Genomic DNA, 70657 nt, shown 5'->3' with positions numbered 1-70657 from the left:
CTCCTATGTATTTCTTGTGCATGGCGGTGATCAACTCTGCATCTGTGCCAGGGTATTTATGGGCTATGGTGTGGAGGGTTCTTCTTGTGGCCGTTTTGGTTTTTGAGGTGTCTATCATGCTTCTTAATAATGACCATGCTTTAGCCGTGCTTAGGGTACCTTTCAGTGAATTGCAGAAATCTGCCCAGTTTTGCTTGGCGAGCTTTATAGCATACTCTTGTGCTTCAGCCGTAACCTGTGCTATCTTCATTTTAAGTTTTCTATTTAATTTTTGCATTTTCCACCGTTTTAATAGACTTTTTCGGGCTTCCCATAAATGTAGGAGATGTCTGTCTACTTCTGGGGTTTTTGTCGTTGTGTTGATGGTCTTGGTCGCTTTTGCATGAGCATCCTTCAGGCTTTGAACCCAATCTTCAATTGTTGTGATGCCGTCGTGTGGCGGTCTAATTTGTTTGAACTTATCCCAGTCTGTTATTTTAGTAGAGCCAATGTTCCTTTGAAAGACAGGAGGCGAGGCGTCGGATGCTGCTGCTCAGGCCGAAGCCACTGCTGCACGGCAGAATGAAAACAAGAGGAGGCGACGGGCCGAGTAAGTGAAGAATAGCGTGCCGAGCGGTTTGAAAAGAGACGTATGAGCGACGCAGCAAGACGGGCGCGTTTTACTGCTGAGGAGAACACTGGATGTGACGATGAGATTAACCGTTTGCGAAAAGTGGACCTTGACATTTGGGGGATTGAGCTTGGCTATGCTACTCGGGAGTTTCAGCTTCGCTTCCCAGACAATCTACTTGAAAGTGTGTGTAGTGGTCCAACTACGCCAAGGAACCACGAGCTAAGCCATGGCATCACCGAACCTTTTCGCTTGCTATATTCAGGCTTAACCAAGCTAAGCCACAACCAATTTTTTTCGTCTCAATTCTTGTTAAGGAGTTTCCGACTGCTAGTTTTCTAAAACACGGGAGGAAAAATCAAAGTCAGCAGCATTACTCAAAAGATGGAGGAAAAAGAAAAACCCTGCCCCGACAACACGAGCAATGTTACTTTGTGATTGGATGCTGGAAAATAAATATTTCCCAAATTCATACTTTAGAAGCGGCGCCACCTCGTATCTCTGTGGGCTGTGTTACGTAAGGTGCCATAAAGCATACCGGCAGAACTTTAAAAATTATTCTACCCCAAGAATTATTCTACCCTTTCAAAAACCATGTGTAAGCCTGGCCACAGCTACGCTCTCTCTCTCTCTCTCCTCTCACTTTCTTTAGTTGCCTTTCTTTCTTTCTATTCCACACCACACCCACAATTTGTGTTCCTGGTTGATTCGCACTTATGACCTTTTATGATACACGTGCGAGTATCATAAAAGATCCTAAAGATCATGACAGCACGTGCACTCATCGTCCTCGCGCGACTTCTTATCTGTGCTTTCTTTGTGCATGGAGTTTCTGTATTTATTCGCCTCGCCGCGTGTATAACATGGCAATACGTTTGCGCGGCAATGATTCAACGTCATTATGTCTTGCATAAGCAAGAACGGCCTCACATGTATCAAGGGACACCACCGGATAGTAAAAGAATGCACATAAAACGCTGGAACCGAGACACAGCAAACCGGCGAGTATTATTCGCAGTAGACTCAAAATCACTGATGCTTCCAAGCGCCTGCTTTCAACAAGAAAAATCTAGAGACAGCGCAATGATTTCTTTATCCACCGTATTATTTGCGCTGTCATTTGCGTATGCATGAGGTCACAGCTTTGAACACGCATGCGTCCCTGTAGAGGGTTAATCTATGTATGTAGCAGTTTTTGTACCGGAATGTTATGAATAACGAAGTGCTGAATAAAGGAATTTATCCCGCAATAAAGTTCAGCTGCAGCCTACAACTCGTACAGCTTTTCTACGCGCAGGGACCACCACATAACCATAACTCGCGCTTCCGTTCTGCTGGGCATTCCTTTGTTATCGGGTGAAATGCGCGATAGAGAGGACATTGCCAAATGCTTTGAAACCATTTTCTAGGAGTCTTATTTATATATACCGTGTCCGGGTCTGCGCATTCGTAAGGCTTAAAATTTTTCTTCTCGCACGATCCCTTTTAATTAACGCGATAGCGCATGGCCCCATTACTCTGAAATTGCGGCGTATGTGTCGTCGCTATTGTGAGTGAAAAATCATGGACATGGCTATGGCAGGTTGTAGTTACACAGGTTACATGGCCGAGCGCCGATTCGCCAATGGGCTGTAGCACGAAACGATGTCACATGCTACCACAAAGTCAGGAGAGGCTGGCAACTGAAGTTGCTCATTTAAGGTGTGGGGGTGCGTCGAAATCACCCTTCCAGAGCTCTTGGATACCAAGTAAAGAACGCAACCTTAAAGTCGAGCAGGCTAGTTTTTAAAGCTGAAATTTGTATATTTGTATAAAATTTGTGTAAAATGGCCGAGGGGGGAGGGGGCGCTCGCGTGAGAGGAGACGATTACGCGGTATTTTATGGTGGGTACCTTGACGGTGGTTTAACAATAAAATATATCTTGTCTAGTTTCTCGTCGAGTGTTTCTGTCGTCTTCTTTCATGGTTATCTCTAATAAACAGTGGGCATACTCTGTTTTTCGGTTGACATTTTGATTTTCGACATTCAGTTTTATGGTTTTTTGTCGTTCACATGTGTGGTTTTTGCTTCGTTTTCCTGCGTAGTAGCAGCAGGCCGATTTAAGCCGCCAAGGAAAAAGCAGGGGAAGTTGTGTCGCTGATACCATAGTATTTAATGTGCTATGTCCGAAAACAGACAATGTTGGAGCTTCGCCTTCGCACACCGTCTCTTGGCGGTTTCTAGATTTCGCCTCAAGTTTGAAGATGTCGGGTCGGTGGTGGATGTGAGAATTGTAGGGACAAAACACACAACCCAACAACCTGACCAGAGATACACTCGAAGGAGCATTTGAAAGCTATATCCCCTTGTGAAACCAATCCGTGTTGGGCTGATGTTTGCTGTACACTTACCGACCGTGAGCAGGGCTCTTAGAAGGAGCGAATTTCGGCCTTTTGAGGGGGAAGATATGTCAAACCTCAAGCGCTCCTGAATAAACTAAGCGTGTTTGATTCTGCCTGTCCAAGCAGCAGCGGGTCACAGTGGACAATGGGCACCTTGACGTTTTGGCATTCATTGACGAGGCGACTTATTACATTGACGGTCAATTGAACAAAAAATACACGCATTTTTGGTGAAGAACAGCCCTCACTTTATTTACACAATAGCTGAGAGCTCCCCACCGACCTTTTTATGGTGGGGAATTCGGCGTGAGGCAGCAATCGCTCCGTTTTGTTTTGTCTACGCCTTCTGAGAGACAAATTAGAACCGTAACTGATGAAAGACATATGCAACAAAATATATACACATTTCAACACGATGATGCCCTTGTTCACTACGCCTCCAACGAGCGCAGGTGGCTGGATAAAGGCTTTCCCTGTCGGTGGATAAGGCCCCCTAGAATGCCGCTGCCAAACGCTCGCCATGCGGGCTTGCCTCCTAGCGAATTCCTCGTGTGGGTTTGCGTAAACCAGTGGCCTCCCGTGCTCTAAGCCTTAACAGTAGTCAAGAACTCAAAGATACCATCAAAACAGAGTTCGTCCACAATCGGTAATGAAACGCGGGCATTTGGAGGACTGGCTGCTTTCTAGCACAAAGTGCTACCTTTTAGTGGTTCCATAAAACACTGCATTATTCTCCCCTGACAGATCGGTATACAATCGGTGACTTATTAGTGAGTCTGTATTTAACCGCTGATATACTCTCCTTATGACGACGGAACTTTTATACAGAGAAAAGGCCTCGTAACTGCTCCTTTGCTCAAAAATCCTCCAAATTACTTTTATTGCGTAAATGAACGCACATAATAGGGAACACGGTCTACTGTTTACATTGTTGATATTGGAGGACGCTTGAGACGAAATGACCGGAACGAATAGCCATTGCTATGATTGACTTGGCGGTTTTCTGTAGTGCCTCTTTTCTCCTGCGTGCCGCATCTCCGGAAACGTTGGCCGAGCCACGTGGTCTTACGGTCTCGCGTATCTTGATGGCCAATCAGTGTCTGGTCATGTCAACTAAATCGATTGCGCTCAGTCCTGCGCAAAAAATGTAGGATGAGAAAGTCAACACCAGGAGGCGCATTCGGGTCACTTGATAAGCAGCTGAGTGGCCAGCAATGCTCGGCCCTCAGCTCTGACCTACCTGCTCTGCCCTGCCCCGCCGAGGTGGTGCAGTGGTAAGACGCCCGACTACTGTGCCGGAGTTCCCGGGATCGAATCCCGGCCTCGGCGGCTGCGTTTCGATGGAGGCGAAACGAAGTGGCGTCCGTGTGCTGTGCGATGTCAGCGCACGTTAAAGATCCCCAGGTGGCCGAAATTACTCCATAGCCCTCCACTACGGCTCCCCTTTCTCTCTATCCACTTTCACTCCCACCTTCATCCCTTCCCTTACGGCGCGGTTCAGGTGTCCACAGAGCAAGTGTGACAGATACTGCGCCTTTCCCTTCCTATGAACCAACCAACCAACCTGCTCTGCCCATTTATGGTACTGAACTCCGAGTTGTGTGATCCATTAGAGATGCGCCGTCCTAAGAAATATCTATTGTAATATATAATAACAGTTTTGGTTATTACCCGCTTTCGATTTCACTTTTTCTGTTACTTTCCTATTTTTAAGAGATTCAGATTGAAAAGTAGGACATGAATGCTTTAACTAGTCTCGATGACGCCACACATTCATTATCGGCACAGCTTCATTCAGTTTAAACCACAGAACCTTTAATAAAACCGACTTATTAGAACGAGACTGTCACTGCATCTTAACGACATGCTTAGCCTTGCCAGCGGTTTAGCAGCTGTTGCAGTTAAGTATGCGGCATTGGTATGATTTCAATACCAGATGCCTTGTACAGAACCTATGTATTTAAAACATCGTTATATTCGGTTAAATATAATGTAGAAAAACATAACCTTGCCATATGGCGGAGGGTAAGCCTCTCAAACCGGCGGTCATGGTGAGTATTCTCTTCACCTAAATTGTTTGAATTTTATTTAAATATTCTCACTCAGAAATGCCTCGAGAATTAAGTCACTTTTCATCTGCTACTGAAGGTTATTGTTCTTTTGATATTTTTCGCTCACGGCCAGCGAGGACGACTACGCCGGATTTCCAGCGACACGGAACCCTTAGCGCTGTCACGCAAAAGTCGCATCTCAATCCGGTAATATAAGTTAAAGTAAACGTTCATATTGTTATCGAGGTCAGCAAAAATAGGTTCTCCTTTTATTAGTGACTAGACCTTTCTCCAGTTGCACATGACACGTATAGAAGCAAGCAAATTACTTTTAAAAAGATCTCCAGCAGTCGATTTAAACTGCTGATGTCTTTACTGAAAATGAAAAGTTGTAGTAATTGAAAGGTTAATGATGGTATACTGCAGCCCTTAGAAAAAAGGCCGAAAGTCGATATCGACGTTTGGGTTGCAAAGTCGACGGTTCACTCCGGCCCATCAGTATCGTGTTTCGTTCTTTAATGGCCTGTAGAAGTTGCCTTTCCTTGGAGCTGGTCTCTCAATTAGTTGAACGCAATAGGCCAACACATTGTTCTCATCACTGTGCTTTCATAATGCATTTATTGGTATAAACTAATGAATAAAATACACAGGTGTAGGTGGGCGCTTCATGCCGCAGCCAGCCTTGTTTGGGAGAATGCTTTTCCCACAGCTGATGGATATTTTGACATAATAAATGCAAATTCTGAGAAACAGCATGCAGGATTAGATATTGCGAAATCCGCATGGTGAAACGAAGTGCCGTTTGCACTCAAGTATATCTTGTGCTTTCGGCAGCGTCTACAGTTCCGCACATGCGATGCAAATCAAGTAAATCGAATTTGCATTCCTTGTACCTTTTCGTTTCAATTATATATTAATTGCAGCATCCCCGAGGCTTTTAGTTGACAGTAAATCCAAAGAGGAATGCGTCCATGTCTTATACATAGTGATTTTGATGCTTTCATGCATTTCGAAGTCGGAAACGGGAGCTCAAATAAATGACGACATGAGCAAGCACACATGATGTAGAATATTGCTCAGTATGTCTGTATTCATTTATTTATTGACGAAAATAAAGCTATCTTCAGACAAAAACACATTCGATAACACTCCACTGTAGTGATCCGCAACGCACAGTAAACTTGAGCAAACTAGCCGTCCGTGATTTTAGAAGCCTTGATTATGAAAGTTTTGTAAGACGACTGGTCCGCGTTCAGGGCATGAACTCTTTCTGCCAGCTGTGTGACGTCAGCCACGAGCTGGGGCTTTTCTTCTTCGGTCACAAAGTTGATGATGGGCACCACCGCTACATGCATTGCTGGGAGGAAGAAAGCGAAAAGAAATGCTCGTGTTAGCAGCACTGGCAAGTTATTCGCATGTAAAGCGAATTGGAATAACATAATAATGCAAACGATGACAACATTGAAAAACAAAAGTAACGTCATTGCCAGAGCGGAAAATACAAAATAACAAAAATCAGCCTCACCGTGAAAATTAAGATGCTCACCAGATGCTGAAAAAAAACTTTCTTTTGTAACCAAGAAAGAAGGCACAGAGGCAAGAGCTCAAGGTTTTTTTTTAGTTGGGAACAAACATCACAAGGATCAATACTCAGCAAACTTTAAGCACGGCGTCCATTAGTTGGTCACAGGCCAAGAAATAATAGACATTGATATGTGAGCAGGGCTATCTCACCTATGAACGCTGATGTATTTTTGCCGTGTCGTTTCGGAATTCAGCAAATTCAAACTTTCCGCGCTGTACGTTGTGCGGCGCTTTAGATCTGCGTATGATAATCTACCGATCATCTGAAATATACTAAATCACCCTTTGGTTTATTAGCATGTTTTTTCATCATCATCATCATCGTCATAATCATAATCATCAGCCTGACTACACCCACTGCAGGCGAAGGCCTCTCCCATGTTTCTCCAATTAACCCGGTTCTGTGCGAGCTGCATCCACTTGACCCCTGTGAATTCTTAACCTCATCCGCACACACACATTTCTGCCGCCCCCAGCTACGCTTTCCTTCCCTTGGAATCCAATTTGTTACCCTAAGCGACCATCGGTTGTCCTCTCTTCGCACTACATGTCCTGCCCATGCCCGTTTCTTCTTCTTAATTTCTACTAGAATGTGGGTAACCTGAGTTATTTCTCTGACCCACTCTGCACGTTTCCTATTTCTTAACGTTATCCCTACCATTTTCCTTTCCATAACCATCGGCTGCGAGAGATGGTTGGTTTGATATGAGACCGACGTTACTTGATATGAGACCAAACCACAGTTCACGTCCACTTCGTACTCGAGTCACTGGTCACGAGCTCCACAATTGTGACGGGAGGAAGCAAGTTACCGTTTGAAATCTAAATCTTTGTCACATCATAACGCCGAAAATGCATGTTTCTAACAGGCAGGCGCCTACAATACGGCTAAGACCGAAATCAAGAAACTTTACAAATAAAGAAATTTCATTGGAAGCACTTAGACCTATCTTAAGTGGGGTAACGCGAAAGCCTTTCCTGCGACTGTTTGCACTCTTTTACTGTCATTCACTCATTTTTTTTTATTTTCCTGTTTTTACTTTGTCTCTTTTGGTTTTTCTCTTTTTTGCTGTGTTCACTCTTTTTCCTCGTTTACTAGTTTTTACTATTTTGGCTGACGGTTTTCAATGCGTTAACGCAATGACGAGGCCTGACATTAAAGCTTTGCAACGTTTGTTTTCACGTTTTTTGCAGTTTTGACGTATTTGCACTATTTTAAGGTATCTGGCTAAATCAACGTTCATGGCTATTTCAACGTTTAATGACCTTTTCGGCTATAATTACTAATTACTCTGCAGTAATGAAATGTCGCATGTTGAGACATTGTTTCACCCTCTACGGAATACAGGTACTATTTTACTAATAATCGCTTCATTATTCGGCAGAAACGGTGCGGTACCCTGTGTGGATGGACACTTTCTGCGCACATCCATTAGCCTTAAAGGCTTTCGCCTTAAAGATATTCAAGTAGTCTGCACGAACTGTCTTACCTGGTGATAAAAAAATGATTAATTGCCACAAACGCATAGTAGGAGAAAAAGCGGTTTGTACCAGTTCCCCCAAAATAAAACTGAGCACACGAACGAACGGTGTGGGTCACCCGGATGTTCAGCTTCACACTTAGTATTCGCCTCATCGGCAGCCCGGATAAAGGAGACCGCTTTTTCCCCAAACCCGTGCTCCGCTTTATTTTATGGGCACTAGTACATGGAATACGATATTTTCATGCAAGGCATATCCTTCAGTTTAGGTTCAACTAAGACTTCAAAATGACAAAAAGGGTTCCCATAGCGATAGTAGTAATAAAATTGTTTGTTATAATGAGCAGGCGGCTGTATTCACCCAATTAGTTGGCGTCTTTGTCAAGCCCCAGCCTGGAGGATCAGCGTAGTCTGGCCAACCGGACTCGGGAGATGGCTGGGTTCCATGGCTTCCTGGACTGAGGAGGCTGCCCAACTAGGGCTGAATATTTCACACTTGCTCATAGTAAATGTTTCTCTCTCTCTTCCTCTCTCCCTCGTGCTGATTTTCGTGCAACAACGCCTATACTGGCTTTCTTGCTACAAGAACCCTTTCGGTATCACGTAAAATCCTCTGTTCTAAACGAAATCCGTGGAAATCCGATTATTTTTTGTATACGCAGTCGGAACTGAACTCAAGAGACGCGTAAGAAGCTCGGTGCAGCCGTGACATCCGTTGATGACGTCTCGCATCGACTGCGTCTCCAAATTTGATCTGTTTGCTCTACTTTGACGCACCATCCACTTTATTTCGGTTCGTCGCACTCAACAATGATGATCAAGATGGCACCGATACCCTTGAACCGAGTTGCGAAGCAAACAAAAGTTATGGGAAAATACTTAAGCTAAAGCGGCAACCACCAGACATATAAAGCCGGCCCGCTTTGACTAAGATGTATGGACGCGCATGCGTCGCCTTGGAGTGCCTGACCAACGGCCCCTAGACTAAGAGAATGCCTGTGCAGGTCCCCCTCTCCACAGTCCTACGTAACGACAGTGAGATCTGGAGATAGATTGGCGGCACCGAGCGCAAGCGTACGCAAGCAAGGCGAACTGGAACTACTCGACCTGAGTGTGCGTGATTTCAGCCTGTGTTCGCCGTGTACCTAATCCGTGTTGCATAGGCGCTTGCGAGCAAGGTATCTACAATGTTTGGGGTTATTGTGCGCCAAACTGTCGCCCTAACTACGCCAATGGATCTGAAGCGAAAGTAACTGTCTCTATAACTACGCCAATGAATCCAAAGCGCAAGTCAAGTAGTTTCCGTCGGACTCGGCTCAAAATGCAGTGTTAACAAAGGCTGTGCCGTTTTAAGGCTTCATACTGATCAAGTGCACTGTGGTAAGAAAGCGTTCTTGTTTGCTTCCTAATACTCGTGCTGCTATTCACCACTATTTGATTTAGCACTGTGTATTAAAGCGTAGGCGTGCTCATATAAAGTACACAATTAGGACAGCACAGCTAATAATAATCGAGTAGCATTCGCCCTGTTTTGAGTGCAGGACAAAATTGTTTTGCAACCTAGATTATTTTATAAAGAAAACATTTTACTTCGCTAGTGGCCACGTGATCGTAGTTGCCGTAGTAAATGACTGGTTTAAAGCCGAGTTAGCTGTTCCCTGCGGTAATATATTGACGGCAAGCACTGCTCCCAGCTTAAGCAGCTTTTTTTTATATACTTACGTTACAGCTTTGTGTCCAGCACTTGCGTGAAAGCGACCTCGTATTCACGACGAGCTACACCAAGTCTCATCAAGGTCATGATATCATTTTTAGCGGCTTGCCAGAACACTGTTGCATTAGAGGAAATAACCAGGCAGACGAGTACGAGACTGCCCGTTCTGCACACAACGACGGACTTGAAGTATCCCTGTATCGACAGTTGACGCAGCGTGTGGTCACCGCTCTTTGGCACAGGAGCTGACATTCAGCGAGGAAGAATAATTCTCGGTATTAGACTCTGGACTGCTTTTTCGCCTTCCACATAACATAGCGCGTCGCGAAGGAACACTATTGTGCCCTCTATGGCTCTATGGGGATCGCCGACAGCACTGCTGGTGAAAGGTGTGGCTGCGAAGAGACGATCCATCATCTCTTCTGCTAGTGCCCTGTTTTTTCGAGCTAATGACAAACGCTGTGATGTGCCCTGAACAGCCTCGATCATCGCCTTGTAACAGCTAGAGGATAAGACCCTAGGTGAGACTTCCCTCAAGACAAGGCACTGTTTTGTTACTTCGATTGGCTTGAGTGACAAATTGTTACTGTGTTGCTAGCCTCTCTTCCCCTTTTTAATCTCCTCATTCATCTTCCTCATTGTAGGGTAGACAATCTGGACGCCGTTCTCAGTAATATATCTGCCTACCATTTTCATCTTCATCTATCCATCTGTCAATAAATGTACTCTGAGAATAATTTTGTGCGTGTCTTATAGTTTATCCAAGTACCTCTGAATGAAGGTGAAAATTTCCTCGCAACTTCATTTCAGCAATTGAAACAAATTCCAGGTGGATTGGGCCAACCTCTTCATATACTCCAAAAGACTGGCAATATTAGATAACGCAGGTACCACAAGTATAACTCTCTGCATCGCTAGAACTAAATATTTCAAGATGTAGCGCCAAGTGCTGCGCTGAATAAAAACAAACAAACAAAAACACGACCGCGTTGGATGAAGCCGACTTTCAGGATGATTTCACTACGATGACGTCACATAACCTTGCACAGTGCTTGCAGTAGTCTAGGTGGTGTCGATTCTTATTCCACTGTCCCACCTCAAATGAACAACCCGATTTGACAGCTCCTCCCAAGTCTCTAATATCATGTGGCCTCGTTAGGTCGCAAACACAATCATAGAATCAATGCTCGGCCATGTCACCTGCCAGTTACCACCTGCCGGTGCAATGTCCGTGATTTTTCCCACACAACGCCAACGCCGAATTTTCTGCCTAAGTGCTGAATTCCAACGATACCTACTGTGCGTCGGTGCTGTATAGGTGCCCTTCCCTGGTGGGCACCAAAAGCAGAGCTCATCGCCATGCAGCGATGACGCTCCATCGCGGTGCATGAACTCATACGCGGGAGAAGTAAAGAATGCAGAAACATTTTATATTGTCATTGACCCGCGATAGCTTCTCTTATTGTCAATGTAGATACAAGTGATCTCTTTTTCGACCTGTAATTTGGCATGGAAAATGTATTTTGGCTTCTTTTCACAGTACAGCCGTCCGGCAAAGCTTTTAAACTGTTGAATGCAAGCTGCCATTCATGTATACGGGAATTTCAATCAGCCTGTGTATCTCAGCACACCGTATTATGCCAATGCGGCAAAACCTGTTTTTGCATCACTGTCAAAAGAGCTGATAACGATTTGAGGACTAATCATACGCGAGGGCGCCTTTCTATTTTCCACCTGTTCGTCTGGAATGAGTACATTTTTTTTTATATTTAGAGAGGCACATTCTTTGTCACTCAAACATTCCGCTCCATACAGGAAATGTTCCGCTAGAGATACAGCAGTTCACCTGTTCAGGGAATGATACCTAAACGACATTGATTGGTCTATAGCGGATAACGTCCAAACGTTACTCAAGGTATGAGAGACGCTGTTTAGGGGGTGTTTACGTGACGTCACAGTTGACGTCAGTATGCAGCGGACGCCATCTTTGGGTCCTGTTCTGACTAGTACTAGTACGGGGCGGCGGTTAGCTTAGCTGTTCGTGCGCGTCCGTTTGCTCTGTCACTCTGCCTCATGCCAGCACCGTTGTTATGAAAACTCAATCGGTATCATGAGTGACAGTTCGATTTATCGGCAAAGTGTGCGCGATGCGGACAGAGATTTGTACGAAACAAAACTTTGGCACCGACCCGCGTGCAGTCGATATGCGCAACTGCACGGTAAGCGTCGGCCTGTGCCCAAGCATAAATATGTGCGACACTCATGAATCCCTTGTCCTACGGATGAGCTTCGTCACAAGAAACCAATCGCAAGCGTACTGACAACTCGAATAACGCAACTACGTTACGAGCGGCTGGGTTAAGAGCCGCGGTTGAAGCAGACGAACTCGCTGCCGTCCAACGTTTATACCAAATAAGCCGCTGAGTTTTTGTAGCTGATAGTCTGCATAGAAATGGCGTTTTTTATCAGTATCTTTTACACAAAACTTGTTTGGTGTACTTGCCTCAATCGATCAGAAGTCGGATGTTTACCTCGTCTTTGGCGCTAAGGAAGCAAAAGAAACCGCTGCCACAGGCCACAGCGATTACACCGGTGGCGCCACCTCGTTGCCTTGCGGGCTCGAAATAACCTTTTGCAACAAAACTCTTGAAATACAGCGCAGTTTAGGCCAAGCTAAACTTGGTTTGTTATAAGAGATAAATACGTTTATAAAGTTCTTCAAACCTTCTGCAAAACAACTCTGTCCGCCTACGTTCCTTCGCCGAATCTGCATGCGGTCTGCTTTGATTAGCAGCCGACACAGACGATGTGAACATCCGACTTCTGATCGAATGAGGCAAGTACGGGAAACACAAAATTTAGCCAGCTCTCTTTGAAAGATTTTATTGCAGCAAAACACGACGAGGAGGTGTTGGCGGCACGCTGCATGCATGCGCATGACTGAAAGCGATACATTGCCGCGCTGCTCTTTTACCGGGAATGTGTCTTCCGAGTGCGTAAAGAACAGTCGTGCACGGATAGTGACAAGAGCTGGCTGTTAGGGCGCATCCGGAAGATTCCAGTCCAGCCCGTTTTCACATACATTTCTCATATTCCATTCTTCCACCTTTCCGAAAATCAAGGCGCCCGTCCGCTGTTAATAAACACCTGGGTGTCGAAATTTCCGGAATCCTCCACTACGGCGTGTCTCATGTCCTCAATTGCTATGGGACGTTAAACCCCACAAACTAAATAAAACCCTCCGTCTTTCTTTCTCTGATCATTTTGCCTAAACGCTGTCTGCATATACCATCTGCATGTGCATATACCATCTGCGTGTATCAAAATAAAAATCATTAATAATTACTGTTCAGACCTTGGACGCTGCATGCACCATTGTGAGCACTCTCAAGCATGTATGTTCTCGTCGCAGTTTCTCAAAACGTGATCTTGAACGAGTTTTCTACCAAATTAATGGGTGCATCTTATAGACCTTTGCGACTTATATGTTTGGCTGCTTTTTGTTGCAAATTGTCGTTTAGAGAAGGGTGCACCGACTTACACAGAGGTGCGACTTACACACCGGAAAAAACGGTACGCTTCAGGGACCTGGACGTCAACCTTTTCGAACCCATCGATTGCTCCACTAAAATTTTCAGCTGAGTGAAGTTTGCTCTTTAGATAGCGCATGTAAAAAGTTCTGTTCCTTGAGGTCCATAAACGCATAGATAGGAAAACGTATGACTGCTCGCTAACTTTTTAGATCTGCTGAAATTTTTGCCGCATATTGTAGCAGTCAGCATGAAGATGAATGTTTGCATTCTAATGCGAAAATAACGAGGACATCGATAAAAAGTTTGACCGATTTTGCTGATTGCACGTCCGGCTACGCGACATTTCTCATTGCTCAGATATATCGTATATAGTTTAACCTTATTACATAGTTTATGGCTTTCGTTTGCTGTGTTCATTCCCTTTCGACTACCTGCTATTGCTTCTATTTTGAACTTTCGAAATATCCTTATTTGATTTTGGGGCAGAATAATTGTTTTCGCGGTTCAGGCAGTTAAACAACATATTTTCTTTTTGATTATCGCATTATTCCACCGTTATTCTTCACAAATGGTGCTGTCGCAACCTCATCATAATGTTCTTGCTTGAATCGTCTGCTGCTGATGCTTAAGATGTAGTACCTGAGATTTCGCAAAATCTTTATTTCCCTTTGTGTCCATGGATTATATATGGTGAACTTTATATATACGGTGAACCGGCATGGGAACTATGGAAGCCATGGGAACGGGGCTCGATGGTGGGCTGTACGACGACATAGTGGTCGAGCTCACCGAAGATGCCGGTGTAACCGAACGGCGCGGGCTTATCACCTTGTACGTCTCCTGCTTAAAGCTCTCCTTCTTGCATGTCTCGAGCCACCTCGTTCTCAGCACTCATTAGTCGGCAGAGCTCGTCCTTGGTCTGGGCCAGCGTGGCGAGGAAGGCGGGGTCTCGAACACGTCCCGAGTTGCGGTAGTTCGCGATTTCGTTGGCCAGCTGGTTTTCTGGCGTCACGAAGTTGTACAGCTTACTCTCGGCTGAGTAGACCCGGTTGAGCGGTGCGGGCCGCTGACGCCGAAGCTGGTCCCGGGCTCGGCACACGCGCCGTGATTCGCGCATCACCTGGTCGGTGAGATCGCGTATGCGGCACGTGATGTTGATAGTTGCCAGCGGCTGCGCCCCAGAAGATGTCTGCTGCACGTGCGATATGGTCTGCGGCTGCACCATGGTCACCTGCGGCGGATATACCTGGATCTGGCCAGAGGCTGGCACTGTGATCTGCTGTGTCGTCGTCCGTTGACCGGTAGGAGGCAGCGTCACGGCGGCCATGGGCGCTGCCGCCGCTGTGACGACATTCGAGGGGCTGCTGCCTCGCCGGACGACGACGTTCCCTGGGAAGGCCGCCGTCGCCCCCATGGGGATGACCAGGTTCGACGCGCTGCTACCGCGGCGCACAACGATGTTTCCTAGGATGCCTGGTGTCCCTTCGTTGAGGATGATAGTGGTCTGCGCGACCATCTGCGCGTTCCCGAAGGCGTCATCGTCCGCCATAGAGCCGCAACCGATGGCCCTCATGGAAGGCTCCCTCCGTGGAGGCGCCGGAAATTTTATGTCGTACTGGTTCTCGGGTGTAACGACCGCGCGCTGTGCCTCTCCAATGGTGGACGTCTCGATCACTGGCGAGAGCGGATCTTGAAGTTGTGCGCAGGCACCACCTTCGACTCGTGGACCACCGTGTTCGGCTGCGCGGGATAATCCTTCTGCTTCTGCATCGAAACGGGCAGGTATATCGGCGTGAAAGGAATGCCGGTAATGTTGTTGGCCGGCTCTGTGGACTCTGTTTCCAGCGAGGCTTTGAAATGGAGCGGGCACTGAGTTTGGACGCTGCGACTGAACCTGTCCGGAGCAGCGTTGGACCGGCGGCGCGGTCAACGTCACTGGCGGAGGTATGGGTCTGACGAAAGGTATAAGCGCATACGGCGGGAGGGGCCGCGCTCGGAGGCAGTGCTGATGGAAAGGTGTGAGCACGGGCGCGGCGGCAGCGGCCTGCGGCACTGGTGACGGCGGCGTCGGGTGTCGCGCATCAGCAACGACGGACACTTCCGGGACATCGGGCTTGATGGTGTACTTCTCCTTCTTACGAGTAATGACGATGCCGTCCGGCGTCACTTGCCTTGTCCTGGTCGTCTCGGGTTTTCCAACATTGACGAAGGTCAGACCTGGCTTCACTTCAACGGTCGGCGAAAGGGTGACGGGCTCCGGCGCTGGCTTGTCCTTCTCTCCTGGTGGGAAGTACTCCGCGGTGACCCTTGCTGTCCTCTCTGACATTGGCGCCTACATCGTGAAACTTTTTCGGCCCGACCCGCGCTCGCCGCCGCGATCGAAGCCATCGCGAGCGGCTCTCGAACACATATATAATTCTCCTTTTTCCAGCTTTTGCGCACACATTCAGTGAACTTCGTTTCCAGTGACACTTTTCGCCCTCTATTGAGCTGATGTTTCGCATTTCTAAAGTATATTTTGCAGACTTCCTGCTTTTACTATGTCCTCCCTGTCATGACTAGAATTTCGGGGACATTACAATGCACGACCTGTGAGAGCCGCTCCTGCGCAATGCTTTTTCCCTGGCCATCGCATATTTACAAAATGGTAAGCAATGTTCTTGAATGACAAAAATTCATTTAAATATTTTACCTTATATATTATTTCACGGCCTGTACGTTTTTTATATCAGCAGTGTGAGCTACTTTGCCGCTTTCGTACTAATCTATTTCTGAAGTTCGCGTTATATATTTTTTATTTATTAAACAAATAAAAACACGGAAGACCTGATAGTTGGGATATCTGCGGCAATGTTTTTAGTCGTAGAAATATTGTTACTTAGCTGTATTCGCTGTTCGTGATGAGGATGAAGAAGTGCAACAGACTCCGAGAAGACGACGACGCTGAGTGTTGTGAAATCGGTGCCCTCATCAACGTTAGTTGTGCGGACAGCTTTGGGACTGTAAATCTTCCACGTAACATCTCTTCGTGGAGGTGAATCTATTCGATCCCCTGTCACAAGCTGGATCTCCGCAGCGGCCGCCACATCGGAACCACCACGATGACTACCGACGCCTCTACCTCTACAGCCGCCGCCCCTGCTGTTGTAATGGCCCACCCCCGTGACCCCGGAACCTTCTGCGGGACCGACGACGTCGACGTGGACGACTGGCTAGCCCTATACGAGCGCGTGAGCAAGCACAACAGGTGGGATGCCACACTCATGCTCGCGAATGTAATATTTTACTTGGCTGGGACCGCGCGGGTGTGGTTTGAAACCCACGAAGACGAGCTAACATCTTGGGATATTTGCAAACAGAAGCTGCACGACCTATTCGGAAAGCCTATTGGCCGCCACATTGCCGCCAAAAAAGCGCTCGCCTCTCGGGCCCAAACGTCTACGGAGTCATATCTCACTTACATCCAAGACGTCCTGTCTCTATGCCGCAAAGTCGACCAAGGCATGCCTGAGGAAGATAAAGTCGGCCATATAGTAAAAGGCATTGCCGACGATGCCTTCAACCTCCTGTTGTGCAGGGATTGCTCCACCGTGGACTCTGTGCTGCAGGTGTGCCGACGTTTCGAGCAGGCGAAACAGAGGCGCATACATCACCGTTTCGACCGGCTGCCGAACACGGCTGCTAGCTCCTCCTGTATCGATATCCCGACTCCTCGACCGCCTGCGAACGACAGCACTTTGACACGCATTGTCCGCCAAGAGCTTGAGGCAATGACTCCCGCGGCCTCGCTGTCGCATACACCCGACAACACCCTGGCTACCATATCACTTATTAAGGCTGTTGTTCGCCAAGAGGTTGCGAATATGGGCCTCCCTTCTGCCAGCACCACCGACACCACGGATTCAGGACCTGCCCCTCCAGTAATTGCTGCCGCCTCAACCAACGCCGGTTTCTCGCCCCGATATCGTTACCGCAACCCAAATGAATGGCGTACCCACGACAATCGCCCCATCTGTTTTACTTGTTCTCGGGTTGGCCACATTTCCCGCCACTGCCGTAGTCGCTGGTACACGCCATCTCGTCAGTTCACCTACGTTGACCGCCGCGGAGACTATGCCCCTCGCTATTCCCCACCTCGCCCCGACCAGACCCTTGCTGACCCCGGTTCCACTGTCCGGGCTGCCAACCGTTCACCATCCCCGCAAGCACGACGTTCGCGTTCTCCTCTTCCTCGCCGCAATTCGCCACCGTCATATTCTGGCCACGTACCGGAAAACTAGCCAATGCAGCTCCCGGAGGTGACGCTGCATTTATGACCCGGACTGAAAAACATCTGTTGACCCCTGCCCTACAAAATAACCGTATCGACGTCCTTGTGGATGGAGTTCCCGTTTCTGCTCTAATTGATACAGGCGCCCAACTGTCCGTTCTCAGCTCCTCATTTCGCCGTCGCCTCAAGAAAGTCCTTACGCCAGCCGTCTCGTCCACAGTTCGCGTCGCCAATGGCAGCCCTGCTGCCGTGGTCGGCATGTGTACGGCGCGAGTTACAATTGCTGACCGTCATGCCCCAGTGTTGTTCACCGTCCTACATGAATGCCCCCACGACGTTATCCTTGGCATTGATTTCTTAACAGCCCACTCTGCCCTTATTGACTGCTCTAGCGGCCTACTTCGCTTGGACCTTCCGCTCTGCTTTGAAGACCCCTCCTGCTCACCCCGACTTCAATCAGCACAGTTTAGCCGTCTTCCTCCTGAAACTGCCGTTTACATCCCTATGTCGCCATTTCCACCCGTCCCAGATGGCGACTATCTCGCTTGTCCGATTACTGATGTCATGCTGCAGCGGCACGTCACCCTTCCTCATCTAATTGTGCACATATCCCAGAACCGCACCACTCTCCCAGTCCTTAACTTCAGCTTTTCAACTCAAGTTCTGCCCGAGGGAATTTCATTAGCTTCGCTGTCACCGATGGCCGATTGTGCCATTTCAGCTCTGTCTACAGATCATACAACTGCCGTCCCTGCCAACACCCCCTCGTCGTCCACATCGCGCCCTGATCCGCTTAACAGCATGATATCAGCTGATCTGCAACCTGAATTCGCCGCTGATTTACACAAGCTTTTGTTTACCTACAGTGACCTTTTTGACTTCGGCACCCGCCCATTGGGTCAAACGACAGTTGTAACCCACCGCATTGACACCGGGGACGCCAGTCCTATCCACAGGCGGCCCTATCGTGTTTCACTTGCCGAGCGACGCGTCATTCAAACGGAGGTCGAAAAGATGTTAACGAACGACATAATCGAGCCTTCCAGTAGCCCCTGGGCATCCCCTGTCGTGCTGGTCAAGAAGAAGGATAACAGTTGGAGATTCTGCGTTGACTACCGTCATTTGAATAAGATAACCAAAAAAGATGTATATCCCCTTCCGCGCATCGACGACGCGCTTGATAGTTTGCACGGAGCCAGCTACTTTTCATCCATCGACCTTCGTTCCGGCTACTGGCAGATTTCTGTCGACGAGAGAGACCGTGAAAAGACAGCGTTCATCACCCCTGACGGCCTCTATCAATTTAAAGTCATGCCTTTTGGCCTATGTAACGCCCCTGCAACTTTCGAACGGATGATGGACTCATTGCTGCGCGGCTTCAAGTGGACGACTTGTCTTTGTTACTTAGACGACGTCATTGTTTTCTCGTCCACTTTTGACAGCCACCTCTCTCGCCTTTCTACCATTTTCGAGCTATTCCGCCGCGCCGGCCTTCAACTCAACTCAAAGAAATGCAGTTTCGGCCATCGGGAAATCAAAGTGCTTGGTCACTTGGTTAATGCTTCCGGTGTTCAGCCTGACCCTGACAAGATACGTGCCGTCAGAGATTTTCCCACCCCGCGTTCATCCAGCGATGTCCGAAGCTTTATTGGCCTATGTTCCTATTTCCGACGATTCTTCCCGAACTTCGCAGTCCTTGCTCGTCCGCTCACCCAACTCCTCAAGAAAGACGTTTCATTCTATTGGGGGCCTGAACAAGTTGCAGCTTTCTCAAAGCTTATTGCTGCTCTTACTACTCCACCAGTCTTGGCCCACTTCAACCCTTCCGCCAATACTGAACTCCGTACCGACGCAAGTGGCCATGGAATAGGAGCTATTCTCGCTCAGCAACAACACGGCCGTACAAGGGTGATTGCGTATGCCAGCCGCCTCCTCTCAACACCCGATCAATATTATTCTATTACCGAGCGAGAGTGCCTGGCGCTTGTCTGGGCTATTACGAAATTCCGCCCTTATTTGTTTGGCCGCCATTTTACTGTGATAACAGACCATCATGCCTTGTGCTGGCTTTCCTCTCTCAAAGATCCTACTGGCCGTTTGGGGCGCTGGGCGCTACGATTACAAGAATACACCTTTTCCGTCGTCTACAAGTCCGGCCGGCTTCACCAAGATGCCGACTGTTTGTCACGTCATCCCGTCGACTCCCCTAGTCCTACAGACTCTGACGATGATGCATATGTCTTATCTGTCTCCGCCTTTGCCAACATTGCCAAGGAACAGCACCTAGATCCTTCTCTGCATTCCATTATCCTCCGTCTTACCTCCGACCGCCCTGACCCATCTCTCGCCTTATTTGTGCTCCACGAGAACACCCTATACCGACGTAATATGGGACCAGATGGCACAGACCTTTTGCTCGTCGTTCCACAACACCTGCGTTCCACCCTTCTTGAACAGTTCCATGATGCTCCCACGGCTGGTCACTTGGGTGTCTCTTGCACATACGACAGCCTGCACCGACGTTTCTACTGGCCGGGGCTCTACCGCTCTGTCCAGCAGTACATTTCCGCGTGTGAACTGTGTCAGCGTCGGAAGAAGCCCACAATTTTGCCTTCAGGTCATATGCAGCCAATACCCATACCAACTGACCCATTTTCCCGTATAGGCGTTGACCTCCTTGGCCCCTTTCCAGTTTCCACCTCGGGGAACAAATGGATCGCCGTCGCCACCGATTACGCTACTCGGTACGCTATTACCCGAGCCATCCCGACCAGCTGCGCCACAGACGTCGCTGACTTCCTTCTAGAAAACGTAATTCTTCATCACGGTGCTCCTCGCGAACTACTAACTGACCGTGGCCGCTGTTTCCTGTCGCGAGTGGTTGACGAAATTCTCCGTTCGTGCTCCGTCCGCCACAAATTCACCACCGCATATCACCCCCAGACCAACGGCCTCACGGAACGTCTAAACCGTACCCTCACAGACATGCTGGCCATGTATGTGTCTGACGACCATCGAGATTGGGACGTTCATCTCCCCTTTGTCACATTCGCCTACAATTCATCTGTCCATTCTACCGCTGGATACTCCCCATTTTATTTATTATTTGGCCGACACCCGTTACTACCCTTCGACACTTCTCTACCCGCGGCAGACGCCACCAGTACTTACACCAGTGATGCCGTCACCCGTGCTCATGATGCCCGCCGGATAGCTCATGCCAGGCTCTCTGCATCCCAAGACTCTCAAAAGATCCGGTACGACAGCCGCCACCGTGATGTCCACTACACTCCTGGATCTCTCGTTTTGCTGTGGCTCCCGTGCCGTCGAGTGGGCTTGTGTGAAAAACTTTTGCCCCGTTACACTGGCCCTTACCGTGTTTTGCGTCCCGTGACCGACGCCACCTACGAAGTTGAATCTGTGGTTCCGAAGTCCACGTCCACAGCTCCAACCTCCGAAATAGTGCATGTGTCCCGTCTGAAGCCCTATCATCAACGTTCTATTTCGCTAACATAGACCGCACCGGGACTGTGCTTTTCCCGCGGGGGGTAGTGTTACTTAGCTGTATTCGCTGTTCGTGATGAGGATGAAGAAGTGCAACAGACTCTGAGAAGACGACGACGCTGAGTGTTGTGAAATCGGTGCCCTCATCAACGTTAGTTGTGCGGACAGCTTTGGGACTGTAAATCTTCCACGTAACAATATATTCTTTAATGAGACATCCACATTTCACTTGTCTTCACAATGCGTAGCGTGTCTAATTCACAATGACAGTGGCAATTCAATGCAGTTATCGTTCATATATCTGATCCCTCGGCAAATTCTATAGAGAGGAGGTTGCGTTGCAACGCGAGTATCCCTTCAAAACAAAATGTCTCGCTCTGCCACTGGCACCACTGTTCGCAAAGACAGGACAATGTATAGAAAACAAAAACATTATTTATTTTTCAACAAATACTTGAAGCACACCCTCAAGTGCATAGCATACAGTGCCCCTCCGGCGTCGACTATAAATCCCGACATGCTCCACATCATATGATCTCATTTAGAGCATTTACGTGAAGTCGACTCAATTGCATTGACGACCTTCTTTGAGGCAGATATTGCCCTCGGCGCTTCCAAACTGTGCTTGCAAGCTCCCCGTCCTACAGTGTTGCCGGGACATTGTCCCACTCATTCACTTGTATGCTTTAAGAAACGTGGCGGCAATGTACTGCACTGAAATCTCAATCAGACAGCAGGAATAGTATAATTTCTTTAAGTGCTGAAGAAAAAGAAAATGCGGAAATTTGATGACATGTACAGTTTGATTCTTTGATGACATGTACAGTTTGATTCATGACAACCCACTTACTAGTCATTACAGTACATCTTTTTTCATTGCCAGACATAGAGTACATCTTTTTCCATTGCCAGACTCATGGTAGGCAAAATACATAACATCAAACAAACACACACACACACAAATGCACAAACAAACAAACAAACAAACAAACAAACAAACCATCTCGGGTGGTCTCAATTTCAGTGGATGCGTTCTTGAATATTCACAACTAAAGTCATTGAAGCTCTAGATTGTTACCGAAATATGCACGCCTTCCGTGACCAGTTCGCTCGTCAGACCATAAAATAACCACTTTACTTAAACACCACACCACGCTTTAACAACGAGAAAATGTCAACAGTAATTACATGTGCTTAGAAACGTTTTCAGAACACGGAACTCACAAAAAGTCCGAATTCTCTAACAATCTAGACATGCAATAGTGAGAAACTGCAATCTGCCCTCTGCAATTCCTTCGGCAAACTGGGCAATAAATCTTAGCTTCCTGCCTTAGTTCGTTAAAAATTACGAGGGACTTTAGCGACTAAAGTAATGAAAGGCGAGCCTGAGTGCCACATTCTGCTACGCAACTGCACTAATTAGTATTTAATTAATAATTATAATATTTAAGTAACCGTTAGTTAATAAAATATTTAGTCATTAAGCAGGTAAGTAATTAACCAATTCTTAATGAGTAATATTCAAGAAAACTTTGCGCAGAATGCGGCAGGACACAAAGAGAGAAACACGCGCATACACACATGCGCTGAATGCGACAGGACACAGAGGGAGAAACACGCACCCACACACAAGCGTGTGTATGTGTGTGTGTGCGTTTCTCCCTTTGTGTCCTGCCTTATTCTGCGCAAAATTTTCTTGAATATGTCGATTCATCAACTGGCCCAACAATCTGCACCACTACTTAATTAGTAAATACTGGCTGACTTAATTAGTCATCAGATAGTGGTATATAATTAGTCATAAATTAGTCATTTTTCATTGATTGACATATGGCCATATAAGGCATGCATTCGCGCATACTGTAGTGGTGCTCTGTGATTGGTCCAGTCTTCTGTGACGTCATCCTGCCTCGGCCAATCAGAGCCGCCGCCAAAGCGGGACACGTTTTATCCACGACAACATGAGCCATTAAAGGCTTTCGCCTTAAAACAGCAAACTCTGGTTTCGCAGGGAGTCCGTGATCTGAAAACGACTGTAAACACAACAAAACAACGCGAAAAAAAATGGGCAGGTTTAACTCATTTAAACCTAGTCCTCAAAAGCGTAGAGCTTTGCTGGATGATCGGATGCTGCCTTACGAAACCTCTGATGGGCTGACAAAACTCGGTTCGGTGCGCGCCTCGTTCACGGCGCCACTGGGGCAAACCACCGGCGAAGAAAGTGTTATGAAACCCTCTCGTCATCACGTGGTATTATAGCGACTGAGCGGCCGGCGAACGCGATGCGAACCACCTTCATACCCTCTCCTATAATCACGCGGCGTCACATCGGCGGAGCCCGGCGAGTGTGATCAGCTGCGCTTCTCCGTAGCGATTCGTATGCTATGACGTCACAGTCACACCGGGGCTCCAACAGCTCAAGATCAAACACTCGCTTTCGCCCTAATAACCGAGGCCAGTAGGCTTAGAAAAAGGAACGGACGTCTTTCACTTGTATTAACTTCCATGGAGGTGGGCCTCATTTTTTCAGGAACGCTGGCGATAGCAAAGGTTCATTGAATCCTTGGACGAGATGGATCATCGGTTCGTGGAGGATAACAGTGGCATCGTAACCGAGGATAAAGTCCAGGTGCATGAAGGTCTCCTGAGGCACCTGGTAGTCGAACACGATTGTGTCACCAATCCGAGTTCTTAGGCTCTGCACGTCTTGGGGGTCGGCAAAGCGATCAGACGCTCCGGTGAAAAGAGCGATAGGTGCAAATATATTCTCCAGCGGGTACTCGTACGGTTCCGGCTGCATGAAATGGAGAACGTACAATGTTAGTATACTATTCTGTATGCCCTTGAAGAATCATCATCATCATCATCAGCCTGATTATACCCACTGCAGGGCGAAGGCCTCTCCCATATTTCTCCAATTAACCCGGTTCTGTGCTAGCTGCATCCACTTGACCCCTGCGAATTTCTTAACCTCAACCACCCACCTAACTTTCTGCCGCCCCCTGCTACGCTTTCCTTCTCTTGGAATCCAGTTTGTTACCCTCAGCGACCATCGGTTATCCTCTCTTCGCACTACATGTCCTGCCCATGTCCATTTCTTCTTCTTAATTTCCACTAGAATGTCGTTAACTTGAGTTATTTCTCTGACCCACTCTGCACGCTTTCTATCTCTTAATGTTACCCCTACTATTTTTCGTTCCATAGCCCTTGAAGAATAGTCCACCTTATATAAGCCTTACGCATGCAAAGGCGTAAGATATCCAGGAAAACTTCGAAATGAAGAAATATTAGTTATGGCCACGGAATCAATCCCAGTGAAACCGCTTGGAATTTAAGTTATACAATAAAAACTGCAAGGTATTCGGCCTGATATTTTAGGTATGTACAATTTGGGCGATTCCATTAAAGAAATTGGAATATAGTTTAGTTTCGTGCCGTAGAGGAACCATCCAGAAAGAAAAGTCAAACGAGAACACTTATGACGCGAGATCAAATCCCCGTGTATCGCTGTGCGGTCGCTATCTCATAAATTATGAGAGCGTCAGGCGTTTTAATGCTAAACCACTGCAAGTGTGCGAGATTCCGCCAAGGAGACCGTTGCGGGCTAATACCGACCTTCGAAGGGCGAACTTTCACTGCGAATTTATCGCGAAGTGCGGTGCGATGCCGCGACACCTTTGCACGATCCTCTAAGCCCCGAATACCTCAGGTACGCGCCGCTATTGAGTGAAGCGAAATGTGTAGCCGTTACTGGCTCTCATCGCTACTCGTTACGCGGTTACTTGCGCTGGATACCTGGCTGGAAAGAAACGGCTAGAGAATTCTACAGAATGGCAAAGGAAGTGACAAAAAACTAAACAAGAGTTGACAAAAAGCTGCAGGCTGTGGAATTGTTCCTTGTATGCTTGAGTAGCCGACCAGCTAGTGCACTGTTTCACTGATCACTACTTTCTTGGCCTTTAATAGTCACAACAGTTCGTTTGTTTTTTCATCGAAAGCTTTCCTTCCCTTCAGATATCATGTAAATACAACTATAGATCTGGTTTGGGTCTTAACGTTTGTTTATTGAAGGTCCCCAGAAAGGGGTCACCAAGAAGGGTAAACAACGCCATAACACTAATAGTTATTGAACCACCTATCATTCTCCCGCAAAAATTTTCGATCTAGCTTCTGCAAGACCAGAGATATCGGCGATTAAAAATGACCCTTCCAGTTTTCCCCCTCAACTCGTACGCCGAAGGGAGCCATAAAAAAACAAAGAATACAAGCAAGTTCAAAGCTCCGTCCAGACATTCGTCACTTCGACGAACTTCCCGTTGCCGCGCGCTCGCTCGCTGGCGTACTCGCGCCAACCCGTCCTCGCTCGCACACGCCTGAGGAGTTCGCCAGTTCGCGCAGCGACGGTTAGTGTAACCGCGAACCCTTGGTTATCCTATGTTACACGGCGGACCAAACCATGGTTGCACCACTAACCGCGGTTACCGCAAACAGAGCTTGACGACCTCGGTTTGCGTCGTTAACCGAGGTTATGACGGCGTCTGTTGACGGAAGCTACTCGTCGGCGCCCGAGTGCGCGAAACGTACGAGCGGGTCTGCTTCACAAAGTTATTCATTTGCCCACTGTATCACGTTTAAAGATCGATGTATAGATTATGGTGCCGCCCGACGTCTTCGATTACGGCCGACAGCGCAGCGACTGCGTACTGAAGCCTTGTCGTGCCTACAGTATCGTTTGAACGGCTTTGTTGCTGAGCAGAACGCCAAAAAATACGCGGCCTTAGCTATGAAAGTACACGAGTTTGCAACGCTTGCAGCACGGGATGCCGCGAGCAGGTACGTTACACAATTACCGCGGGGGTGGAACGTGCGAGCGCGGCGAACGCCGGCGCCGTGCGTGACCGTCCCTAGTCGTCGCTAGGCCTATTGTTTCGCTTCGAAGCCGCGGCGGTCGACGCTTTGGAACATGATCAACGCTGTCGTAAATCGTCTACTTATGAAACTGCCTTATAGTGATTCCTATCCTGCCATAGTAAAATAAATATAGGATTAACTCTGCCGACGCATTTATCGCAGAGCTAGTACGAGCAGATCGGATCAGCCGAAATGCACCAGCGGCAGCTGGCTTGAGCAGAAACTAGCTTGTATTACGGCTATCGCTCTTACCAGCAATTTGCTGCTGGTCAGCGATCCTCACGAGGGCTTCATACTTGATATTCGGCTCAGTATTCCAGACGCCAACAAATTTTAGCACGCTTTATTTCGGACATCGGTGCTAACGATCCGCCGTGTCGTTCGCGAACGGTATGCGGGAGGAGGGGCAACAGCGGCGATGTTTACGGTGGTCAAGGAGGTGCTGCCATCGTGCGGTGCTTGACCGTACTGTTGACGCCTCGTCGGACGACACTCCGATACTCCTGAAACCACGTTATATAAATAAAATATTTGTAAATGCAGCTTCGTTCTGCCGATCCCTGCGTCGCTTCGGTTATTGCACTTAATGGGCAATGGCCACCTAACCGATAAGGGCGGCGAGCTGTAACAGCCCGCACAGAGTTCGAGCAGCGCACGAGCAGACGACTTTCGCAGCTACCGGAAGTGTGTTCGTGACGTCATGGTTGCAGTGACCGCAGCGAATGGCAGCTTCTAGCAAGCCTTGCCAGTCAACCGACCCGTGACGTCACGGGATTAGGAAATAGTTCCATGCGACACCGCCAAGCAACATTTCCTCTGCCCACGAATTTCAAAAAACGCTGTTTTTAAAAATTAATAATAAATCGCTGGCTTTGTTCCAAGAAGTTATACTTTGCGTTAATGCTCAAAAGGATGTGTTCTACACACTGAACACGTTTATCAGTGGTTTCTTGGGGGCCGTTTCCGTGGACCTTTAACTACCGCGGTAGCATTTCGAGACGAAACCTTGCTACTGCTAATGGTAACATAGATCAGAAACGCATATTTACTCGCGCTATGTGGAATTCCGTAAATGCTTCCGTATCGCAATCAACGTGAGAAGAGTGACTCTAAAATTTCGATGTGTTATTTGGATCACACCGAGCGTGACTCTGCATCACTGCTGGAAGGAAATCTTGAATTTATTTCATTTTAAAAGCTGCAACGCTGCTCTTAGCATCGGCAGCTTTTTCAAACTAAGCCTACGGAGATGCTAATTCATGTGCTAGCTTCAGTCCCAGATTTTACTATAGCTTTATCAAGAACGTGACCATTGATTATAAAATGCTTCTTCTGGCAATAGTTTCAAAACATGCTGGCAACAAAGCGAAGACAGCTGGCGGCGGCAGCAGCCATTATAAAGGGCGGGACCACGAGACCAACGTCTGCGCGCTGATTGGCTTACGGCTTCTGGACGCAGGCAAGCATGTTGATGAAAAGTGAAAATATCTGGCCAGCCTGGATAGGGAGCGAACGGCCGTTTTCGCGCCATGCATGCGGCGGAAAGGTCCCCAAGCGATGTTCTACGGTTTTTCGCAGCTTTTTCGCAGCTTTTTCGCTCTTTGGAGGGTGACCTTTAAGTGAGATCTTTGCTTCCCTGTGAATCTTGGCCAGAAATAACAGCATTTGTTTAACGAAAGGCCTGGTATTGTTATTTGCTATGTAACGCACCAGAACCTGTAAACTTCAAAAAAAAAAAATTTGGAGGACGCTTAAGCTTCGCCTTTAAGAATGGAACGCGATAGCGTTATCGCACCCCTTTCGCACCGTCTACTCATTTGCTTGTAGCGCTTTTGAGTGAAACAAAGACGTATTTCACATGATACAGCACTCCTTGTCCAAAGCATAACTGTTTGGTAATTACTGGTTCTGAAACGGGATTCTGGGACGTAGAAGCGCTGCCAGCCACCTTGCCGCAACGCGCGGGCCTCAAGTTGCAGTCGTAGTTCGTCGGCAACATCGTTGCCGATCCGAGCCGGCGCGATGAAGATCTCGGAGGCCATGCCCTGTCTATCTTATTCCGTGCGCCACACGCCTAATGGCGCTACGTGCACGCCAAGCGAAGAGGAAGTACAGCGGAAAAGTAATTTGCCACTCGCTTAACTGCGTCTTCTGTAATTATGTAATTTACATGCTCATAATTATTATTATACGCCACAATACACTTCTCAAAGGGACATTTCCGAGACAACACCGCAATCAATAGACGCGCCTTTGTCAATTTCAAACCATCTAGCTGGCGTGGCGAAGTGGTTAGCGTGCTCGTCTCGCAGCCCGGAAGCCCGCGTTCGATTCCTCAGGTCGGCCATTTTTCCTACTGGTTTTTATTAATGCTTCTGGGATTTTTCGCTCACGGCCAACGCCTGACGACGCGGGAAGGCGGCCGCCAACGACGACACCGACTTTTCTGCGACACGGGGCCCTTAACGCTACCGCGTTAATTGACGATGTGCACCAGTAAAGAAGTTAGAGTCGAACTAGACACACATGACACGGAAGCATGGTAAGTGAGACATGCTAGGGACAAAGTGAAAGTGGCTTACACAAATATATAGGTAACTGTACATTAACGACATAGGCGTTAGTTCAACCGAAAAAAATACAGGTTATATGCGCCGGTATAACCATCCGTGCGTTTACAGAGTTTTTGACACGGATGCCGGAGGCATCGAAGCATCGCTGTTGACGTCACAGTTGTTATTGTGGAGACGGCGCGTATCTGATTATTTTCAACCGGTTGACGGAAAAGTACTGGAATAAAGTTTTCTCGTCTATCCTTAAATGCGTCTTTTGTTGACACCAGTCATCGAGATTCTCAGGAATGTTTTTACAAAAATGTAGATACTGATGGAAACGTCTTCATTGTTTGTCTGATAACGCGATTCGTGGTGAACGTGCTCCAACTAGGCAGCCACAATGTGCGCTGACTGTATCGTTCACGCAGCAGCTGTCCCGAATATATAACAAGCTGCGGAAAAGAGGTTTTAAAAGTACACTTTACATAGTAATGTATAAAAACACCATAGCTATCAGTGTATTTGCAGATGTTTCTTCGGCACGCTGGTAGAACTTGCTACTTATTTTCGAAAACGTACAACTTGTTTTTTTTTTTACACCAGCTTTAATTACACAAGAGCGAGGCAAGAGTTCAGAAGGAAGGGTTTGCTAATCATCTCAAGATTATGCAATTTTATTGATATTATTATGAAGGCATCATAAAGTGTTCTACAGGTGTCGCACTATTGTTTTCAGAGATGCGCCAAGTTGGTTTGGTATGACAGTCTCGATTAACGGTTTTAAAACAATACCAACACAGAAACAGTTTTTTCTACACATCCGGAAGCTCCGACGATTTCTTTCAATAAGTTGGTAAAATTTTTCAATATTCTAGTTTACCTCGCAATTGTTTTTAAAACAAGCCTACTGTATTTTTAACGCAGTTTACACCAAATTTTGATAAGCACTAGTAGCTTTGACCACTCTCATCATAAAATGGCTTTACAAGATCTCACATTTGTCTCACATTTTAAAAATGGTACTCGGAAAGCTGGACTTGATTGATAAAACAAAAATCTCAAATATATTTGCGTTAAAAAGTATTGTCGAGCCTGGTCCAATATAGAACTCCGTATTTTTCCAGATAATACCGGACAATAATGCCTGTTTGGGGTTGAGAGTAGGCCGAAATAAATAAATTAATAAATTACAATTAATATTTATTTATTTTTATTGTATGCAACTGGGCGCACCTTACTGCATCCAAGAATTCGTTAACGCAAGCCTAACAAAGTAGTTACTACCTCCATATCTGCAAACGACGACCGCTTACTGAGCCTGAAATTTCACAGGCTAATTTTCATCTTCCTTTATCGCTCTTACCTGACCATACCGTATCAAGTTTTCCTCCAAGCCATAGTTGAACGTGATAAAATTTTCCGCCCTGTACATCTGCAAAAGAAAGGAAAGTAACATCTTAGTTACATAAACCTACGCACTGCAATTAAATCATATTAGTTTTCCCTGTCCCGCATAGTGGAATTTATAGTGCATGAGATGTTGTGGGCCTCCTCCAACATCCAAGATATGTGCCTAATATTGAAGTGTGAGTATCAACATTTCATGTCATGAAAGCTTATGACTGATGGCGGAATAATATTATTCATTGCAAACTTAGAATAAAGATACAGCGATAGCAGCTCCAAACAAATATAGCTGCTTAAAGCCGAATGAGTTGCCATGGCGACTGTTCAAAAATAAGTCCACCACCATGTCACCTTGCCTACGACCTACCATAATACGACAGCAAGGATTCTCTCCTGAAATCTCGCTATACTGCTGTGCGCTCAAAGTTCTAGATCGCGTATATCCAAGCACTCTGTTATGATCGCTTTCCTTGCTGCATTGGTCTCAAACCTGGACATTTGAGTGGTAGCGAGTTTCGCAAAAGATTACGATCACCTTTATAGTTATCAGCAATTTACGGTGTGTATGTAAGAATACAGCCGTTAGCATGTGGACATTGTTCCGAGTTTTTTTTTATTTTTGTTCATATTTCTAGAGCCCAGTTCTTATGCCGTGGTCCAGCCTGTCACCGTTGGTGCCGTTTCCAGTGTAACCGAGCAAACGATAGCCACAAGCTAGCCACGACAGAGCTAAGAACCAAAGTTTTTGAAAGAAAGAAGAAAGGACACGAGCTCCGAGTCGCTCGCTTCAAGGCTCTTCTTTCTCATCTTTTCTTGTGATATATCCTCTTTGGCTCTTATAAAGAGTGCTTTGTAACTACATATAGATTCATGCAAGCATGCCCAGTTTATGCGCGCGAACGAAAAGTGCTAGCTGTTTCCTGTGCTGTGTCCTGTGTCGGAGGAACTGCTGCTGGGCGCTTGGCAGGACAAGGGGAATCATCTCCAGGCAGCGCCGGCTCTTTGCCGTTTTTGTGCGCAACCGGACTTGACTCGCGCTTGTAAAGCAAGTTGCCGTGCCTGTATACATTTTCATATGCCTTTTCCCACATCGTCACCCATCATGATCTTTCTTCTCCCCTCTCTCTTCCCCAGTGGAGAATAGCAAACCAGATTGTAATCATACCGGCCAACCACTCTCTGTCGTTCTTTTAAGTAAACGCATCCATCTATCTTTTGAATTATTTGTCTCAACATATCGCAAAAACGCGCAATGTAGCTGGGCTCGAACTCCTTATTATGTAGTATTCTAATCGCTCTTGGCGTTTTTACACGTGTAAGAAATCGCAAGAAAAAAAAAAACAAGATGGTTTAATCTAATTCTCTACATTCCAAGCAAACTGTAACTTTTTAATTGTCGTTTCGTAAGTGGAAATGTACCTGAGTGTAATGGATGATGTTCCGAATTGATGTTCCCTCCGGCTGGTGAGCGAGGTACACAGGTATCCGGGTCTAGGAAAGAAATGTATAGTTCATTTTCAATTCCCAGTGTTCGCGGTGATTACCGTTTCCTTGTGGCCGCCCAGAACACGGCTCTGAAGGACAAGTCCTTCGAACAGGACTGGGGAGCAACATCGGTTTGTGCAAGACATTGTTACGGCGCGAGAAACTGGGCGAATCGGAGCGGTGCACCTTGCCTCCGTCCAGAATATATTCATGATACTGAAATTGCCAGCGTCTGAAGAAGGTGGCAGCTTAATAAAGGTATGAGGTCCTAATTAAACTACGAGCGATCGACCTTAGTATGTTATCAAAAGTGGCGCAATGCAGCAACAACTGCTGGTACTGCAAAGCAAGGCTAGTCTTGGCAGTAGTGACATCAGCCGGTCTGATACGCGTGGAGCTCAGTCCGGAAGCATCTTAAGGGTGAAACATAATCTTATAGCATTTTTACCGCGCTTTAAAATATATTACCCACCGATATTCGAGCAGTCTACTTGAAGAAGAATCATTCTCGAAGCAGGTCTAGACTCAGGCTTCTGAACTAAAAAACAGGCAGCTATAATAGAGTTATCACTATGGCTGACACACATTGTTTAAACAATATATTCCGGAAAGACAGAAGTGTTGCGTTTGACCATGATTATCTGTAATCGGACACTTCGAAAAAATGACATGTTTTCTACCAGGCTCAACACCACTTTGGGCACAGAGTAGTTTGAAGAGTACTCAGCACGATATAGAACTTCTGAATAGTATGCTGACATCCAGAAAAGTATGGAAGGAGGCATGAAGTGTCGAAAATAAACAGTCTTGTTCAAAAGTCCTGAAGCCAAAGCGTTTTCGTCTCAGCTGCAAAATGGAGCCTTGACGGCATCATTAAAGGCCAAAGGGCCGTTAAAATGCTCGATTGGGATTTCTTGTCCCAGCAAGAAACTATCTCATAGCATTTCACGGCCCTTATGCATTTAAAGGTGTCATGGCGGCTTTCTTTCGCGGCTGAGAAGGAAATCCTTTGACTTTAGGACTTTTGACCAAGACTTTACATCAGTTATCACTTTAAAACACGCACCCTTTGTCAAAATTTTATACCCCGGAGAGTCTGTTCTACACTCCGGTCTGGTGCTTATGCAGTTGTTTGGAGGAGGCATACAGGGTTAAAGGCACTACGGAGAGCACTTAATACTGCTTACATGTTAAAAACGCATCACAGTAATTGTGTCTCTTTCCTGTGTTTTTCTGCATTTTTTTTTTTGCTTTTCTTGATCGCTGGTTATGTGAGCTCTAACCGAATCACACATTTTTCAGGTTCACTTTTATTCAGCGCGTACCAGCGAGCCCTCATGGCCTGTAGAAAGCGTACCCGTCACGTATTCCGAGGCTTCCGCCTCGAAATATTCCCTCGGGAGGGCTACAACAGTGGGGATGCATAGGGATCATATGGTGTGGCTCCGAAGTCAACGCTTTGGATTAGAACCGTTGACAAATGGCTTACCATCTCTGCTAACAGTAACCAGGCTGTATGGTTTGCTTCTAACCCGTATAGTAAAATTTTGGCTATCTTGTAGTATTCAAAAGGTATTGGAAAATGAAAGGAATCTTTCTCCTCGCTATAAAAGTATGATGGAGCTAGACCGGTGGCCACACTTTCTTCAGAGCCATGAAGCCATGTTAATACTGGCAAATACAGTACAATTTCATTAAAAGATCTCTCATAGCATTAAGCTTGGAGTGTTCTGAGTGGTACAAAAATGTGGATCATACGTCATTCAGAAAGACACAGAGCTTCATGACAGCACAGATAAAAGTTATCTCGCTTCGAAACTTCTTGGGCACCTGTATATGACAAACAAGCCAAGTGTTGCTTCTTATTTTGAGAAGCCTAGCTGATGATGTTATCTTCAGCGGCAGGAATTGTGGGAATGTCCTTGTCCTGGCAATGTTTCCTTCTCTGCGTCTCTGGCTTCTCACTACCACTGAGTATAACATGCTGTGTTAGAGTTTTGTATTTTAATTTATTCAACCCTGCGCTTTACTCCAGTCGCTCACCTCTTTGATTTCATTTCCCTTTCTCTTCGCGATCTATTTTCGGCACCCCAGTTCAGGTACCCCAGGAATTGGGATATAAGATTGCAGGCTGGGAAAAATATTTTCACATCCTTTTTTTATCATTTTTAACAAACGGCAGCTACTACTACTACTACTACTACTACTACTACTACTACTAGTCCCACCGCTTCAGCAGCGGGCAGTTGTATGATTAATCATCTCTATGGACATCATGAAAGAGTTGTACGGCGCGAAGCCTTAGCCAAAGAACACTATAGCACAAGTAATTTTTCTTTCCACAATGGCAAGACAAAAGCCATTTTCCAAGCAATCTACTCCAGACATGGCGAGCGCTAGTCTAGGAGGTTCCATTCCCAGGCGCTGGGGAATGGTTCCCTGCACCTCCCTAACACGAGACGGGTGGATGGCTGTTGAAGAGTTGTTCTTTTGTGAACAGGGAGAATTCAGTTAGGAGTATAGTGTTTGTAATCGAACAACAATGTCATTACTGTTAGGGTCTTCCTTATTATTCCCTGGCAGCATAGACAGCCACTGGTGTACGGTATCTCTCTCACCTTATTTAGCTGTTCTTTGCTGGTCCCCACAGAGATGTCCACTGGAAGGAAGCAGGCTCCACGCAAAATGTTGTTGCAGAAGAAAGTAATCACGGACTTAACGATCTCGCTGGATGTGAGAAGTCCTCCCTTTGTGAAGGGAAAAATAACCGCCTGCAAAATCCGCAAGCATCGAGTTGATAGTTTCAATTCCCTGGTTGCTCATGCTGAAGTCGTTGCAGTCAGTGCTAATTATGTCCTGCTATTTTTGGCACTCGATGCAATGACGCACAAGCCTGACGTTCCGGAGACAAGGGTTTTAAACCTCCTCATTTTTAGTGCTAGTGGCTGGAGCGACCAATGTCTAGAGAATACGAATTTATTGGCAGAAATTTAAAAATAGTCTAAGATTAATTAATGAACAGTTAATACATATAATATTCGCCCGAACGCAGCCAGACAGCTGGGGAGATAAAGTATTAGGCTTTCTTTTGACGCATCGAACTCCTTCATCACGAAAAACCTTTCGTGTGAAGTTTCAATATTTCCTCTACCCCAACTAACATATTTTAGCCCAAAAACATGGTATAAGCTTGTTTTAAGCTAAAGCCGAATAGCTCCGCTGACGTGAATGAGTAAAACTATTGTTTCGTGTCTTGTTACGCACCCACGTAAAGACTATTCGCGCACTTGTAGCACATAAGAGAAGATTAGCTGTTATCATCGCGATAAAACTGGGTAGCTGCGTTATTGGCGTAGAGTTCGCGAGAGCTAGATCACTAGTCGATATACCATTCAAGCACGTAGCCGCAGTTAACGACGCAGTTACACTCCCTACAGCACTGATCTCGTCAACTTGCCCGCCATATACGCTCGTGCACAGCTGCACTGCAGAAGTGTACAAGTTGCCCCTTTTTTTTTAATTGCTGTGTTATGATGCACCGAGAATGGATCTTTTTCGAGTAACGCTCTGGGCATGCACTAAGCCTCCTCTGAAGCCATTTTCGCCAAAATGACAGGCGAAAATAGGGAAGGAGTTCGCTGCACGTGCTTTCCCAAGAAATGACATCCATCACTTCATCGACTCGACGATCGCAGTGAAGCACCTTCTATGCCCTCGAAACTGCACTCACTGTATCGTACTAGCCTCCCCCAGCTCGCATCCAGCTAGAGGGCGTTGGCCAGATTCAGCAGCGTACTGCTGTCATGGATTAACAAGCAGGGTAGGGGGGCGAGGGTTCTCTCACATGTGTCTCACGTCCACCGATCTGCGCAGGCTAGGTGAGAACAGCCTTGTACTCAACTACTTCAGTACTGAACTCAACTACTACGAGAAATATCGGTCAATCCGTCCTCTCAAACGTACTTCCCCTGGAAGCTGCAAGACGAGTGCGCTACAGCTACTGGAAAAAGGTCCATTGTTACCAGCAATGCTGAGTTTCGTCCTTGAACTACGCCGCGCGCGTTTGCAACTAGAGGTGTGCACGGGCCGAAATTTTGAGCCCGAGCCCGGCCCGGGCCCGAGGCTGCAAACCCGAGCCCGGCCCGGCCCGACTCTAAAAGGGAATGAGCCCGGCCCGGCCCGTCAAGCTATAATTGCAGTTGAAACTATTAAAAAGAAAAAACGACAACTTCAGGATGATAAGTTTATCCAAGATCTTGGAATGTCGACTCCTCACATTTGAAATGGCAAATTAGCTGGATATGTAGAGGCATACCGCGTACGTAGAATTAATCTATTGTGCAATAACAACAAGTTATGCATTAAACAGAGGCATTTTCAGCGGTCCTAAATAATGAACCCGACGGTAGCACAGAAGTTTCGGTGCTAAAACTTGCGGTTGGAATGACTAACACGTTACTTGATAGGAAAGCAAGTTTTGGGTAAGCAGCATGCTTGCTTCTCCAAAAGTGCGCTAGCTCTCAACTTAAACGAGGGGTTGGTTTTGTGATAAAGTACACGGTGTCCTCGCCTTGAATACTGTGAGCAATACACGTGAACCTTTCGCAACAAGAGAAACCATGGGGAAACTCTTGCACTGCAGATGCTTTGAGCTGTGTCCCGCCTCAAACGAGGCCATATCGAGGTAGGAGTAGACCACAACAGAGACGTTTGATAGGCGACAGCATGGCGCGAATCTTGAAACGGATACCTAAACATCAGCGCCTGTGTTACCAATATGGAAATGCGAAACTCGAAACTAAATAGCCCACAAGTGGCCCCTTCGCTCGATCACTGACGGCTACCAAATATCCGTTCGCGGCGAGGAGGCGGGGAGGAAAGGTGGGTCGACGTCGGCAAAGAATTCGAAAACTCGCCGGGTAAGACAAGGGAAAAAACACGGTGCACTCTAGACGCTTATCCTACTATGACCATATGCGCGCTTTCGCAAAAGTTGAATGTGTTCGTGATCGGGGTGTCTGGCCCAGGCCAGACCGTTCGAGACGAATATATCCTGGCCCTGGCCCGAGCCCGGCCCGAGCCCGAGGGAGGGGGCTTCCGAGCAGCCCGAGCCCGGCCAGCGGGCCGGGCCGGGTACGGGCTTTCGGGCCGGCTCGAGCCCGTGCACAGCTCTATTTGCATCTACAGTGCTGCTTCACAAATCTAAATTGGTTCATTTCTTCGCGAATTCTTGGCCCTCTGACGAGAGCGGTACGAACTTCACAGCTAAGCACTTTGAATATGTACAACAGATGGCAGCACTACTACCGTTGCACAACTTCGCAGCCTTTCATTCATTCATGATTTTAAAGTTGACTTGAGGCGAAGAGGGAAAGGAGGTGGGTTAGGTGAAGTCTTCTGTCCAGAATTCTCAGCTTGAGTGATAGGTAGAAGCGCTGCAAAAACCCACGTTATGCTAGTTCACTATAATTTCATTCATTTTGTTTCGAAAGAGTGCCATAAAATAAAAATTAAGTCTTTCAAGTCACTTTTGATTTGGACGAAGGTGGCTCGGTAATCCTAAGTTATTTATTACATGCCTGGCAGTTATCACCCACTGCGCTATAACTGCGCTTCGTTCACTATTTGCTTTTCATGCTTCATTCTTCACCCCCAACAGAATCTTATCTTCGCTATTCGTTTGAGGCCGGAGCAGAGCAGAGGATTTCGGACCTTTTCTTGAGAGGGTGTCCGAAGGTACAGAGCATAGAAGTAGTATCGGTGTCCACTCTATTCACTCCCCTTCTATTCCCACAGAGCGGGTGAACATTTCACCGGTCTTGCTTTTCGCATAGGATGCATACGCATTTTTGCTGCTGGTGTGCAAATGGAGAAGAAGGAGAATGGTTTTCGTTGCACCTTTTTTTTTGTTCCGAATGCTGCGTCGGATGTAAAAACTGGGCATCCAAGGTTTTGACGGTCAGTGTTTTTTTTTCTTTCTCTCTATCTCTTTCTTCGTCTTTCGTGGAGAAGAATACTCAAGCTGGCTACAATTATCGGGTGCGCATTGTGTACTTGAAGTGTTACATGTTGGTTAAACGAGGAATGCGGTGAAGCTATCGGGATGGTGACACTGTGCCAAACTTGCTCAAAATGCCGCTACAGTGCATTTCTGGACCAGTAGCCTTCGGTAGAGCGATAAACGCCATTTCTTTTGCCGTAGTTAACAGTCCAACTGCATTGTGAAAAAACCCTATGTCAAAATCAAATCCCTATGTCAAAAACTCCCTATGTCAAAATCAAGTGCGAACAGAGACATTAAGATTTCATAAAATTTTCTTACAAAAACACCAATTCAAAAGTTCATTGCATATCGTGCGCTGATAATTCTGTGATTAGGGTGCCTAACGAAAAGCAATCCGCCTTCTGCGGCTGCGCACATGCGCGGGGAAATTTCATTTGAGTGAAATTTGTTGCGATTTAGTATTTAACGCATGAAAGGCCCTGAGTCTAAGTGGAGGCATGAGGTAAAAAGTTTTGTAAAGCTCCATCATGTTCTGACCGCAAAGAACAATCATAAAAACGCGGCTTCGCAAAGGGCGTATTGTTGTCATTAGGGACATCTCACTGCTGCCCCTACTTATGTAATCTTGAAAATTGTCAAAAAAGAAGCCTTATAGATATATGCATCAATACACTGTACTTTTTTTCATCATATAAGGCTATACTAAACGGCCAGCGTTTAACAGACGTCGTAATAGCAAATAGGAATGAATGATTACTCACCCCTATGATCTCTGCAAAAGGTGCAAGAAGGGTGAGTGGCGTTTGTATGTGGGTGATGTTCGCCACAGGGGCATAACCTGCAACAAGATTTATCTGCCGCAACGAAATGTGGCTAGATTAGACAGGTAGATTGTTCCTCTATGCATCTCAAGATTTTTAACGTCGAATGAGCAAACACGTACCCCTACTGAAAAACTGTAAGGGGCAATAACCTCACATTTTCTCACACAAGCTCACATAAGAAATCACGTACAATTCGCATATAATTGCATAAGTTCTCATAGTTTCTTGTAATTATCATAAATTATGTACTATATTTTATGATAATGATGTGCACCGTATGAGACTCTATGCGATTAAATGAGATTTTATGAGGTTATTGCCCCGTAGAACTTTTGGTTTTTCCATTGACATTGAACGGAAAATAAAGCCTGCTTCTTTCTATAACTTATTGCGTTTAGATGACACACTAATCTATGAGGCCATGGTGCGCCGCTGCTCATCTACAGCCGGTCGTCTCGAAGTCTTTTTTTTTTTTTTTTGGTTTTGGCGTCCCTGCTTTTAGTGGAGTAGCTGGCTAAACTGCGTATTTCAATTTCATTTCCTCAGTTAAAAATGCATATTTCGCTGCCCAATAATCAGCAACGTATAGACAGCAAGAGTAGAAAACGGTTTAGTTTTTCACAGTCACAGTGATCGATAAATAATTGATTGATTGATTGATTGATTAAGTGAGTGAGTGAGTTATTGATTGATTGATTTATCGGTTGGCTAATTGCCTAAGATGTTAACTCGTGCTTGGTTCCTGGCGTACTCTGCTTTATTTATGCCCTTGAATTATTTTCTTCCCCTTTTGTTTTTGCCAAGCAGTCCATCTATAGGTCAAAGTCCCATGCCGGTGAGGTATACGGAAAACGAAATTAAAGTTTGGTCCAGTTGGTAGGCGCTTGAAACGAAAACAGACGCGGAGAAAGGAACAGAGCTGAAACAAGGACTGTGTTCTTACTCAACGTTCCTTTTTTTTTTTTTTGCTCTCTCATACACTCAAAATATGGGATTACTTAATACCACCATGATTTTACGTAAACAAAATGTTCTTTCCCAAGAACAAGGAATTACTTACTAAAGAGCGTGATTTTCAAAAATACTTTATTTTGCTAGTTACTGAGCAACGCCTTACGCGATTAATTTTGCCACTGTCAGTCAGCAATCAACTTAAAGAAAATAACGAAAAAATTTCAGACTAACCACCATTGTATGGAATTGAAAAGTGTCCAGCATTAGAGTCTGTTGTCGTCACTGCACACTCCGAAAACTTTATGGCTGTACCCACAGTTATGATTATCAGCAAATCCATGACCATAATCAGCCCGAATAAATCAACAGCAGGACAAAGGCATTTTCTATATTCTCCAATTATAGCTGTTCTACAGCGGCCTACCAGCTGCGGTGACTTGATTACCGCAAACTTCCTAACCATCTCAGCCCTTCTGGCTCGCTGCCAAAGGTTTGCCTTCACATGGTGTTCACTCCGCTACTTTCAGCTACATTTCGTTAATATCGCCTTCGCATTACATATCCTGCTAATGTCAATTTCTTCTTGCTAATTTCACCCGATACCATTAATTCTAATTTGATTCTTCACCTGCCCTGCTCCATTTCTGCCGCTTAACAATTTTCCTTCATATAGCCTTCAATTGCACTTTGCATATATCAATTCAATTTCAATTCCTTCTCGGATATGATTGTTATTGACCCCTAAAACATATTTGCTGACAGACGGTCACGCTAGGTAACACACGCACTAAACAGGATGTGAACCGGGAACTTCCTACAATCCCATATGTATCATGTGGTATCATGTGGTATCTTTACCATAATGGTACTTATACCATGTGAGAGCATCGTGTTTAGACGTCGTTAAGTGTTATGATGAGTTAATAAAAACAGGTGCCAACCTTTGCGTTATACTCTGGCCTCGTTGAGAGAAGCACCAGGCATTCTGTGAATCCTTGAGACCACGCAACGATGCTTATGTTCGGAAACCCGGTGACATCTGTAATGTAGTCTATGGTTGCCGACAGGTCGTACCGCCCGATCTCGTCGAAGCTTTAAAGATGTAAAAAAATCTGAGTAAGTACAAATGGTATCGAACTTCTATATTGACACCTTGTAGCTAAAGTCAATTGTTACAGAGATAGTTAGTCTTCGATAGTTAATCACTTCTGGAGAGCAAAAAAATAAAAAAAAAAAACTCTCGGCAGCTCTGCGCTAGTTACACGGGGCTAGGACACTCCATCTTTTTTTAAAAAGGTTGGTTGTGGGACGTCTGGTAAGGAGAAGGGGAAACTGAATTGTTGGCAATACAAAAGAAGAAAGTAAACAAGGGTAATGTGGATGTTGTTTGGTTGTTTCACTTTTTAATTCCAGAAAGGCAGTGAGCCAAAGCATTTTTTTCTGCAGTCTTGTCTTGAATCAAAGAAATGTAGTCATTCAATTCACTTCTGAGATGGCTAGCATCAAGAAAGGCAATAGCTTTTATCCATGAACACAATGGACAGGAAAGAGGCAAGGCTGTGTCTGCAGCCTGCGTCTAGACGAAAACAGTAGGGGTGCCGAAGTATCGACTAGCGGACTAAAACTGTACTACACCCCCCCCCCCCCCCCCCCCTCTATTAATAACAAGCTGCTCAAACCAGGTTGGTATCTTAATGTCTCGTTCTTATATTATTGCAAACGCTTAGCCTTTTCAGAGGCAGCCTTTAGCGATTTCCTAATTGCTGTCTCTTGTTCGATGATGAGAGTGGGCTGTACACAAGGAATAACATTACACAAGAAATAAAGAATCTTCACCAGCAAATATCCTGTTAGTTCCTTTTTCTGCGGTTCTCATCTTCCTGCGCAGTTTCTCTTTATAAAAGCCCACCGCAAAGAAAAGTGAGCCGCACTAAGATGACTGAATGGCTGCAGAAACAATTACATTTTTACCAAAGATTATAGGGCTCATTCGGCGTAAAAGCCATCGCAATATTCCAGAACCGAGAAAAACTGGTCGGAAAAAAAATATGAACGAAATTTTGTAATAAAATCTTGAAACAGCCGGTTTTCCTGCAGTGTTCAGGGTGATGTACTACACTTACGTCATACACTGTCATACACTCGTATCCATTTGGTAGTCATGTTGGAGGCTGTTCCGCGATAGGAATTCGTAATGATACAATAGTACGTCCTATGGTATGCTGTTCATTGCAATTGTAGATGGCCACAGAAAAGTGAGAAAAATACTGCGCATATGTTTCCCAAGAAACCAAGCCAAATGAAGACGTTTAACACTGCCAAACTATTCCAGTCTCCCTTTGTCAAACATCTGCAAAATGAAAAGGCAGTGTTGAAGCTGCTGTCGCGTCTGCTCTTAGGATAAAGATTAGGAGTCCTACTAATTCTTTCTTCATTGCGTACACGTTATCATCATTACACATTGCACCCCATATCGCTGCCCTTCAACACAAGAGCCACAGCAGTAATCACAGGTTAAGTTTTAGAAATGTACTGCAGATCTCACCTCCAATCCCAGAACTCCGGGTCTTTGGTGGTTAGGTATCTGTGGTAATTTGAATAGGGACTTCCCCTCGCGTTGATGAGCCAGACATCGAATCCACTGTCTGCCAGAAGAAATCCTGCACGCACCGCAAAAGCATATCTGCCTTCTTTAATAAACATGTTTGCCAAGAAACTGTGGCAAAACTAACGCACAGATAATGTAATCCCAAAATATCTCAAGCATGACCACATTCTCAGTATAGGAGCATAAAAGGTAACGTTAAGTGAAGATAGGTCAATGCATTATCATTTCGTTGTTACCAGTAACTTTAGGTATTTGTCCATTAATTATAGCATGTTGTTGTGGCTGTAGGAAGAAGGAAAAGAAAATGCACGGGCGTGCTACTGGTACAGCCACTGTACTACTGGCTCTGTAGCTGAGCCACCTCCGCTACCTCGTGCGGACAGAAGAGAAAATAGAGAAGAAAGAAAACGAAGAGGGAGAGAAAGACGCGCGCCGTAACAGCCGTCGTCCACCACTGAAGCAGTGGAGGGTGCAATGACAGCTTACAAAAAATAAAAATTCGGTGGCAGGCTAGCCCCCGCCGCAAGCGGCGGTGACCTACCTATCCCAGCGCCATCAGGGCCAAGACCAGCCACCCTTCACCACCTCCTCCACTTTCGTATGGGGCTGGGACGGTAGGTCAACGCCGGTTGCATCAAACATACATGATGCAACCTAAAGGGGAGCACCCTCCAGAAAGATATTAGTTGCTTATTTTGATATTGCAGTCTAAAAAAGACAAATTTGGAAAAAAATTTACGAACGCATGATTCGAACATACATTTTATTCGCTATGTGCTCAGGCAAGTAATGTTAATCCATTGCGCCACTGAGCATTTTTTTTTCTTTATTGATTGCGCCACTGAGCCAACGAGCACGGCAGGCTTTAAATGTGCTCTTATTGATTTTTACAATATTTCCGCTATCTGTCGCCAGGTGACGCTGCTCAGAGGACCCTACCTTTGAGAGAACGGAATCACGCATCCTATAAGGAATTAATAAGCAAGCACGCAACAAATACAACACCAGCAGGAAGAACTTACAGTAAGCGTACAAAATCTCGCTCGCCACTATTTACCCCCTTAACTATATATTGCTGTCTCATTCGTACACGTAAGCAAAATAAATCTGCCGAATGTTTTTTTTTTTATCAATGAAATTCGGGACATGACGTAGATGTGTAAAACATTCATGTTCCGATCAAATGCGCCCCTTTTGTGCGTCATTACCTGCGCTTTGTCGCGGCTGATTGATGACAAAATCTGCCGCCGAGGAGACAACGCCGTGAACAAGCAGCACAGGTGGGCGGGCGTTTGGCGTGTCACCATCCACGCCGTATGGCATCCTGTCCACTTCTAGAATGTAATTGTCCTCGGTGAACACGTGGTGCACTTGGACTGGGTAGCCATTCTTGGCCATCAGACCAGCCTGCAAGAGGTTTGTACGGAGGGCCGTTATTCCGATCGGCCATTAGAATTATTCAGTAAACATTTAAATTGACAATAAAAATACCGATAAGGTTAAAAAACGCCTCGTATACATGAGCTTTCTAACAGCTACTTTGAGCTTCTTATTCTTCACAACGAAATAAATGTTAATAACACGAAATATTTCGTCATTGCTACCAATGAAACATCTAGACACCGCCACATCTTGTATATAACTCCTCCAGTAACCCGTAATGATACATTCAAATATAGATTCTTCCCCAGAACAATAAAAGACCGGAATATGCTTCCCAATTTCGTCATTCGGTCTACTTCTTTTAATGATTTTCTGAATAATTTAGACTGTTATATATTTTGACAGTGCAGTGTGTTAACCGTGCGAGTTTTATGTTAGTTTGTCGTTTTTGTCCGCGTATATTGTCTTAACACGTGCCTCCAAGAGCGATTGACCTCTTCTCTTTGTAACGCAGTGTGTGTTATGCATTGCACAGATATTCGTGTCCTTGTATCCAGTGCACAAGAGCAAGTATTGTGCTCTTGACGTAATTAGAAGTGTTTGCATTGCTTGTTGTCGCTTCTTTTTTCACCTCTGTAATTTTCCTCCCACAGAGCTAGCACTATCAATAAAGAAAGAAGGAAAGAGCCGTACGCTAGCAGATCGAGTAGGAAAGGGGAAGGGGTGGGGAGCTGGTTGTCGGGTTGGGTCAGCCCGATCCATCCGGGCTTGCATCTGTCTGGTCTTGAGTTGTCGGGTCGAGGTCGCCGCTACACTTTGCGTCGAGCAAGCGAACCAAGCGCAGGAGGGAGAGGATGAAGAGAAGAAATACGCATACGAACAGCTCAGTCTCTTGCTCCTACCCGATCAGCAAGGAGGCAAGAAAATAGGCGCTGACCCGACGCGCCAGTGTATACATGCTTTTCTCCCAGCCGGTCGGTTCGAGCCAAAGTATTCGCTGCGGCCGACTTGACTCAGCCCGACTCGATGTCCGTTTAGCTAAGCACCATAGCGTAAACATGGGCTCGAATTAGCTCGAATATATAAATTGTGGACGCTAACTAAAAGGGTTCTTTTTTAAATTGAGGACAACACAGAGGGTTGTGGAAAGAAAAATTTTAGGTGCAACGTTCAGAGATACGAAGCGTGCAGAGTGGGTAGGGGAAATAACTCAAGTTAATGACGTTCTAGTGGAAATAAAAAGGAAGAAATTGGCACGGGTGTAGCATGTAGTGCGAAGAGAGGATAACCGATGATCGCTTGTGGTAACAAATTGGATTTCATGGGAAGAAAAGCGTAGCAGGGAGCGGCAGAAAGTTAGGCGTGCGGATGAGGTTAAGTTTGCAAGGGTCTAGTGGAGGCAAGTAGCAGAGGAGAGGGTTAATTATAGGATCATGGGAGAGGCCTCCGCCTGCGGTTTGTATATTCTGGCTCATGATGATGATGATGATGATCATGGTGGGCTCGACAGCCGGTTTTCAGTCCGATAGCCTGACTCGACCCGACTTTATCGGGTTCATGTACACGTCATTTAAGACCGAAATAGCAGCAGTTCATTGAAACAATATTTAATTCCGAACGCTTCTTCCACAGTTGCAAGGAAGCATGAAGTGATCCCCGCCCCCTCAAAGATTTTTGCGCCTTATTCGATATCAACGCATTTACAAATGTCACCGCTATTTTTTCTCGGCGATACTCTAACATGGGCGAAATTCACTTGTGACGCCTTGCTTTTTCAACCAAGGTGAAAATTGATGCAACTTTTGTCTCTCCTTGTGGTCCTCATCAGAATATACGTGGCTGCATATTTCTAATTTTGGCGTTCAGGGCAGCCAGGTATGCCGGGATTTAATTTCGAATACCTTGTGGTAAAAATCTTCAGGAGAGAGGCAATGGATGACGCGAATTTCCAAATGCTTTGCGGGTCCTTGGTTTTCAAAAATTCTCAAAAACGAGTATTACAAAACCATTTTTCGCAATGATAGCACTGCGCTCACTAATTAGGATGAGGCCAAGGCATGTAACACGTAAAAGTTTACGACACTCCTAACTTCGGAATGTTGCAGTTCGATTTCAGTAGTCCGCGAAAAAAAAATGAGGCACAGGCTTACAACCATCCCCGAAGCCCCCCCTCCCCCCAAGCAGAGCCGTAAATTCGGGAGATTTAAACCAAATACCAATTATCTGTATTTTTTTCGTTAAGCAGCCCTCTCTATCTAATGCACAGTATTTGCCAGTCTGTGCGCTTAATAAATACAGTATGCTGGTAGATCGTGGTCCTTTCATACTCCACGATCCACTGCAAACTATAGAGAGTTCTAAAGACGGGCTTTGCGTCGAGCCTCCTTGAGCAATTATTAAGGTTTTTTCATTCTTAATTCAAACGTTTCACTGTATCACTTTCTTTGATATTGATCTTTACCTTCTTTGTTTCCAAAGGACACTGTTCTATTCAGAACGTGAATACCAGGTTTTGCATGTCATTGTAGTGTGATTCCGTTTTCTCAACGGTAAGATCCTCTGAGCAGCCTCAACTAGCTACAAATAGCGGAAATATATATTCTTAAAACGACGAAGCACGCAATTAACGTGTGCTATTCCTGTCGCTTCTGTCAATATAATATCGTTGAGATCGATTATAATGGGAAAACTTCTTGCGAGCATGCAGAAATATTAAGAGCCTTTACTTTTTTTTTTCAGAAAGTTCTTTTCAGCCCATGTGGGTGACTTGAACCAGTTTAAGGAAGAATTTCTTTTACAATTATGACGAGTAAATGAAGGGACCAAGCTGCGCCTTGAGCGCTCCAATACTGGAAGCGAAGTCGCCAAGGCTATTGACGACTTGAACAATGTAAAGTCACCAGACTCTGATGGCCTTATTGGATAGTTTCACAAAATGTTTAGAAGTAAAATTAGGTCAGGCTTTTACTGAAGCTTAGGGCTGCAACTTGCTGCCCCCATCATTATCAAGTTTATACACAATACTGCTACCGAAGACTGATAATAGCGTAAAACTGAAACAGACTCTGTCCAATTAGTTTGGCAAATGTGGATCATAAAATATTAATGAAAATCCTTTCTGCGAGGCTGAAAACTGTAATTAGAGATATCGCGGGCCCCCATCAGACATGCGTCATAAAAGGTCCATCAATTGCTATTAACATCCAAGTAGCCAGCAGTATACTGGAGTGCTGTGATTGTATGAATGGTGTCATAGTCATGCTTTAGATTGATCTAGAGAAAGCAGTTGACCAGGTCGCACATGAAGTGTTATTTGCGATATTGGAAAGCATAAACCTCGGATCAATCCTGGTAGAGGGCGCACGGCATGGCGTACAGAATCTGCAGTACTAGAATAATCGTGAACAAAGTATTTAGTGTGAGGATACCAGTTTAACGTTCGGTGCGGCAGGGGCGTTCACTGTCACCACTTTTTTCCGATACATATGGAATCTTTTTGCAGGAATGTTCTCGCAAGTAGTTTAATTTCTGGGTTTGTGATGCAGTCATGCCAAGTACAAAATTTAGCATACGCTGATGATATAGCCACATTCTATGTAGACCAGGAAAGTGTTAATCAAGCAGTGAACATGTACAAGCAAAAGAAAATCAAGCAGTGAACATGAGCAAAAGAAATGCCAACCTTTGCTCGCGCAACATCATGCAATTTACTTTTTTGTTAGCAAAGTATAGTATATGATACAGCTTTTGCACTGTTCAAGGATAAATGTACAAAAGATACGCAAGGTCATTGCAGTTTTTATTCGGGCTTCAACTCATGAGAAAACAAGTCGAACCAAATTTTTGCGCCGCGTAGGCGATAGGGGACTGACCTTTGTCGCATTTATTTTTGCGTTAGGTTGTTAACCATGTCGTATTCTTGCGAGATGTAAAGGATCCTTTCTACGTACAGTTTGTCAATTATGCTTGCCTAAGTCGACCTCTCTCACAATACTCGAAGCAGGCCGCTCTCACTGCCATAGGTGGCAATGGGATGATGTATTGCGGTGCTTGATAGTATATATGGGCTAGGACGGGCATGCCTTCATGTGGAATATTCGTAATTTTGCTCCTTCTTCGTGAAAAATATGCGCACTGCCGTATGAGATGTTTAGGTTTGCTGTACACTGTAGCTTACTGTGGGTGCATGTGTTCTCTTTGAGTGCTTCGTACCTGCCGAGAAACCGCTTGTAATACGCTGCCAGAAAGTTACGAAAAAAAAAAAAAAACTGCGTGCGTAAAGAAGGGGGGGGGGGGGGGGGGGGCGTGTCGCTGGTCGTTTTGCTTTCAGATCACTTTTTGGTGGTAAAATTTGCGCAACATGAATTGTCCTAACGGAGAAGCTGCTATAAAGGAGTACTTTCACACTTAGGAAAAAAGAAAAGATCGATATTTTTTTTTATTTTTCGCTTACCCTGTACCCGTAAGTGCGCGGTGATTAAGTCATGAAATATGGTGCCTTTTAGCTAACAGTAAACGCTACTTCCATTGGAATTGGCTGATTCATGGACCAACGCTGCGCTGTGTTAATGGTAACGAGCAGCCGCTTCTATCTTTTGTTGCCGTGTTTTTCCTGCTTCCTGTATTGCGCGACCTAGCAAAATATGAAACCGCTCTTGGAAGCGTCCGCCGAGCTAGAGGCAACCATTGTGAGTCTTTATTAAACCCGAAGAGGTTTAAGCGCTCAAGCGTAACGGCGCTCAAGCGAAATGGCGCTCAAGCGAACTGAGAAAGCCGCTCCTGTCAGCGACTATCACGTCAGCGTACTACGCATGCGCACTTCAGCAAAAAAATGGTCTGTTACTAGTGTAATTTTCTTGTCTTTTAGCTATGGACTAACCCTTCGATGAGCACCAAAGCTGTCCGGTCACTGCGAGAGAGGCCAAAATTCTTTTTGTGTAAAATGAAAGCTCTGTTGAGAACATGCAATATAGATAGTTTTATTAGGTAGAGAAAAGCAAAACACCACCTGTGCGCAAGTGACATTTCTGAAAAAAAAAAAAAAGACAAACAAACCTGGGTTACGGCAACGTAGCTGAAGATTCTCAAATTTCTGTGATATGTATGCATGAATGATTGTCAACTCACTCTAAACAAATAACTCTACTCTATCAATCGGTACTTCGGCGCAGCCTGCTCGACACAGCTACCGACACATCATGGAGTATTAATGAGTTCGGAAGAAGCTTAGAATTCACACTGACGCGGCTAAGTGTCGAGTCACATTTCCAGTATGCCACTTCAGAGTGGTATTGTCTGTTTTCTTCTTTTTTTTGTATATATCCCCTAGTTTTAAATCAAATATTCATTTTGGGCTAAAAATTGCAATATAAAAACAATTGACCTTCTCTGTTGAACATATTAAATATGTTCTTTTCAGTTGTAGACATGCTTGGTCAGTCTATTGGTATATGAGTAAGCAGTAAGCCAGCCTGGCTCTCCCTTGATACAGCTTATGAAGCCACGAAAGCCTCACCCTAGAATGAGTCAAAGCTTGTTTATATACCCGGCCTTTGTAACGAAATCTTTAAAACATTCTATAAAAAACGTCAAAATAGAAAAATAATGCTCTCAAGAAAAAGCCCTTTGCTGTGAGGGACGAATTTTTCTGTAGAATCTCTTTTAAATTAATGACATTAAAACGCAACTACATAAATATTTTTTATATATATAGTTGGGCTTGTCACTACTAAAAAGGAGTTTGAAGTCGTTGAAAACACTTCGCCAAATAGGAGTTGCAAATGAAAAACAGTTTTCCTAAACCCCTGCAGTACCAGTATATTACAGCGATATGTTGTACACAAATGCGAGACAGCATATTAGACTCACAGTAATCTGTGGGCAATTGTTACGTCTGCTGGTGACGTGTTGCGGTTATTCTGGAGGCGAATTCCAACTGCATTCGCTATTGTGCCACATCACCTCCATTCTTTTCCTTCACCTCTTGGTGGAAGGAAGCCCATACTCACTGACAACGACATATCTATTATATTTCAGAGCAAGCCAGCAAGTGATAATATATGTGACAGCACAGTATAGAGCGATTAGTTTGAATTTAGCGCAGCAGATACTGTCACATGTCATCAAGGGACGTGCCCCCTGTGCTGTTTACTTCCACTGAGACCCTGCGCGTTTCATGAGCTTGCCGTTTTTTGTGCGCCAGCGGGCTTGATTCGCGCTTGTGAGGCAAGCTACTGTGCCTGCATATATATTTCATATGCCTTCTCCCACATCGTCACCCATCATGATCTTCTTTCTTCTCCCCTTCCCCTTCCCCAGTGCAGAGAAGCAGGCCAGATTTGAATTATTCCGGCCAACCTCTCTGCTTTTCATTTCAATAAATCCATCTATCTATCATGAGCTCAATTTTAGTTTTGTACGTGAAGCGCGCCGCATTTGGTCTGGCTGCAGAACTTCAGATAATTAGCTTTTTTTTAGTTTAAAAAACTGGTATGACATCATCTTGTCCGCGGCGTGAAACAGCTTTCTGGCACCCCCTACCAACATATGTGAAGTAAAGAACTAATTAGTGAATTTTAATTAATAACTAAGTATTTCAAAATGTTGTCACTTTAAATTACGTACAACGCGTCTCATTGTATTTCTCCTGAAAATACTGTTTATTTCTATTTCGATCTTCCTATATTTAGAATTTTCTTAAAGTATGTGCTTTGATACACATAACTTTACAAAGAAGTTTCGCGATCATCACGAAAGTGTGGAAAAAGCTAGCCTTTCCGCCTAACCTCCTGCATTCTATGCGTTTTGCGCCTCTCCTCCCCCCCCCCCCCCCCCCCCCCCCCCTCTCTTTATGTACACATGAACAGTTGCAGGGGCGCGGGCTATCCTATTCGCTTCAGGTGTGCCCGGTGAGTCCGGTAAGCTTGGATCGTCATGCGTGAGGTCGCCCTTGGCGAGTCGGTCACTGCACGTGAAGCGTGCGCGTTGTCGAGCCCGGTCGCCCGATAAGCGACCGGGTCACACTGTGCACTTGAGAGCACACCGTAATGTTGCGCTCTGCTCAGTGTCGTGCAAACAAGTAGAGTCGGAATAAGGAGCCGCTCACACGTTCCCTTCCGGCAGTGTCGACCTAGGAAATGCTCCTGTTATCCACTCTTTCAAGGATATATACACATAAAACGTGTAATGATTATGCCAACAGCGCTTCCGTGGTGGCTACGGTGTTCTCATATTGAGCATGTAACTTAGGGTTAGAATCAGTGCCGCTGTGGCCACATTTTATTGCAGGAGAAACGACAAGGTGTCCCTGTCCTGCTGAAGGTCAGTGCACGATAAATATCCTAAGGGGTGGAAAGGACCATGTGGAGGACGTACTAGAGTATACTGATGGACGAGGGGCAGCTTTAGCCACAACAAAATACTCACGCTATGTAACTCCGCCCTTTCACTTTGACTGGCTGAATACAAGTAAGCTTTCATAATAGTTACGGCTTTTTAACTATGAGTCAAGTTAAAGCGTTAGTGCAATGTACAAGTGAGTTCCTGAAAGACCTCATGTGTGCGTGCTTATAGAGATTTGAATATTCCGACTGATGCAACCTCTGCCATACTAAGATATATTTCTATGCACTTGACGGCTATTGAATTCCTATCTTTTTTTTTTCCTCTCCTGTGGTATGTTGAGCTCTCTAAATTGATCATTTCTTGACGTCACTACACCCGTCGACAAAGTATGCTCTTTTCGAACTGTATGGTGCAGTGGCTGTGTTGATAATATGTCAGCTTTTTCTGGGACACTTTTAAGAACTATTGTGTAGTTATGAGTAGTTCAACATTGCTTACTAGACAATTCTTGACGTCACTACACCTGCTGATAATGTATGCTCTTTTCCAACTGCATGATGCAATGGTTGTGTTAACAATATATCCGCTTTTTCTAGGACACTTTTCAGAAATATTGTATAATTATGAGTAGTTCAACTTTGCTTACTAGACAAAACAAAATACTGCATTTTTTCGATACTCTTGCCAAGGGCATTTTTATGGTCGCAATAGTTCGCTATTCTCAGGTCTCTTTCTCTCCTGAATGAACTTCGACCCAGAATTTGCAACACACAGGTACCTCATACAAAACCACGCTAGTCATTTCGACCTATGCTGACAGCCCGAAACCATTTTAACGCAGCACTGACCATCTAATTGATATTGTTTTGCGATATCTGACTTTTGTTTTTATGGTTTCAAGGGTGAGTTCCTTTTAAAGAGGACAGGAGAATGATCAACATTTGTCCAGCAAGGGTAATCATGAATTACCAATGCTTCAGCAAATGCCTGCTCTATGCACACGATTGTCGAAAGCAGGCAGAGGACAGCTGCATCTTGTGCAAGCTAATCGAGTGAGCGGACATTCACACGCACAACTACGAAAGACGTAGAGAGCGATATATTAAGCCTGACCTAATTCAAGCTCCGAAAGAAGGAAACAGCCCTCTCATTTGCCACCCCTGATGGCGTGGCACAGATTACAGGATAGCGTCTAACGGTATGTTCTTGCTAATATCTGCCCCAATATCTGCCTCGATATATCTGCCCGGTATAACAGGCTGAATTACTTTACAGATGCTGCACTGCTGCTCCGCTGCCTTTCTCCGCGGCGAACGCTATACAGAATAATACAGTGAAAGAGGTCAAGGAAAGCGTGGGCAAAACGCAGAACAGCTGGCATTCCTGTGTTTGCTTTTGCCATTTTATTTCCAGCGCTGTATATTTATTTAGAAAGTCTGAGCTGCGTACACTTAAGACTCTTACTTAAAGGAACAGTATGTTAGCATGAAGGCAATGGAGCGCTCCAAGTATGAGCGTGAAGACCGCTTTAATCATCTCCTTAAGCAGTGACTTGTCGGGGTGATCCATTTATTATTGCTTCAAATTCACTGCAAAAGTCAGCACGTATTTTCTCCAGAGAGAAACCTCAGTGGGCGCGTTTGCATATTGGTGCAGTGGTGTGTTTTGCATACTGCTCAAGTTTAACTTTTTTCTCTTCTTTGCTCTCTGTAGACTTCCACGCACGTACGCTAAGATGTAGAAATTCAAGTGACAAGTGAATAATCTTTCACAAAAGCTTCTTGCCTCGCCTGGTTTTTAAATACTAAGCAATGCGTAAACTGATTTTCCCGCGATTTTTGTGCTACAGCGGCCGCCATCTGTCTCACTCCAGCGTGCAATATGCCTCGGGAGTAAGTTTATTTTTAATAGTACAATTCATATTGATTCCCGATGCCATCTGTCCCACTACGGCGTTGCAATATGCCTCGAAAGTAAGTTTATTTTTAATGATGGTACTATTCATATTGATTCCCCCTGTTTGGAAGCCGAATAAAAAAGAACTTGCTTTATATACCGCTGGTCCGTTTGCTCTGGTTCATGTCACGCAATGTAAGCTTGTTTCCTAATTACGTGACCCACGGCATGCAGCTTTCTTTCTTTCTTTCTTTCTTTCTTTCTTTCTTTCTTTCTTTCTTTCTTTCTTTCTTTCTTTCTTTCTTTCTTTCTTTCTTTCTTTCTTTCTTTCTTTCTTTCTTTCTTTCTTCTTTCTTTCTTTCTTTCTTTCTTTCTTTCTTTCTTTCTTTCTTTCTTTCTTTCTTTCTTTCTTTATGTTGCTCTATATTTCTTTGTTATATTTTACTATTTCTGTTGCCTAAAGATTAGCTGTGAGTATAGTGAGCAATCCATATGCGCTCTTCTGTAGTGGTAACTTTGACGGCAAGTAAAGGTTTCGAAACATCGTGTTATAATAACAATTGCTTCACAGGAAGGGAAAGGTGCAGTATCTGTCACACTTGTAGCTGTGGACACCTGAAGCGTGTCGTATGGGAAGGGAGGAAGGTGGGAGTGAAAGTGGAAAGAGAGAAAAGGGAGCCGTAGTGGAGGGCTACGGAGTACTTTTGACCGCCTGGGGATCTTTGACGTGTGCTGACATCGCACAGCACACGGACGCCTCTTCGTGAAATATCGTATTACAAGAAAAGTTTAACTTATGCACCTAGGTATTTATAGGTAGCTTCATCAGTTAAATGGTGCACAAAATGAACAGTAAACAAAGTATATACACGAATTCCGCGAGAGGTTCCCCACTCAGCCGGCATCACGTGACGAGGTTCCAGTGGGCTATAGGGTTGATCGCATTCAGGCAAAACGAAACAAAACTGCAGCAATGTTAGGTTTAAAGGAACATCAATTCGTTCGCTCAATGGTATAGGTCGAAAGGACACAATAAAATTCTGCCATCTACCTACACAATTCAAAATTTAATGACAACGAATAAGATCTGACTTAAAACCACTCAATTCAGTGGTGTTTTTGCGCCTAGAAGCAGCGATGGGCTCTTGAGCGCTTAAGAGAGCGTTTGGAACCAGCTGTTCCGAAATATTTTACGTTTTCTAATCCCTTTTCCATTGACAACCAAGAATTAACCACACGAAAAAAAAAAAAAACTTATTTATCTTCGCCGAGTGTTTTCTTCTTCATTTCCTTCTGATGGCTGTCACGTGTCGAAATTACTGTTCAAAAAGCTGTGAAATGTTCCAGGAGGCGACACCACAATTTGGAGCATTATATTATACCGGAATTAAACAAAATTACCAGCGCGAAATCAACTTAACTTCCTTACTTATTTTCCGTTACCCTTTATATTGCACTTGGCGATGCTTTGGGTCTAAAAATCGCCCCTAAAAACGTACTCAGACAAGCTGACAGGCGGAACCGGAAGCTGTGGTACAGTGAACAGTTGAGATATCAATTAATCATCAACGGGTCCTTCTATTCCGTGTACTTACCGGGCTCAATCTGGCATCTTCCGCAACATCCGAGCTCCCTCCGAGAAGTGGGTTGATAAGTGGACCACCAGAAGCCCTCGAAATCAACTTAACTTCCTTACTTATTTTCCGTTACCCTTTATATTGCACTTGGCGATGCTTTGGGTCTAAAAATCGCCCCTAAAAACGTACTCAGACAAGCTGACAGGCGGAACCGGAAGCTGTGGTACAGTGAACAGTTGAGATATCAATTAAGCATCAACGGGTCCTTCTATTCCGTGTACTTACCGGGCTCAATCTGGCATCTTCCGCAACATCCGAGCTCCCTCCGAGAAGTGGGTTGATAAGTGGACCACCAGAAGCCCTCGAAACAAACGACGCGCACATCGCTACCAACATCAGCGCCTTGATGACTGCCCCTGGCTGCATCATTATGTCAATCTAGTAAATGGCACTATCAGCTAAACAGATTAACCCACATCAGCGACTAAACTTCGAAGTCCTGGCGCGCAAACGCATTGGCTTCATGATGCCATTTTACCTGGCCACCATCACCTTTGATTTGCACATTGTAGAAACCAGTCAGACAACACGGGTGACTGCGAACACAGTCATCAAACGGCGTCGACGACGGCCCAAACTTGAAACAAACGCTGGCTTCAACCCGAGTTCGGGGACTGACATACCTGTGCTTGAACACTGAGAGTGACTGCCTTTGTAATTGCATGCAACGTAGGAGGTCGCTGTGACGTCACAGTCCGCAGAAGTGGAACCAACCAATGAGGCTCGGTACAGAAGTGATCGCAGTGCTACACGGAAGCCTTCCTCACAGCAGTTCATTTCAACATTTTGTCAAGGGCATCCAACGGCTGCCGTCCAAGTATTCCGCTTTGGCTATAGTCGCATTCGGATATCAGTCGGAGAGGGTAAGAAGGAGTGAAAGGAGAGTAGTGTGCAAAAAAAGAAACATATCCAACAGAGTTTGTCAGAGGCGGGGTGGATGCTTTTGTGTTTTATCTCGTTCCGCCTCTCGTGCGACGCACAGTTTCGTTTCAGCAACGCCCCCCAGCGTGCTTATCGTCAGCGAGTGCCCTTACCCTCAAGAGTTCCCCCTTTGCCTCTTGCCGTGTTGCGGAAAGTGGCGAACCGCAAAAAGAGGTCGGTGTCAGCTCTGGCGGTGAACCAGATCTCTGAGCTGTGTGTGAAGTGTGTGTGTGAAGAGGCAGCTCGCAGAAATTATAATAGTAGTAGTAGTAGTATTAGTAGTAGTAGTAGTAGTAGTAGTAGTAATAGTAGTAGAAGAAGTCTTAGTGGTGTTGGTAATAATAATAATAATAATAATAATAATAATAATAATAATAATAATAATAATAATAATAATAATAATAATAATAATAATAATAATAATAATAATAATATTAATAATAATAATAATAATAATAATAATAATTAGTACTACTAGTAGCAGTAGTTTTTCTTCTTGTACAATTTCGTTTCCCACAGCCTGAGCCGGTCTGGTACGTGAAACCCTTAACAACTGGCCAATTAGTAGTGTAATTAACCTCTCTCAGCCGTGCGTTCATAGGCGCGTCGAAACAGGACATAGTTTATGGTTTGTCAGAGCTAGAAATCTTGACAGAACGCGTAGTTGGGCCATGCGGGGGCTAAGGGACCCACGGATTGCAAATAGATAATTGCTAATAACTTTATTTGACCACCACCATGGTAACGACATAAAACACAAGCGCTTACTTGCAACTGGTTTTTATTTGTTCGGTAGAACAGATCTAATATACTTTACTTTCCATCGTAAAGAATGAAAGGTAATTAAAAAAAAACATCCGTACTTGTTTCTCAACGACAGAAGCGCTTAGAGAAGTTAGACATCTTTCACAAGAAATAACTGATTTCATTAACACTTATATTATAGTTAGTGTTGCTGTGAATACTTAATACATCTGTGGCTTCCCATTTTGTCCAGTCTTTATTTTTTCGGCAAGAACTGCGATGGTTGGAAACTCGAGAGCGCATCGACCTTTCCTGAAATACTGGGAAAGAATGCCTGAAAAATCCATCCTAGGACACTTCGCAGCCCTTGAAAAAGGTATCGTGCGCATCTCCATATTTCGTGTACGTGTTTCTCGACTAAGTGTGGGAGCTGCAAAAGAAAACAAAATATTGATGATAAGTGATAAGTGATGATAGGTGGGAATTATGTCACAAAAATAGTTTTGGGGCTTGGTATGTATCTACCCCTTTATAAGAGTGGAAACGAAACACACTACTACTTAAATAAACTCTACTGCTCAAAGGCACTTGGGCTTCGGTCCCTTTGGTTTGGTTCCAGCGGACCCATAGTACATAAGTGAGATTGGTCATCCGATGCCACTTGTGGGAGCCTAATCATACCGAAGAGCCTGTAGGTTGACTCCTTGCCGTGGGAGTTCACGTGACACTAAAGGGGTAGCTCCCATGGCCTCCTTGGTTTCCACACGGAGATGATAACGGCCCACGTGTGTCGCCTCGAACCGCTGAGGTGGGTCGTGTCGTTTTCACGGGCGCCGCTTACACGCTCGTAGCGACACTGTGGACGTCCCGACCGGCAGACCTTAAAGAATACCTGCGCCGGCAATCTTAATGCCTAGTCTCTATTCACTCCATATACGCTAAAAGGAGAGCTTCCGAGACATAAAAAAAAAAAAAAAAGAGTCGCAAGCGTGTTTAACGCTTCGAAAACTATCGTTTTCTTCGTCTATTGGTCACCTTTTGTATTATCTCACTCGCTTTGCGGTGCCCAATAAGGTTCTTTTTTTTCTTCCTCATTCACTTTTTTATGCAACTAGCCTTTGATCTTGGGGGTAAAATGATCATGGTCGTCTTTATTGCCATTGCTGGGCGACAGAGTCTAGGCTGACAATTCTTATACTTTTTGTTCTGTTTCGTATATTATCGGCGCCCAAAGTTGTTTGCACCATTCTCGTAGTTTTATCATATGTGCACTAATCCCGTTCGAAGTGCCAAACTTACGCCTATATGGCTGTGTGGAGCGTGGCAAGTAATATTATTATTTCTGGTTTCATCCTTGGAAAAAGTGGAATGATCGTTCGTACTATTTCGATCTGTGTTCCGACTAGTTCTACACAAAGATTTCAGCGTCTCGGGCTCTCTCTTCGTTTTTAAAATGTGTCAGCGAGCACTGTCTCCTACTTGCGATTGCAGCACGTCTTTATTTCGTTACTTCATTTATTTTAATGTTTAAGGACTAGGTATCAATGCAATTATTTATGTTGCTTTGAAAACTATCCGTGTTTAGTTTTTGAGCGTATTTTTCGACTATTTTAAATTCGACCGTTCGTCACTTAGGCGTGCTGCACCTAGTGCCTTCTAGGTAGTATTGAGTGAGGTAGAAGTGATTAGATCAAAATTATTAAAAGAGCAAAGCTTCGCACCCTTGAATGAATTAAATATCTAGGCTAGAAAAGACTGCTCACGCTTAGCAGAGTGTGTGGGTCGAATAGAATGACCATGATCGCGAAAAAAAATTGTTTCAAGAGTTGTTTAATTCTTTCTGAAATGCGTAGTTTGTAGGACGAGTTAATGAGAAAATGTCAAGTTCAGGTGCACCTCAACAGGCTAGGCCCGACGCTTGTTGGTGCTGTTCAGGACAAAAAATTCAGAACACCCACCAAATAACTTTTTCGCTTTATAGATGTCATTATTTAAAAATCGATAAAGTAAGCGTCTATAATAATGCTACAAGGTGGCAAGCCATTGTAAACGGCAATATAGAACATGACCGACGGTGATAGGAGATGACGTTTAATAAATGTCGACAGGCTTTGTGCGAGCGCTCCTGTCCGCGCCACTACCCGCTTCTTCCTCATCATCAAACGGCACGGGCGCCAAGGGGCGATGGCCTCACGCGTGTCGGCGTCTCTGATAGATCGGATCTTCTGGTCGGTTCTTTGATTCACATTGTCTTGTGATGTGTCATCACGTTTTGGTTGCATCTCGGGTCGGCGGGGTGTTCACGCCGGGCTACATGTCTTTCAACGTGTCTTGTGGTCATGCGGGATACTGGGCGCGGGAGAACGGCGAGGTGGGATGAAGTCTGGCTGGCTGTGGAACAGCCAGGCGAAGCGTCAAAGGAAACCGCCTCCGACGATGGATGCAGACTCAGGGCACCGAATCTCCGAGTCGGGATGACGAGGAATGAACATACCCGGAACGCTCCACCAAAAATCTTACGAGGTAGCAAGCTGATGAAAACAAGAAAAAAGAACACGACTGATGGCGATTAGAATTGACGCTTAATGATTCTCGGCGGGCCCAGCGCGAACGCTCCTGAGTACGCAACTGCCTCCTTCTTCCTCGTCAGTCACTAGAAGCGCGTTATAAATAGTTTACTGGCAATGAAAAATTACGTGATAAGGCTACGCCATTATTTGAAAGCACTTGCAGCTGAGAGAAAAATTAATTTCACGGAATAAATTTGAAGACCTATTTTCCGAATGACGAAAACAAAATGTGACAGGTTGTTGGTGTGTGCAGTGACGTCTTTGTTTCTGTTATGGCCAACTTGCTCAATATAAGCTCATATGGCCTCTCAAACGGAGAAAGTGTGAATGCAGTACGCGGCTGTGCACTCGTGAGCTATTAGTTCTACGGTGCACATGTATTGCGTGTAGACAGGGCTCCTTGTAACTCTTTTCTCGAGAACCACGCCCTCATCAGATCAGAAGCGTAATTTTAGGCCGCTCAAAGAACCTTGATGACAAAACGAGCGTGACTTACAGGCCTACGAGAGTGTAGGTAACTGCAAACGGGCCTAAAAGTGCAGACGGTTTTTAAGGCGACGCTGATCGAAAAAGTGCCGCGAAAATGCAGTGTTTCGGCGCTACCGTGGATGATGCAGGGCTGCTCAACATAAGGAAACCGAACAATGCAATGCGTGATGGCGGGAAAGTAGTGCAAAAAAAAAAAAGATATGCTTTTCAACATACTTGCTTGTGTCTTTTTGTACCGGTTGTGCGGCATGGACAGGTAAATTACCTGCCAGGGGCGATATGGCTTCCGGGTGGAAGGGGGGGGGAGGGGGCGTGGGGTAGGAGAAGGGCAGGGGGCGAGGGAACCGCACGCGGTTGGTTGATTTAAAATATTTGCTGCGATTGAAAGAGGCAATTTTGGCACGGTCAACCCGTGTAAACAATCACAAGAAGCTCTCCAGCAGGTCAGTTTCACACCTAGCGTCATCAAAATGCTTGCAAACAGTACCCCCGGTATGTAGTGAACGGATATTCGTATAATGCCCTCCCCCCCCCCCCTTCTCCCACCCCGAAGTGGAGGTACGCATAAGTGAGAGTTCTTGAGCCTGCAGCGCGGGATCAGCATTTCGACGTACGTTTTTGGAGACAATAGACAGTTTTAGTTTCACGTACGTGGGAGCTTTGCGTACGTGAAGCGCCTACGTGTGACCAGTGCGCATGCGCAGAACGTGAAGAGTCTGCGGGAGTTTTACGGACGTACGTGAGATTCGGATTTTCACGTTGGCGTCTTCACGTTGCTGGCGTACGTAGAGTTGACAACATGGCGACGCCCTGCCCGCCCGCTTCACAGCAATAACAGCTTCGCCGCTAATTCATCGGCGCGATATCGTATTCTAAACTGTTGTATTCGCTTTAAGCTTACCCAATCTTACCCTCGCGTAAAGTTTCAAGTGACAAATAGCCTTTTGTTTTTAGATAGAAGGACGATTTTTCAGTTGTTAAGCCTGACGCAGAAGCGTTTGTCGTCGTCATAGCAACGATCTCGCGAGGTCACGCCAGACAAGAGTTGAGCGAGAAGTGGCTAGAGTGCCAGATGCAAGCCGGCAGCCAACCAGAGCCAATCCGTTGTAGGGGGAAGGTCGTGAAGTTGTAAGCATGAGTTCTGTTGCCCAGCGAATTCGCTTTTCCAAAAGCGACGATCTGGATATGCTTCGCGACGTGAGAGAATGTAATCCATTCGAAGACTGCATGCGACACACTGTTCGGTGGACGCATATAGATATGCGTCTTGCTAATTGTTCACTGTAGAGCAATGACGTTGAGAACAGCAATTTCCAATTCGACCGACTCTTGGCTACTGCCGCAGCATGGCTCGGCTCAAGGCAGCTCGACTGAACAAAATTAGTTTGGTTCATCTGTACTAGATGGCGCGGCATAACACGTACGCACAGTTTTTCGAGGCTTGTATGAAAGGTCCATACATTTTGCTTCACGTACACCACGTACGTGAAACTAAAAGTAGTCCTGGCGAAATTCGCGCAGCGCACGTAGACTTCTCACGTTTGCGTACGTAACTCTGTACGCACGTGAAACTAAAACTGTCTAGTGACACGTCCGCGTAATTCCGTCTCCTCAATGGTTGGGTCCCGCAACTTGTTTCTCCTCACTGGTTACCTCTCAGCGGGTTAAACGGCGATAGTTACCGAAAGGTGTCTCTGAACGCCACCTAAAGGTAACATAAACTCACTGAAGGCAGGAAATGATTACGGTGAAGGTAATTGATTAGTGTTACCATTTTCATGCCATCACCTCGTGGCTCTGTTCAAGGCTGGTTTTGCGGCTATTAAGAAATAAAAACACTACATATTGTAACCTAAAGGGGAACACTCGCAGGAATGAGCTTGGTAGCTTATTGTAATGTTGCGTGAAAATAAAAGAAAAAACAAAAAGCTTCTATTACAGCATTCGAACAGATGTTTTCATCGCTTATTGCTGAGGTAAGTAGTGTCAATCCATTGCGCCACTGAAGCAACGAGTGTGGCGCGCTTTAAACTCGCTATTATTTCTTTTTACAATATTTCCGCTATCTGTCGCCAGGTGACGCTGCTCAGAGGACCCTACCGTTGAGGGAACGGAATCACGCGACACGTCCACTATAGGCGTTGCTGTTTTCTGAAACACAACAGACACGCACTCCCGCAAGCGCATGCGCAAGCACACACACGCGCGCTCAACTGTCTCTCTCAAAGGCTTGAAAATCGATACGACCTAATTCGTTGTTCTTTCCCGAAGGTGTTGCTCACGACCTTGCATTGTTCGTGCTGTCTTTACGTATATGACACACACGCATGTGGAGCGCACACAAGTGGTATGTGGTACGCGACAACTCTGAAAACAGAACCGAAACCGGCGATATAATAAGCTGCAGGCAACCGTGGGCCCGGTCGGTACTATAGCGTTGTTAAACCCTCGCTGTCGTGTCTGACCCCACGCGAACCCCGCGGACCGCCATCCGTCAACGTCGATCACGAAATGCCGATCACATCGTTGCCGGGAGGCCTAAAGTGGGCCGACGAGCAACAATGGCATCGTCTCAATATCTCTCGAAAGCTTTCTTCCGGACTGCATTGTACTCGAACGCTATAGATTGCTTCGCAACAACTGCACATTCTTTCTTCCTTACTTTCTTGTTTTCAAGTTGAATTGGCATGTCTTCCTCACTGCATTTAAGGCTGTTTGTATTGCCTCCCGTTTTGTAAGGCTCATTGCAAACGCGTACTTCGTGGGGCACGCGTTTCTGACGTCTTTCATACGCCACTTGTCACTCCAAGAAGGATGTCCTGGTTTACTTGAAGCAGCAGTGAACTGGACGCTAACTTTGTTGCGAAGGAAACATGTACCGAGGTGACCCCATGCAGAGCATAAGATTGGCGGTGTCACGAGGTTTCAAGTAGGCCAGACTATGAAAGGCTTACCTTCAAAGAAATATACAATCGAAAGTAGGCACCTCCATATATATAACGAGTACGGTTACAATGCATCGTCGGTATCGCGTGATTCCGTTCTCTCAACGGTAGAATCTAGAATGCCTCGATGTCTTTCATCTTCGAGGCACCCTAGTATGGATGGATGGATGGATGGAATATAATAGCGTCCCCTTTGAAACGGGGTGGTAGCAGTAGCAATCATGCTCATTTTGCTCCCTATATCTTAATTATTGATTTAGATTGGATAACTAAACCATCATTCTATTTATTAAATTTTTGTTTCTTCATTACTAACATTATGTCACTTCCCTGCGTTTAGGCCACCAGTCTTCCAGACGTTTTTTGCTAGTTTCCCCCGCCAGTTTATTCACCCCCTAAACCCAAGAGCTTCAGCAACAGTGACTGCGCCTGTATCAACTTTCCAGATGGATACCATTATATTCGAGTATAATATGGTCAATTGTTTCACTGGAGTTACCACATACAGCACATGCGTCATCTTCATTGTTAAATTTCTTTTTGTAGCTGCGTGTTCTAAGGCACCCTGATCTAGCTTCAAAAAGTTGGGCACTGGCTCTTGAGTTATCAGAGAAAGCTTCCTTCCTGATCTGCATTTTCCACTTTCGGTATAATTCCACACTCTGTTTGTTTTCCATCGAATTTATCCAATTTTTACCTTCTGTGTTTTTCACCTGTTGCTTAATGCTCTTTATTTCTTCGTCCTTGTGACCAGCATTCTTACTGGTTAGTTTCCTAGTTCTTTTCCTCCATTGTGAGTCAACGCTTTTTAGGTATAGGTATTTAAATACTTTAGCTGCCCATCTGTTACTGTCCAATTTCCTCAGGCGTTCCTCATATGATATTTTACTCTGAGCTTCCTGTACTTCGAAAGATGCCCAGCCCATATCTCCCTGTACCGCATCATTTGTAGTTTTGCCGTGGGCACCTAGTGCTAATCGTCCAACGGATCTCTGATTTGTTTTTAATGTTGACTGTACCTCTGATTTTAGGCACAAAACCGCATTTCAGAAAGTAAGTCTAGGCACCATAATTCCTTTCCAAATACCCCTCAAAACCTTATACCTGTTGTATCCCCACAATGCTCTATGCTTCATTATCCCGGCATTCCTTCGCCCTTTGGCCTTAAGGGATTGCTCATGCTTTCCAATGTATGCCAATCCTTCGTTTACCTATACACCCAGATATTTATATTCTGCTACTCTGGGTATTTTATGGCCTTGTATTTTAAGATCCTGATCGGTTGAGCCGTTGAAAATAATCAGACCCGAGTTAACTGCGCTAGAACTGAAGCCTAGAGCGTCCCCATCGTCTCCGCAATACTTAACTAGAGTTTGCAATTCTTCCAGACTCTCAGCTAGCAACACAATATCGTCTGCATACATCAAACCGGTGAGGCGCTGCTCTACCGCCTTTCTACCTAATCTATATGACAGGTTAAAACCTAGGTTACTGTCTTGTATCCTCCGTTCCAGGTTTATCATATAAAGCATGAACAGCAGCGGTGATAGACAGCCTTGTCTTAATCCTTTGCATACTTTGACCTCTTCCGTACTTCTTATCTCTTCCCATGTAATTTGTACTTTGTTATCCCGGTATATTTCCTGTATGAACTCGATTATCTCATAACAGATACCTGCTTCTTTTAATATGTTCCACAGGAATTCCCTGTTTATTTTGTCGTTTACGTTTATGTCCAGAAAGGCCAAATACAAAGGTTTATTTTGCACTCTAGATATCTTGATGCATTGGGTAAGCACGAACAGGCTATAATCTAAGCGCCTATCATATCTAAAGCCGTTCTGAAGTTCTCCGAATATCTTGTTACTTTCTACCCATGCTTGCACCTTTAATTTCACCGCCTGCATGGCGAATCTGTACATAACATATGTTATGGTAATCGGCCTGTAGGATTTTATGTGCATCCTTTCTCCTTTCCCTTTATGAATCAAATTCATTTTACTCTGCCGCCAGCTGTCCGGTCCTCTGAGCAGCGTCACCTGGCGCCAGATAGCGGAAATATTGCAAAAATGAATAAGGGCCCATTTAAAGCCTGGCGTACTCGTAGGAAGTAAAGAAAAAAAATGTTGACCGAAGCTTTTTCACCCGCGTGGTGGATGCGTCGTAGGCCCCTGCTCAACGGTCAACGTTGCGTGCTGCCTTTTACAAGCGCGCCTGCGAGCAAAGTGGGTTGTCTGTGTCAAACTGTCAGTATTTCGTCCCGCTAGTCGAGGTAGAACTTTACAACAAGACTAATACTGTGCGTGCACGTTGAGAAATTAATTGCCGCGGCGTGTGCGCATTTTCGGACGATGCGGCAAAACTGCGTCACTGCTCGACATCTCGGCCTCCCAGGCACGTCGCAAAATTGGCGGCTCGCTGTTCAGATACACCTCTGTGCATCTCGCTACATCTATTGTAATTGAACGGGGAAGGTGAGATTCTATTGCCCTCGAGACGCGTGTCGCATTGGGCAAAACCTTCGGTCCGCTCCCTTTGCTGCGTGTTTTGCTTACTGCGTCGAATTACCGCACCAAAGTTGAATCTGCTTTAGCTGATGAACTCGTCTCCCCTGATGGGGCTGGGACAGATAGGTCACCTCCGCTTGCGGCGGGAGCTAGCCTGCCTCAGAATTTTTATCTGTTGCAGGCCGTCATTGCACCCGCCACCGTTTCGGTGGGGGACGACGGCTGTTGTTGCGGCGCGCGTCTTTCTCTTCCTCTTCTTTTTCTTTCTTCTCTATTTTCTCTTCTGTCTGCACGAGGCAGCCGAGGCGGCTCAGCTACAGAGCCAGTAGCAGGCCCGTGTATTTTCTTTTCCTTCCTACAGCCACAACAACAAATTTAGCTGGTATCACAGGCAGGTTCTTATTGTCAGTGAGATCTTTCTTATAGATATGTTAAACGCTGAAGTTGTAAATGCCTAGCCTAACATTGACTCCTTTCAGCGACAAATGAAGCGCGAGTAAAATAATGGAATCGCGAACAGGGCGAGATTTTAGTTGATTAGGGTGTGAAGCTGTGTGGCAGTTATTTCGCTTTTCATACGCATTAACTTCTAAATAGTAACCATCCTCGCTTGAGTTCCTCACCTAAGCTCTTATAGCTAGGCGTTCTAACGCTAAGGTTGCAATTATCCCGCTTTTTTTTTTGTTATTGTTTTTTTGGCACTGATACGTACTTTGCTTGATCGCAAAATCTCTTACCCATCTATGATCTTACCGCGTCTAGTTCGCAGACCTACGCTCAGGTCATTTTGTTATCATGAGGCTTACATTAAGACCATGCCAGACGAATGAAGTGTGGTCGCCTTCGTATACAATTCATTTACATTGTGGCGTCCAGTCAATGCAAATATTGAACTTCATTAACACACGATGACATACATAGCGCACTGTGTATGTAATCGTGCTTTAATAAATCCTGGCTTTTGACGCAGCACAACTTCACTCTTTATGCCCTTAGTGAAATCCCTCAAGCCATGCGATTCTTATCCACTTTTTTGCCGAATTCACTTGAAGGTCCTTTATGTTCAGAAATAAGCCCCTGAATGTGTTTACATGACGCACGACGAACGACTAGGCTAACGACGATGGAGCCTGAGCGATACTATGATAAGGTGGTTGAAGATGCCGTAACATTTCAGTTAACGTAAAACTTGACAGTAGAAATTCATATCACGTAAAGCTGGCTGAACAATAGTTACGGTGCCCATTTTTCCGCCTTATCTGAGCATCTTTCTGCCTCCGTCGTTGACTTTGTTTTTCGCCCAAAAGCAAAAAAAGAAAAAATCAAATCCCCCACCAATAGTACGTCACTCCGATGTCACGAGCTTTTGTGACGTCACAACGTCATGTGTTTGCTTTGCAGCACACTTCGCAGGGGGCGCGAGCAAACTTTCACTGAGAGTCAACACGCAGGCTTCTGTGAGAGTTTCGCTACCATTTACTCCCTCACTTATCACCGCCACTTATCAACGCCACTTATCAACGGCCACTTATCAACGCCACTTATTAACGCCACTTATAAACGCCAGCTCTTCAGTAACTGACACTGTTCAAGTTACACAATAACTATTGGGACCGTATTCACGTCTATACGGATGGCTCGGTAACGCCTTCTAGTTCTTCAGCGCTGTCATCGTTCCTGCGATAAAAGCAAACATTTACCAACTAATTTCGCTGCTGCTGTAAATCATACCTCTAAACAAACTACTCAAAAATGGGCTGTGTTCTGTGTGGCCTAAGATGTCTTCAATCGGTCATGAGCCATGGCGACCATGAGTAACATGTAGTGGAGGTTCAACATCTGCACCATCAGGCATTACAAGAGGGTTACGAAAACATCTGTCAGTGGATATCAGACCATAGTGGAGTTGTTGGAAACACCTTAGCTGACGATGCTGCTCGGTCAGCTCACGGGACAACCGACATTGTCGAGATACCATTGGCAAAAGCAGACGCAACATAAAGGCACATTCGGATGATCACCTGAAACGTGGCTAGACAATCATGGTCTATGCCTGGAGCCTGAACATCCCGCTCGCACCACTTTGACCAGTTACTTCAACTGCAGGTACCATTCGGCCATTGTAAGCTGTGATGCTACAATGCTGTGTCGCCTGTGGGTAGGAGTGGCGTTTACGAACGCCTGTTCTCATCTCGTCGGAATGGTAGACTCTCCATCGTGTGGGCACTGCGGGTGTGTTGAAACGATTGCACACATAATTGTGACTGGGGCCGTATTACAGACGGCTCACACTCACAATCACACTCACACTCACAATCTTCCTATTGGCCAGCGGCAAAACGGTGGGAGTGGCCGTCCTTTACATCATCGACGTCTGCTGTTTACGTCATGAACACACTTGAAGTGGTGACGTCGACTACGGGCCAATTGTGAGCGGGGGATGTGAGCGACGCGAGCCGCTCACAACTCGTTTGTGAGCGCGCTCACAAAGGAAAAATGGCGGCGGTCTATGCGGCGGCCGGCGTTCTCGTGAGGCGGTAGCGGCGGCGCCCCGACGCGATCATCGGCAAAGGACGGTGTACGAAGACTGTTTGACGTGCCGGGCGAGATGTTTCGACGCATGTTGCTACTCGAGAAGGATATAGGACAGTGACTGTGCGACGCGACGAACTGAGATAGGTGTGTGCGGCCGAGTGCGCTGTCTGTGTGGCGGCAGATAATGTGTGCACTGCGCTTTTTCCGAGCTCCTAGTGGCTTCCAAACCGCTACTGGCAACGAGGCGAACATCGGCCTCGCGCAGCCGACACTTCGAAAGCGTTTGCGGCATGCAGCAAGGCGGCGGCGAAGAAAGGCTTCCTTCGTCACGGCAGCATACCGGGCGTCGTCGGGTTTGTCGACGGCCCATCGGGCGTCTACTAGTAGCCTTGTGATGTCCCTGTTTTCAGATATGAGATGCCGACATGATTTGGGCCATGAACCTCCCTACGTGGTATCTTGGCATGATGCTTTCTTCTGGCGGCCTTCTCGGCTGCATACAGGCATGACACAGGCCGAGGAAGGCCTTCTGCGAGGCGTCGAATTCACGACAGTGAGCCGTGCTGCTCTTTGCAAGATAAGTTACGGTAGGCTCCACATGCCTCACATGTATTGCCGTTCTTGGGCTTTTATAAAAGCTGAAACGTAAGACACGTCGTACATTTTTGAAATGCCTACGTAAGAAACGAATATGGGAATGCGTGTGTTTGACGCCTGTATTGAGTAGGAATGGGGCACCATTTATACCGATATGAAGTGCAAGGCTGTCCTTACAGCAATGTTGCTGAAACTTTCAATCATTCATTGTCTGCACTCCCGTGAATGTCATCGTCAGCAAGACCTGGCAATGAGCTACTTGATGCGACTCTTCCATTGTGTCAGCAAGGCTGTTAAAGTTTATGAGGCTGTTGAGGTCGACAACGACGAAGAATGTGCTTAACAGCGTGCCATTTTCGGTTATGCTGGTGAAAGGGGCACCTGTTGGAGACATGGCTGCCAGTGTCATGGCATCCCGGTCCGGACTCTCCATAACGGCTATAGAACAAGGCATACACCTCCACAAGGTTAATGGTGGATAACTGTGCAGGCGTGCTGAAGAGCCGCTTCCAGTGCTTGCAAAAATACTAGACGCTCCTCTACCAGCCAGAGCGTGTAACATGTGCCGTGTTGCATAACTTCTTTGGATGTCTTCCTGCCTGCAGACGAGGAGGGTGCTGCTGGCTTGGACAAGAAAGGGTCACATCTGTGTACCGGCTACTTGGAAGTGGGATCACTATTGCCATGCATACCTCTAGGGAAAAGCCATACAGAATCATGTTAGCCTGTTCCACAGAACCTGCCACCAGAGCTGGCTGGCACAGCTGCCCATGGTGCGGCAACAGCTGCGGCGTCAATGCCAGCACAACAATCGGCTATGATATACCACACGTAGCTGACCAACTCATCGCAGGCAGCCAAGTGCAGCGCCTTCTCGTTTCATGTCTGTGCCAGAAACCTTTGTGATAATGATGAATCTTCTCGAACCTCATCTGTCAAGTCAAATTTGTCTTCGTACCCCCCCCCCCCCCCCCCGCCCATTCACTGTTGCTTGCAACCGTGCATGTTGGTGTTTGCGTGTGTGCCTGTGTTTGAGTACATAATTAAAGTGTTTCACAACGAGGCAGCAATTGTGATGCCTATCGGAATGGGAAAGTCTCACAGAAGTTTTTTAGAAGCACGTGTATCAACCGTGCCCCTTTATTTTCCTGCAGCGTTTCACACGCTTGAATATGCAGCAGCGAAACCAACTGCCTGCAATAGCACAGGCAGTTATTTGCACGTGCTGCACGATTGTGCTACACAGAGAAGACATACACGAATAATTTTTTAGAGCCTGTAAGCTGGCACTGTACTCATCGCAGGTCTGACACACTTCAGAAACAAGAAATGAAAGTACTGTGCATAAAACTGCGACTCAGAGGCATGACACAAAATAATAGTTGCTTAATGATTACAGGCTTGCATAGTAGTTGTCATAGGTTTGGCACATTTCAGAAGCAGGAAACAAAGTATGGCTCTTAACAGTGCAGAAACATGACACAAGTAGTGCTATGTACAATGTTTGCATAAGGTAGTCTCCATTAGTGAACCTTCCAGGACTACAGGCCTGCATATACTGTTAGGACGCATAGAAAGCATTTGCTTAATGCTAAACAGTGTAAAGCTGACAAATTGAATGCATAATATTGCGAGTTTTAGTGCTCACAGTGATTGTAGCGTACGCAGAAAAACATCACATATGCATCAAGCAAATGGTGTGTGGGCAGAAGGTATCGCTAAAAAACAAAGCAACTCACTCATGAGAACAAAGAAAAAAAAATACAGAGCACACTACAATGAAAGCTACATCGAAAGCCCTGTCACGGTGGCACTGCAGTGAATGAAGGCTTCGGGTTCAGTCACGGCAGGGGTGGAAGCATTCCCATGATCATGTTCTTTCCTAAACTAACCAGCTACATACAAACAGATGATAATGCAAGGACAGAGCTTCATTTTGGCCTACACTACATGCTTCACAGTCGTCTTGCATTTCCTAAAGAGAAACAAATAGAACCACGGAGCCTGCATGTTGCACTTTAAGCACTTTTCTCATCGATACTAGTAGGCGCCGACCGAAAACAACCTTCGCAAGTTGTCTTTGTCCATTTCCGTGTCAAGCGCTCCATGAAATTTTATCGCTGCAGGCCCTGGACTTCGACTGCATTCTATTAGATTTTCAGCATGCTCACGGCACTTGCACGGTACTTCGATTACCGACGACACTAAAAAAAGCAGCACCTTCTCGGGGAATCAGCTGTTTGCTTGCAGGCCGCCATGTGCACGCCATGACGCCGCCGGCGCACCCTCGCGGCAACAAAAGTTACCTAATAGCAAGTATAACTACACAACTAAGAACGCTTCAACTTGAGCTCAATGTTAATCAATACTAAAAATAGTATCTTGCCAAAATAAACCTTTGTTTGTTTTATTTATTGCGTATTAGTTGCGTCGTGTTAGAAAAAGTTAGGAGACGGTCCCTGCTCAGTTTTGTGCCACACTGTGGCATCAACGTTTGCCGAGGATTCGGGACTACTAGGGCGGAGCCACGCTAAAAGTCACTGGTAATTGGACGATTTCGCATACTCGTCACGATTGACGTCTCAAGGCTGCGTCACAGCTTCGTAATTTTGACGTCACGCTCACAAACTTGTGAGCGGAGTCCGTAATTCGGCCCCTGCCCTCAGTTTGAGCGTGTGTTCCTAGCTGCTACAGTGAAGCTAAAATTCTGAGGCCTTGGATGACACTTTCATCACAAAGGAAAGCGGTGAAGGCGATCGTTAAGTTTTTAAAGGACTCCGGGTTGAGTTCAAGACTTTAAGCATTGGCTTTCTACCCCCTTTCACTATAGATCTCTGAACATGTGACAGACTCCATTCCTTGGTGCTCTTTCTTTCCTTTTTCTCCATTTGTTCTTCCCCACGTGTAGGGTGGCCTACTGGGCATCGCCTGCTTAACCTCCCTGCCTTTCTATTCTATTTTTTTTTCTTTCTCTTTCTACAATTTACTCTTTCTAACATGCTGAGCCCTCCGACTTACCTTAGCTCCGTGCACATCGCTGCGCTAGCACATGTAGGCTTATCGCCGATATCATATTCAGATTGAAGGGTGCTTCTTTGATCGATCTAAGTCCCCCAGTCTTATGTAATAGCCGCGACTGTATATATACCCTGTCCAAGACTAGTTTCCACCTATAACCTTCTTTAGTTTCTTTGCCTAAACTTGCTCAGTTG

At 45.6% G+C, this 70657-nt stretch overlaps 1 protein-coding gene across 1 annotated transcript; it reads right to left on the bottom strand.

Annotated features, from left to right (window-relative positions):
- Positions 1 to 23647: 23647 nt before the first annotated feature.
- LOC146173470 (lipase member M-like) lies at positions 23648 to 43278 on the bottom strand. Its single transcript, XM_084584023.1, has 8 exons — positions 43086 to 43278; positions 41815 to 41929; positions 40211 to 40361; positions 38253 to 38345; positions 34106 to 34258; positions 31422 to 31493; positions 29959 to 30027; positions 23648 to 23923 (listed from the first exon to the last, which is right to left on the bottom strand). Exons 1-8 carry the CDS (start codon positions 43273 to 43275, stop codon positions 23648 to 23650), a joined length of 1119 nt encoding a protein of 372 aa, XP_084440149.1. The 5' UTR covers positions 43276 to 43278.
- Positions 43279 to 70657: the final 27379 nt, after the last annotated feature.

This window comes from Amblyomma maculatum, chromosome 11 (assembly GCF_055883805.1).
Source record: "Amblyomma maculatum isolate TAMU_Amacu chromosome 11, ASM5588380v1, whole genome shotgun sequence".
Lineage (NCBI taxonomy): Eukaryota > Metazoa > Arthropoda > Arachnida > Ixodida > Ixodidae > Amblyomma > Amblyomma maculatum.
Note: the sequence above shows the minus strand (reverse complement) of the source record. Positions and strands in the feature narration are given on the sequence as shown.

Bases quoted from the DNA above. Each gene is read 5' to 3' on its own strand.
- LOC146173470 (XM_084584023.1), bottom strand. From the start codon at position 43,275: ATGGCCAAGAATGGCTACCCAGTCCAAGTGCACCACGTGTTCACCGAG. The intron at 30,028-31,421 runs GTACATTTCCAC...TTTCTTTTGCAG, and splicing joins ACATCATCCATTACACTCAG to ATGTACAGGGCGGAAAATTT. The intron at 23,924-29,958 runs GTAAGAGCGATA...CATTTCATGCAG, and splicing joins ACTTGATACGGTATGGTCAG to CCGGAACCGTACGAGTACCC.